The sequence below is a fragment of the Schistosoma mansoni genome, assembly GCF_000237925.1.
Source record: "Schistosoma mansoni, WGS project CABG00000000 data, supercontig 0049, strain Puerto Rico, whole genome shotgun sequence".
NCBI lineage: Eukaryota > Metazoa > Platyhelminthes > Trematoda > Strigeidida > Schistosomatidae > Schistosoma > Schistosoma mansoni.
In genome coordinates, this window is record NW_017386028.1 from 967,906 (window position 1) to 1,039,994 (window position 72,089).

General features: G+C 36.8%; 1 protein-coding gene across 1 annotated transcript; it reads left to right on the forward strand.

Annotated features, from left to right (window-relative positions):
* Positions 1-20,313: 20,313 nt before the first annotated feature.
* On the forward strand, positions 20,314-50,584 carry Smp_161530 (myocyte-specific enhancer factor 2a, putative; the record flags this gene model as incomplete). The annotated part of the gene is made up of 10 exons (XM_018790607.1): positions 20,314-20,367; positions 20,413-20,616; positions 22,442-23,026; positions 26,492-26,528; positions 29,760-30,149; positions 40,246-40,406; positions 44,256-44,501; positions 44,664-44,805; positions 46,855-47,196; positions 50,523-50,584. The coding sequence occupies 10 exons, from the start codon at positions 20,314-20,316 to the stop codon at positions 50,582-50,584; spliced, it is 2,223 nt and encodes a 740-aa protein (XP_018646122.1).
* Positions 50,585-72,089: the final 21,505 nt, after the last annotated feature.

Genomic DNA, 72,089 nt, shown 5'->3' on the forward strand with positions numbered 1-72,089 from the left:
CAACTCACTAAAGCTGAGTGTATTTTGGAGTTTGTGGCTGAAGAAGTTACGAAAAGAATGATGTCTTCCCACAATGCAGTAGTTTACAATCTCCCTGGTCGCATACACCCAAATAAGTTGAGGGACATCTGCCTTAAAGCATGCGATATGCTGAAGGTCAACTGCCAAGTCATCCGCCTTAGAAAAAAGTCGGGTAGATTGACTTGCCCTCTACTATTTAAGTTTGACTGTTGTAGCGATGCTAAGCAATTTATTGATTTGAGCAAAAATATCAGCTCATTAATTCCATACAAAAGCATAAAAGTCACTCCTGACCTAACACCGTGTCAACGTCGTATAAGAAGACGTGAAGCAATAGAATCGTATGATAGAGAAATAGCAAAAAATCAGCTAAAGACAGTATGCAGCAAAATGAATGATATAAAGCGCATGGATAACAAGCATGATGTTATACCACAAACGACTGGTTCATCCGTAGATCTAGATGAGTCTGCAGATCAGAAATCTTTGAATAAGATACGGTCCCCATCTGTCACTAAAAAGCGTGACGGCATCTCTGATCCCGGGTGTTCGCTCAGTATAATACCAAAATGTGGGCCGTGTAACGAAACACACCCAACTAAACATATTCATGTAAAAATTGGTTCCCCAAGAGATACTCCACAAGAGGATTCGAATGAACCTAAGTTCATCTCACAGAGACAAAGAAATCCTTTATCTCTGACAAAAAAGACTGGGGAGATAAAATCCAAAATACGAAATAGGGGGACACGTAAGATTGAGGCCAACTGTTCTGTGGGTATCCCAACAACAGTGAATAGGTTCTATCCGCTGATATCATGTAACTTGCCATCAACACCTCGCACAATGGGTAGTACGCTTGAGCGTAACAAACCTTTTTACACGCACACTCACAAAAACTATCAGAATACTGATCACTCCACTCACCTTCTTAAGCCTAAAACCGTTAATAAGCATGGTAATTACAGGTTCCTCACCCCACACCCTATGTACATTCCCCAGAATCACAATTGTAATTACTCTCAGAATGAGAACTTTCCAGTACCAACCCACCACATGAAGACATCCTCCATATATAACAACAGTCGTAACCACTTCCAGTTACGAGCATCAGACCCCTCTCATGCTCGCACTAGCGCAAATAGTTATAACAGAGGCTACGAGCTTAACCATCAAAACTGTCTTGCAAATAACAGTACACTTTACAGTCAACATGTACCAGATTTTTTCGGAATAAGGCCCCTTGTTGAAGCATATAGCCCTAGTCATTTCAAACCAAGTGCGGAACATAAACTCGCTACCCCCGTACAGTTCGCACCAGAAAGTACTTCCACCCTTTCCTCCTGGATAAACTCCCCAAGCAACTTCACTAGCTCATTTGATACATGCCCCAGTAACTCTAGCTATCAAAATACAGAGCTATTGAAAAACGCTCAATCCATTACTTCAAACATACATCACTCACGCGAGGATCATGACATCTGTAATCGAGATACTCTCACTCACTTTAACTTAGTAGGCCACTTGTTTAATATGTGTCTTATCAACGCTAGGTCGATCTGCAATAAAAAGACTGATTTAGCTCTGTTTGCTTCCATATATCAACCATCACTTATAATGATATCTGAAGCATGGACTAACAGTAATATTTCCGATCTAAGTATATCTCTTGATAACTACCTCCTATATAGAAGCGATAGATTGAATGGACGAGGCGGAGGATGCCTTATTTATGCTCACTCTAGCTTAAACTCACTACTATGCGATATGCCTGAACTAAACAAACTGAAGGACTCGGTGTGGATTGTTTTAAAGCCATCAAATTCCATTACCTTACTGTTCGGCTGTATCTACCAGCAACCTAACTTGGCAATAGGTGAAATAGCAGTATTATCAGAGGTATTCACACTAGCATCATCCCTTCCATTCACAGGCAAGCTCATTTGTGGTGATTTCAACATGCCTGAAATTTCTTGGTTTCCAACCAAAGCTCCGAAATGTTATGAGTCATTTATTGAATGTCTAGAACTAGGACAGTGGACTCAATATGTTAGTAGCCCTACCAGACATCAAAATATCTTGGACTTAGTCTTTACCAGTGGCCTCACCCCCAATACTGTGTATATTGGAAAAAAGTTTCCAGGTAGTGATCATAACACTGTCGTATGTAGCCTTAATATAAAAAACACAAGCGGTAGACGTAAAAATGTAACCCTTCGTAGAAACTATCGCAAGGTAGATTGGAATAATTTTCACAATTACCTAAGAAGCACTGACTGGGGAACTTTCTTTACTGCAAACAATACCGACACATTAACCAATATATTTTATCACAACATCGAAAGTATCATCAACAAAATCACCTTTAGAGTACTGGAGACCTAAGTTTTCTAAAGACCTGTATATACCGGTCGGTACACAAAGACGTCTGCAAAGACATTGTACTCGCTTCCACAACCTTAATGACTTTTCCTCTTCAGTAATGATGACAGAAATACTTGCCCGAACAGACGCAATAAGTACACAAAAAGCAATCGAACAGGAAAAACGTGCTGTCGAACTTAGTAATAATTCCTCTGCACTCATCATACTCCTTCGAAATAAACTTAAACATTCTAATTCGAGAGGAAACATATTTATTAAAGACAAACAAGTATACGAAGATCCTAAACTTGTTACGGAACTATTTAATGAACACTTTTGTTCCTCATTAACTGATGAAAAACCACTTAATGATTCAGAACTTATCACAGCATCTGCCTGTGAGATTACAAACGTAGACTTCAATGTACAGAATATCTCTAAGGCTATTAGTACACTGAAACACTCCTACACTGATGGACCAGATGGTATTCCGGCTAGCATGCTAAAACGTGGAGGCGATGATATGTGTGTTTTATTACTCAAACTATTTGCAATATCACTCTCTACAGCGCATTACCCTACTGCCTGGAAAACTACACACATCATTCCCAAAATTAAAACAGGACCTGAAGCAAATGTTGAAAATTACCGACCCATAAACGTAACTTCAGTGGTGTCTAGAGTGATGGAGAAAGTAGTTAAAGCGGCGTTAGCCCAACATGTAATTACTAATAATCTCATGTCGGTCTCCCAACATGGATTTCTTAGGTCCAGATCATGTGATACATGCCTAGTGGACTACATGAATGATATAACTCTGAAACGAGACAATGGACTCCTTGTATCAGTCATATTTTTAGACTTTAGGAAAGCTTTTGATAAAGTTCCACACAATCGGCTACTAGCCAAACTACGATCCTTCGGAATCAACAACCCACTCTATTCATGGTTTGTTTCATTCTTAAAGGGACGTAAACAAATGGTAAAGTACAACGACTGTCTCTCATTACCTAGACCAATAACTAGTGGCGTCATCCAGGGAAGTGTATTAGGCCCACTTTTGTTTCTCATGTATATAAACGATATATGTAACATCTTAAAATCTGGGAAACCATACTTATATGCTGATGATCTCAAAATAGTATACAGCTATAAGCCTGAGGTTCTAAGTGAAAGTGTACCCCTGATTCAAGATGATCTCAATAACCTAACTATCTGGAGCGAAAACTGGCAATTACCATTTAACCTCCACAAATGCGGGATCATGCACTTTCGACAGCACCCCTATGAACCCCAACTTTACTTAAATAAAAGTAAAGTCCAGACACTTAATTCAGTACACGATCTAGGAATAAATTACACAGGAAGCCTAAACTTTAAAGCACACGCCTCCTCTATTATTTCTAAAGCCAGACGTCTAATTGGCTTCATAACGAAAAATTTCTTCACGACAGATGCTAAGCTTACCCTTTACAAAATATGTGTACGACCTTCCCTAGAATACTGCTCTTTTATCTTCTCTAATATGAATACCACTGACAAAATAAGAGTAGAAGATGTTCAAAGACGCTTTACACGCCAACTGCTAGGAAGTGATGCCACTCTTGATTACACAAGTAGATGTAAGCACCTCTCTTTAGAACCTTTATGGCACCGTAGGTTAAGGAACAATCTGATATTTCTCTACAAAGCAATAAATGGACTGTCATTCCTAACCTCCTGCCCAACTACGATCAATAACCCAGCCTATAGACTAAGAAACAATGCATATAAACTATTTACCGGAAAACACCAAAAACAAATGCGTTGTAGGTTTTTTACAGTTCGGTATAGTTTATTGTGGAACAGGTTGCCAATACCTATCCGTAACTGTGACACCTTCACCAAATTTAAAAGGCTAATAACCCTGTTACTAAACCCTAAAGAACTTCAACTATTCCTTGAACTCCCGCCTACCAATGAGGCACTTTATTATGGACCGCCCAATATCTAGACGGAACAAGAATATAACGAACTCCATTGTCGTTAGTTTGAATATAGCAAAACTAAAGAAAACATGCTTCATTCTCCCCCACTATTTATTGATTATTAACCATGGCCTTCCGCTCCTAACCCTCATTTTCGGTTTCCGAATCTCTTTAATGGATAAATCCAAATTATTCTTCCTAAGTGTCATGTCCTTTTATTTTTCTTATTACAAGTAGACAGATAACTCACTAATCTTATGGATGCTGACCAACTAAGGCCGATCAAAAGAAGCTCAAATGTCCTAAATTCTTGTGAGTTGTCCAATGTTTTGTTTTCCTTACCCTGAAAATTTTACAATATTCTCTTTCATATCCTCTGGTTTGCTATTAGTCCTTACCATCTCATAACCACATATAATCTTACTTGTTTCTTATAACCTTTACCATTAGTTATCTTCATAGTAGTACGATATATTAAATGGATATCTAACCCATAATACAAATGCTATTACCATCTGATTCGCTTGTAACATGGAACTTGTAGAGACAGTGTATTCCAACTATGGTCCTTGATTAAAGCAATATTCATACTGACCACAAACGTAAGAGAGCCTAACATCATAAAAGGAGGGAGGGTGGCGTTACTGACCAGCAAACATGATGGTGGGGAGATAACTTCAATCCACCCGTGTCTGTAGGGCAGAACATATTAATTACGGCTCCTTATGTCTAGTGGAATGTCACGAACCAACGGTATTGATGAGAAATTATTCATGCAAAATACCACTTTAGGTCATGTTAAAAAAAGCTGAATTGGTTCCACTTCCTACCAAGTAATCCTAATACAAGTAAACTAGACAATTGGCTAAAAGCGAAGCCCACTCTATACCCTATAAAATCTGTAAACAAAAAAAAGAGAGTTCAAACAGCTTCGAAAAAAAGGGAGACAGCCATTTGTATCGGAATACTGTTTTCAGCACTTCATTTTATAATTACACAATTCCATACTTCCTTCTGAACTACCTTCATTTATACAGTTCCTTGTCCACTCATACCTTGCCCACACTTATTTTTCTTTAACACATTAGTATGTTCTTACCTAATAAATACTTCAGTAATAGGCAAATAGACTAAATGGTTATACCTTAACTATTCCTCCATGAATATTGTGTGCTCTGCTTTTCGTCCTTCTTTTTTCTTACACCTTTTTCAGCCTCCTGCAGATACTCCACCGAAAACAGAAATGGCACGGGTGACTTCGTCATACACCGTTATTAATGCTTCCGATATTCTGGAGGGATATAAGTTCGAAACTTCTAAAAGCCCCCAACTTCGCATGTATCTATTCTCGACCATCAGTTGTATGTTGCAACGCTACCTCCATAAAGTGCGCCAAGTGTGATATTAAGTTTCAGTTTCAGTTTCAGTTTCAGTTTCAGTTTGGAAAGGACAGGAGGCTTGGTGGCCTGTGTTAGTTCTGGCAATGATGGTCTCTCAGCTGATCCAACTTTCTTTTGAAGGAGTCGACGGATGGAGCCTCAACCACGTGCTGAGGTAATGAATTCCACTCGTTGATTATTCGATGGGAAAGTCGGTAGTCAGCTGACAAGTAATTCGTTCTGGGCTTGTGAACTTTTTTGGAGTGTCCTCGTAGATTTTCTGTTTTGGAAGACAAGAAAAATGAGGGCATATCAGGTGCAAATTTGTCATTTAGCAATTTGAAAACTATAATCAAGTCACCTCTGATTCTTCTATATGACAGCGGGAATAGGTTTAGCTTGGTCAGTCTAGTACCATACGGGAGCTTCGCTATTCCGGGAATCAGCCTAGTTGCTGTTCTCTGAACTCTTTCCAAGAGTTCACTGTCTTTTTTTAGGCAGGGGTTAGCTGCTTGTATACAGTACTCAAGTTTAGGGCGTACGAACACTGTATACAAAGTCAGAAACGTTTTAGCGTCAAGATGCCTAAAAGCCCTGCGTATGGACCATAAAGTTCTAAAACCTTTGGCGGCTATTGCACGGCAGTGTGCAGTAGTCTTTAAGTCTTGACTAACGATGACGCCTAAGTCATTGTGTGCCTGAACAATAGGTAACTCAGTGTTATTCATCGTGTATGTATCTGTACCCTGATGGCCAATATGCATCACAATACACTTGGAAGTGTTTATCGGCAATTGCCAGGTTTGGGACCATTCAGATAATCTCTCCAGGTCATTTTGAAGTTCTAAGCTATCGCTGTTGCTTTGTATCGCTCTCCATATCTTGACATCATCAGCATAGAGTAAGACCGATGACGATAGTAGACGAGGGAGATCATTTACGTACAGGAGGAATAACACTGGCCCCAAAACTGTACCCTGGGGGACTCCACTAAGCACAGTTTCCCAGCTAGACAACTTGGAGTTCACCCTTACTCTTTGTTGACGCCCAACTAGGAAGTCTTTTATCCACATCAATAGATTGCCTCCAATCCCGACATTCCTTAGCTTATATAACAGCCGGTTATGTGGAACTTTGTCGAAGGCTTTGCTGAAATCGATGTAAGCTACGTCTACAGGTAATTTTTGGTCCTTAAGAGCGCACCAGCTTTCACGAGCGACTAATAAGTTTGTGAGACAAGAGTAACCTGTTCTAAAACCATGCTGCTTTTCGGAGAGGATCCGGTTTTCATCGAGATACTTTAACAGTTCCTTCCGAATAATCTTTTCTAAGATTTTAACAACCACACTAGTTAGGCTAATTGGTCGGTAATTCTCAGGCTTATGTTTTGTACCTGTTTTGAAGACTGGACTTACTATGGCGTTCTTCCAGTCTTTTGGTAGACGACCCTGGGTTACGGATAGATTAAAACATACACTTAAAGGGTTCGCAACAAAGTTAGCTAATTCCTTTAGTAACCTAGGATGCAGTTCATCGGGTCCAGTGGATTTACCTATGTCAAGCTTAACTAGCAGACCAAAAACATCGAGTTCTTCAATGGTTACGCTGTCCAGTGCTTGTGTGGGTGGATTTTCATGGACTGGTGAGAAGGGTGTTTCTATGGTGTATACATCGCTAAAGTATTTAGAGAATACTTGAGCTTTGCCAAAGTCATCCTCCACTAGTGATGTGGCAGTACTGTCTCCCCATAATGAAGGAACATTTCTTCTTCTTTTTGTCCTTTGGTTTATATACGAATACAAGCGTTTAGGGCATTCTATGGATTCCCTTACGATTTTCTCTTCGTACAGCTTTCTGGCCTTACGGAGGGTCGAGGCACAGGTATTTCGAGCCTTTTGATACTGAGATTTCGCCTCGTCAGTCCCCAGTAACCTAAATCTGTCCCACATTTTCCTTCTTTTACGGAGAAGGATGCGAACCTCCCTACTGAACCACGGTGGGGAGTTTCTCGGTCTCTTAGGTGTAGTCCAAGGGATGTGGGGGGCGGTAACTTTTAAGTATAAATTCCGGAATACGTCCCAAGCCGTTTCGATTGATGACTCTGGATCTAATTTCCAATCTACTAATGATGCTGATTTCATGATGTCTGCTATGTTTGCTTTCCAGACGTTAGGTCTGGATTGAGCTGAAGCGTACTCGTGATCGACAGTTATATGGAAGTCAAAGCTTAAAACTGCATGATCACTTTTGCCTAGGGGTGGCATGTAATCCAGGTTTGCAACATCATCCTCATAATGAGTCAATATAAGATCTAGTAAGGATGATGCAGAACCCGGGTCGTACCTAGTTGCTTCCTTCACGTGTTGCACTAGAGCACAAGTGATTATCGCATCAACTAGTTCCTGTTCGAAGGAGTTTGCTGACGATTCAGTCCGAAGATTTCCCCAGTCCACCATGGGTGCATTGAAGTCCCCTAAGATTAGACATCGATCGCTTCGTGATAAAGTGTTGAGACTGCTTAGCAGGACCTCGTTTGCCTCACAGCTTGGACTGCGATAGATCAAACTAAGTAGTAACTCTTGTCCCCTGCATTTCAGGCGGCAGCAAACTAATTCATACGTCCCACTCTCATGGGATACACTGTCGATAATGGTGAATGGAATAGCATTCCTAATGAATAGAGCTACTCCCCCTCCTTTACGCGTTTGTATTCTATCGGCCCTTACCAATGTAAAACCCTCGAAATCAAGTTCCCTACTATCTATAGACGGCGTCAGCCATGTTTCTGTGACTGCGATTATGTCTGGCCTAGTTGAGTCAATCTGTACACCTAGTTCCGGTAGCTTATTTAGTAAGCTCCGGGCGTTGGTATAACAGATCCGAAGCCTATTTAGGTGGCCTCGTGCTTCACCCAGAGTGGCTTCGGCATCATCCTCTGTCGAAGCCTCACAACCCGAAAATTTACAATTTTCAGGTCTTTTTCGCCAGCGTCTAATCTGAGCTGTAGTTCCTTTTCGGCTTCCCGTCTTTTAACACGGTCCGCCAACGGTAAGTCCTTACGGAGAAAAACTCCTGAACCCTTTAATTTGTGTCCATTTTCTAAGATTAAGTCGCGTTCGTTTGAGGATTTGAAAACGACTTTGAGTAGTCTAGACTGATTTGGTTTCAGATGCGCTAGATTTCCTAATCTATACACCTTTAGCAAGGTGACTCCGGGGATGTTTTTGGGCATAACTTGGTTGAGTAGTTGTTTTATCAACACAATGTCATGCTCAAAACGAGCTTTCGGTTCTAAGTTGTCACTCTCCTTGACTCTATGGAGAATGACTGATCTGTCGCTGTGATCAGACCTCGGCTTGTCGACCCTTTTGGTGGGGGTATGACTTCCTTTTACGTCATTTTGGCGTTTTTTTCTTACGACCCGTACCCAATCGCCAACGTTCTTTGGAGTGGTAACCACATTCGCGTCAGGCGTACTGTGGGATTCAGGAAGAGTCAGGACGACTTGGGAGATCGGGTCATCTTTTGCGCTGGAAACCGATCGAGCCTTGCGGTTTCGGCTTCCTGAAGTTCCCTTCTGGGTACCATTTTTGATACGAGGGACAGAAGAGACTTTTTCGCGCGAGTTTCTGGTTGTAACAGTCCTCTTTGGAGGATGTTCTTCCTCCTTAGTAGGGTGTGGGTCGGCAGTTTTTGGACTCACTTGGGCCTGCCTTGTGTCAATCTGCGTGTCGACAGATTGAGTTCTGACTGATGTATCCCGACCGCGCTTGCCGAGACACCTTTTTGCGGCATTTACTATTGAAATGGCCTCGGTTAGCAGGCTATTTGCATCCAAACAGCACTGTTGACATAGCCATACACATCCATTTTTACTAAACCGCTTGAAAGCTGCAGGTGTTAGATTCGTGCAAACATCGTGGTACCAACCTTTGCACTCATCGCACTGCATGCCGCTATCAACAGGATATCGACATCCTGGGCGGTGGCAAATGCTTTTGTTGCATCTTCCAGTCATTTTAAGATGCGAAAGTGAGTATTGACTATAGGTAGAAAAAAAAAAACTATAAACAGTTAGGACCAAAGTACTAACAGACACAATGGAAAAAAAAAAAGGTACTCTGGAGTACCGACGATAAAACTATTTAGGATACCAAAGATGATACTCTAATAGAATACTTTAACTGAAAGAAATTCAATCAAAGTATAAAAACAGTAGTCTTGATACGTTAATAACGATCAAAACAATAGAATTTACTCAACGAGGAAAAATACCACTGTCCTTTTTAAATAGCGCGCAAATTAATGATATGTTTCTTACGAAATCCAATTACATTCATATCTTATGAAATATCAACCCAGCTGAGTAATTTTCAACAGTGAAAATTGTAACTTCTTTAACAATTTGATCTTGCCTGTAAACCGGCATGCCTCATGTAACAATCTGTTATTTGAGGATAAATTATTATTATTATTATTTGCATCCAGAGGGTTTAAATTTAACATCGATGATGTCAAGGTATGGGAGGAGGGTCCACGTTTTCTCAAGAAACCGAAGGAGTGTTGGCCTGCTGCTGATATACAAGGTTTTGAACCCCATCTCTTGGAACTAAAAAAAGCAATGTCCACGCATGTGATGGTTGAAGAATCCACTGTCGATCTACTTATTAATTATTATTCAGACTGGACTAAATTACTTAAGGCTGTTGCATGGTTGACCCGATTTAAGCTATATCTATTGATAATGCGTTCTGGTAGAACTGATCTGTCTCTACAGAGGGGTATGCTCAGAGTTGATGAGTTAAATTTAGCTTGTTTAAATCTAATTCGATACGTCCAACGCATACTATTTCGGAAAGAGATTGAAATGTTGTCTGATACCATTAGCAAGGTGAAAATAACAAATTCACCGTTACGAACTTTAAATCCAATGATGATAAACGGATTATTATGTGTCGGTGGCCGACTTCAATTTAGTTCCTGGCCCGAGTCGAGGAAGCATCCTATAATATTACCATCGAAGCATAAAATTACAAATTTGATTCTACAGTATTATCATATTTTGGAAGGACATGTTGGGGCCACACAGGTAATGGCAACAGTTCGAGAAAAAGTTTGGGTGCTGAGGGGTGGTGTGGCTATGAGGAGGGTAATAAAGGATTGTGTTTATTGTAAAAGAAGGAACGCCCGCCCCATCCAACAACTGATGGCACCACTACCTCCGGGCAGAATAGAAGATGGCGACTATCCATTCTTATCAGTTGGTGTTGATTATTTTGGACCCATTATGGTTAAACATGGTAGAAGTACCGAGAGGAGATATGGTTGTGTATTCACATGTTTAAGGTTGAGAGCTGTGCATCTGGAAGTTGCATATAGTTTTACCACAGACTCATTTATCATGGCATTGATGAGGTTTATCAGCAGGAGAGGCTATCCAAAAGAAATATACAGTGATAATGGATCAAATCTGGTGGGGGCTGAACGTGAGCTAAGAAAATGTCTTTAGGATTGGGTGTAGGAACGTATACACTCTGATTTGCTAAGAAAAGGGATTGACTGGCATTTCAGTCCTCCGGCTGCCAGTCATTGGAGAGGAGCATGGGAGCGCATGATTCGCTCTGTATGTAGAGTATTGGGTTCTCTTGTTAAGGAACAATCTTTAACAGATGAATGCCTTGAAACTTTCATGATAGAGGCCGAGTGTACAATTAACAATCGACCTTTGGTCCCGGTTACAGACGACTCGAGTGATCTCGATGCAATAACACCAGCAAAACTATTACTATTGAGAGAGAACGTCGCAGAACTTACTAACGTTCTATCTAATGGCAGGTATTCTAAGAGATGGAAGCAAGCGAATTACTTGGCACAAGTTTTTTGGAGACGTTGGTCTAAGGAATATGTTTCGCTTTTGCAGCGTAGATACAAGTAGACCCAACTCGAGAGGAACATAAGGGAGGGTGACTTAGTAATGATATGTTCTGAGTTCTCCGAGAAAAAAAATGGCCCTTAAGTCTGGTACAGAAAGTGTTACCAAGTAAAGATAGATTAGGGAGGCAGGTAGAGCTGAGGACAAGAAAGGGGATCCTAGTGAGAGATATTAGAAAACTGTGTCTTCTTGAAGCTGTAGATGGTAGGTAGCTACTCGGATCCCTAGGCGTACTGGTGTAAGTCCTAGGGATCACGAGGTTGTTAGTATGTTGAATGCTTGTTGTTGATTGTTTGTGATGTATATACTTGGGTTTCTGCTACCTATTGTCTGTGAAAAGAACCAAGGTTCTTTTGGTCGGGAGTGTTACGGGAGAACTGAAGACATTTGGCTGATTAAAACCTTTTTACTGTACATCAATTTTACTGTGTTTTTGGATGTGTTTGTTTTACTTAACCTTTGGACTTGTTTGTTTATATCATTCTTTTCGGACATTTTGGTTTCTTTTGTCATTGGTTTGGTATTTGGGAGTTTTTGCTCCGGGAACCTACAAAATTGAAGGTTTGTTTTGTAATTGTTATAATTATTGTTGTTAGAACGACTTTGATCGATTATTTGTGAATTGCGAATAAACTTGGTATCTAATTTGGAGTTTTGGTTCTCTTGCCTACTTGGGTTCGTGATTTGCGAATATCGACGGTCAGTAGTTCAATAGTTGGAACGGGCAAAATCTCATAATTGAACGTAACAGTCTGGGGTACAAATGGTTGAGTTAATCGGCCGTATAACTGCCGGAGATCAGTCCATGCACCTTATACTGGTTCACTGAAGTCAATTTTCCAGTTTTCAGTGGAAGCTAAAAAGCTGGTACTCCTCGTGTTTCCTTTCCATATGTTAGGACTGACCTGCTCAAATTCTTAACAGACTATCTCAGCCATGAACTTGAATATGATAACCACGTGGTCACTTCTTCCAATGAGGGTCGGGGACTTGATCTAGCTGACATCATCACTGTGTAGAATACTAACTTCAAATAGATGAGGGGTTTGTAGGTGATGTTTGATAGGAATAAAGCAAGTGTGATTGTGGTTTCCAACAATTTGTAGTCAAACGACTTTTCTGATGACTCTACTCATAGGTATCCTCAATTTATAGAGGTGCATTAACGTCACCAACTATAAGGTTTTTACACCTTTTTGATCAGGATTTAAGTTTGTTTATGAGGACACCATCCATTACACATTTCGGGCTGTAGTATGTCTTGCCATTTACATTTCAACCGACAGCGCTTCAGTCCACAAGTCCTAGAGTCGTGTGTCACTGTCTCAACAACGAGTATGTTAAAAGTGCCGTTCATGTACAGAACAATCCCACCATCTCTACAGTTTAGTCGATCAGCCCTGCAATTATGAAACTAAGCAACTGAGTTTCACTATCAAGCGCTTCTAACGTTAAATATGTTTCTGAAATAGCAAGGACATCACGGTCCTCTTTATACACCACGCTTTTAAGGTCCGCTATTTTATTCTGTGTAGAACTTTCCCGTGCCATTCAAGTGATAACCCTGAAGCATAGGGAGACATTTACCAACACCTGCCTTTGCTTATCGTCTCTTCGTACGGTCAAGCAGTCTCGATCCTCACGTATCCAGGTTCACTCAGCGTGCTTAAATTTCCCAGTTTCTCATCAGAAGCAAATCAACTTTTGGGAGTCAGATTGCCTTATTACTCTCGGGATCCACTTTTTGTCCTATTCTATGAAGCCTATGAATGCTAGCTGCTGCTACTGTAACTGGGAGAGGCCTGCATATTAAGGGCTTAGTGTGGCCTATGTAGAGTCCAAACTTACCTCTTAGTTCCTCTTCGGAAAACTTTCTTAACTTATAAAGGATGGCTGACCTCTATGCGACATCTGTTCTGACAAATTTTGTGGTTTTGTTTCCCAAACTCTTCTCATCCCCGCAGTGCGTTCGACATCAAGCGCGCAGGTCACACTTTGTTTTCTTAACTTTCTGGGTGCTACTATAACCCAATCATCGATCTTGCTTTGTTCACTAACCAAATCATTTGTTCCCGCATAGTCTGTCTTTCGTTGATATAGGGATCTACAATTGAAACCATCAACTCATGTATTATATAGTTCGGCGTAACTTATTTCCTTTCACTGTCCTTTTTTGTCTTCCTTGTAACCGTGTCTATTTCTGTGTATTTGCTATCCGTTAAATAATGGTGGTCCACCATGACGCTCTCATTCAGATCAACAGGTGCATTCATGACAACACACGCGGCCTCCTCCAAATCTAACAGCAGCTCGTCTGTTGCTGGCTATTTATCTGAAAGCATCTTTCCAGCTGTGTTTAGCAAATCAGTTGCCTGGAGAATCAGCAGAGACTTTGTATAGCAGCATGCCATACACAACCAACGTGGCATGAAGCACCTTTAATATGCAGCCGGTGTAAGTCTGGTGCACACATTGTGATACCACTTGTTGCAGTTGTTACTTTTTATTCCATACATGACCGGAAAACACTATATGGGTCTGCCACAATGATATTTTGCTTGCCCCATAAAACTGTTGAGTGAGCTTGTGATGTTATTGGCCCCTAAGAAGACGACCTTTGAAGCTGAGCATATAATTTTAACATTCATTTTAACATAAATGAAAAACAAACTTAGATAAGTATAACGGAAACTTATAAACCATGGGATACAATCGAAAATAATAGATTTATAATTTTCCTTTCTCAAAAAACACTCACGATTAAGCTACTTTTTCCTGTGTAGCATGTAATTTTGTATCACAGAAACTCTGAACTGTATAATGGTTGGAGTGTTTTGCATCTTTCGGTAAAACTTACTTTTGTGTCATATTATCACATAAATCAGGTCAAAGAATTGTATTTGGATTTGATAGTAATACTTTAAAAGCTTCGTGCAACATATAGAGGAACGCAGTAGTTTGTTGTATGGTCTTCTACATTCAGATGAAATACTTGAAGTTTGGTCGTTATACCAATGCTTCGCCCTGTTTGAAGTTAGCGGGGTGTCACAGTCATCCAGTTCTTCATAATAATAGTTGGGAATTAACTTCGTCCGCATAAAACCATACAGAGAATCGTTAGCTACACCTCCAGAAGAGGGAAGCTACTTTCGGAATCGAGCAATGAAAAGCACATCTAAAAAGGTCTAGGTTAAAAAAGCTGATAAAGTTGAGCTAAAAAAGCGACCCAACGAGTAACGTATAAATAACTCGAGGGTCATGATCCATAAGCTATAAAGAGGAGGATTTTGCCTAGGGATTGTTGCTCACCACTAATATTTCGATTCTCTTAACAAACTTAGCTTTTGCACTATAACTAACAGACGATAATGAGAGATTTCTGAAGTGATGTTCCTAATTCTTCATCATTTATTATGCACAAACACGGTTAGGAATAACGTTTAGAGCTTTTGTTCTCTAAAAGGTATCGTGTATAATTCAGTAGGAATTTGTAGCCATACTTATTATCTTTGATGTTAGTCCGTAGTGGAAACCCTATAAATAACTTGATTACAAATCCTAACTCTCGCACAGTGAACCATCTATAATCAGTGTCTTTTGTTATCGGAAGAACGGACGAAGAATTCGTGTGATCGTTATCGAGTCTTCCACACTCATTCTTATAATTCTGTCTTGTCGAAAACATGTGAAAATCAATTTCGACAGATGGAAATGCCCTCTCTGGACTGTCGTAGATCACCAACTTGGATGATTAAGGGTCTACTCGAGCCAGACGGCAATCGTGTGACCAACCACCTAACGCCGAAGTCACACCCCGTGGTTAGCACCTAGAGCGGATTACTGGTTTTTCGTCTTCACATACTATGGCTACCTTGATGACCGTACAACACAAACAACGTTATTACAGAGTAGATACAAGGAACAGAGTGTGACCACTGTTGCATGAGACAGCCTGCGGAGTGAAGTTAACTAATGCTGTTTGGTTGTCCTTGACGCTGAAGAGGATCGGTGAACTGTTTGACATTCAGTGACCCGACTGCCGGATGATTTGTCTAAGGCTCAGTGTCATTTCACTGGCCCCACACTACGGAAGAGGATGAGACAGCAGCACGATAGTTTGTAACTTATCCTATGGTTCAAGCTATTCGAGTAAAGTTTAATACCCGAAAACTACCCAGTATGTAAATTATGAAGGGCTCATTCGACAACATGAAGATGGTAACCCGAACAAATCAAATAATTTATAACTGAATGTTACCAGGTTCATCTCAGTTATGTTTATTGATCAATTACAAGGTAAAGAAACCCCATTTATAGCCTCTTAAATGATTGTTTCCTGGTTAACAAAAATCTATCGTGATCATGAGCCGTCTGAAATTTAGAGGACTTTGATCAATATGATGTACTTAAGGCTCTTAACACCCTAGATATGGAAAACTCAACAGGGCGGGTGAATTACATCCCGAAATCCTGAGACATATTGCACAATATATTGCAGCTCCACTGACTTTGGTATTCAATATGTCACTTGACCAAGGTGTGTTACTGACGAACTGGAAGGGTGCAATCGTCACTAATACATAAAACAGGATCGAGACAACCTCCATCTAACTACAGACCTGTCAGCCTCACCTGTGTCGTAATTAAAATACTGGAGAGAATTGTTTAAAAGACCATAATGACATTTATGGAAACCAACAACTTGATAAACAGGGAACACATGGTTTCAGGAAAAGTTTATCTTGCACAACAACCCTTTTTATACCAAGGGAGTATTGGACAAAGGCTGTAGACAACGAAAAAACAATGGAAGTTGTCTACATAGACTTCAGCAAAGCATTTGACAAGATGCCAACAAACAGACCACTATTGAAACTGGAAAATCTAGGCATTGCCGGACCTCTCTTAAAATGGCTTAAGGATTTCCTGGTAGGTCGTGGACAGAAAGTAGGAATAAATTCGAAGTGCTCCACTGAAGACCAGTACTGAGTGGAGTTCTTCAAGGTTCTGTCATGGGTACTGTACTTTTTATACTGTATGTAAATGATCTCCCGAATATAGCCCCAATGTTATTATACGCTGAAGATGTAAAACTCTGGAAAGAAATGACGGAAGACGTAAACGTATGCGCACTTCAGGCAGACTTAAATAATTTGATTAACTAGTTTAAAGAGTGGCTGATGTCTATCAACGCGGCAAAGTGTGTTTACATGCAATTTGAAGATACTAAAGTAAATAGGTACAAAATATGGGAAGTGCCTGTAACAGTGGTCGAGTCACACGAGGATCTTAGCTTGACAGTCAGTCACGGTCTTAAGACCACGGCCTATTGCCAGGAGGTTGCAGCTAAGTGGTTCAGAACCAAATGGGCTTTAAGACATTCACCAAGTTAGATACTAACATGTTCACTACGGTATACACAACCTTAGTGAGAATTAGGCTTGAGAACTGCATGCAGGTCGCTAATCCCTGTTTAAAAGAAGATTCGGGTATCCTGGAAAAAGTACAGAGGGCAGCTACCCATGCAATTCCAAATCTCCAGGGTTTACCATATAGAGAGTGGCTTGAAAAGCTAAACCTCTTTACTCCGTCACATCGCAGATCAAGAAGTGATCTGATTTTGATTTACGTAATACTACGAAATGATTCTTGACCTAACATAATCCCTTACTTTTCTTCCCACTAGGTCCGGACATCTCAGAAGACATAACAGGCGAGTAGAAATGACGAGAACAGATTTTCACACCGAGTCAACAATTGTTGGAACCTGTTACCCAAAGCAGTGGTATCCGCGCTTTCAATTGACTCATTCAAGAAAACACTGGACACTCATGGAAGCATACTCGCAAAGGAATAACATAGGTCATAGGCCTTCTATCCTTACTACACAAATCTGAAACTGAAATCAAAATCATTGCGGAAAATTTTTAGGGCAGCGAAAATACAGACAGTTTGCCAGTTGCATCAAGATAAGAACAGAGCTTACTAATATCGCCACTATTTTACATAAGAAGCGGGAAATGATAAACCACTGCTTTATTCGGATCAGTTTTCAAGGTGAATGAGTTCTTGTGCTCTGTTCGAAGCGGGTGTGTGTGACCTTAGGAATCTTTGCCTTGGTAAGTAGTTGTACTATTTGCTATTATTACGGATCAATCTAATGGCATATTACTTCTTGCACGTAGTAGTAGAGAAACTCAGGTCATCCGGCTCCATTATCACCACTTATTTGTTCATCGGTTTAATAAATCAGTAATTCAAATTGAAATACTAAGATAGAACATTTGGCATTCCAATCAGCAGTCAATACCTCTTTCTGAATACGACTGTTGCGTAATTTTGGGCTGTAAGATTCACTGAGAAAACTGCGAAAGCTGATTTATTCATCATGACATCAAGCTCGCCGCATAGATTCTACGATCGAATTCTAAACATTCCTAAAACCTTATTAGCCTCACATGTGCGAACATATCAAATTAGACCGCTAATCAACTCTGGAACGACGTTTATATATCGGGTTTTGACTTTTGATAGACGAAGTCCGGCTAGGCTGGGGAGAAATGTTGATCTGCTTGTTCCCTTGTAAATGCGTCTGAGTTGTAGGCGTGATTATCTGTGACTGTGGACGCCAATGAAAATAATAATTTGCCTTTCCTAAAACTGAGTGTCTTATATTCTACTGATTTGGTTAACTGTGTGAGTTTGAAACCTCGTCTATGAAGTATTCTGTATCTGAACGAATGATGTTAGAACTCATGACTTCGCTATTATCTGTTATTTGTTAACCTTACATTAACCGATAACGGCTCTCTAGCAAAAATATTGCCTGGTGAATGATGTATTTAGTTGATTGTCATAAACCTTTAGTAGTTATTACGCTTTATTATATGTAGGTTGTTGCTAACTTTCAAATTAGTATATTTATCATGTTAGTAACCCATCAATATTAGGTTGCTCCCAGCTTTTGTTTACTGATATAATAATACTTCGGTTAGCATAAATGTGTGCTATTTCAAATAACTGATCGTATTCATTAATTATGCTCTACCGTCATACAGTATATGCAATAGGGTATGTAACACTCATCCATATTATTAATGTCAAATAGTAGTTAACATTGAATTTCAAGGGGTGTGCTTCATGTTACCTTAAACTTGTTAGCTAAATGTGCCTGCACCCCAGTGTTGATGCTTACACCAAAACTCGAACCCAGACATTTAAACGTATTTCAGATATAGTCTAGAAAAGGGAAGGAAGACAGAAGGCTGGAAGGCCTCTGTTATTCCTGACTATGGAGGTTTCAGTTGTTCTTTCTTTTCATGTGTATCGAGAGGAGCTGTTATGAAGTGTTTTTCTGCATGAGGCGGAATTTGGGTTGTTAAAACTGAAGAATAGAATATCAATCATTACATGAACTCCAGTGATATAATGCGACCGAATGATAGCTTTTCACGAAACCGCATGATTGACTTGGGCCCTCGAATGACTAGAAATCGATGGCAGGACCATTAGTCAGATGAACAACCTTTCGCGTAGCATAACAGCATGGTTATTTGTATACGGAATATAAACACAAGATAAACATGACAAAATGTCATAGGCGACTAAAGGAAATTAAGTTGTAGGTCACTCATTCTCCAGTCAATTAAAACCTGATTGTTAAGCCTAATCTTTGGGCATCGTGTCAAGCCCCGACCCCATGTTGAGGTAAACAGTCCTACCTGTTGGTGATTCTATGTGAGAGTCGGTAGTTACTCGAAAAATAACTGGTTTTGGAATCGTGAACGTTTTTAGTGTCCTGGTAAATTTGACGTCTTGAAATTTAAAAAAATCGGCGGCATGTTCGATGGAAAATCATTATTCAATAGTTTAAATACTCATTAAGTCACCTCCGGCTTTTCCGTATGTTAAGGGGGATAATTTTAGTTTGGTTAATCTGTCATATTTCAGATTTGGGATTTCATGGATCAATTTATATGCGGTTTTATGAACCTGTGAACATTTTTTGACAGTTTACTGTCCTTATGCAGGGGTTGATTGTATCTTTAATATAAGTAAGACGGCTTCGAATCTGCCAAGTTTGATTTTTTTCACGTAGAAACATAGCCAACCTGAATTCAACATGAGTTAGAGAATAAGCGAATCCACCAACCATCCGGATCAACCTATCACCTTTAAGACACTGCGAAATAGCTATGAACAGTAAAATTATGTAACCTAAATACATCCATCCGTACTGTTTGAGAATAAAGCTTGTTTTTGGCTCATAGTTGCTGAATTTTAGCAATCTTTATATCTTAACACAGTTTAATTCGATAGTAAGTCCTTAATGATATGACTTTGAGTTCTCAAGAGAACTTAATTTTAAAAATTGTATATACGTAGTATTAATACATACTTTTAAACCACAAAACACTATTTTAGTTGACGCACTTGAAAAATATTACTGAATAGTTTTTGACTAGTAACACCTGGACGTTTAAGCTCATGTAAATTCTCCAAATCTAGTTCTTTTTGCAATACGCTGTTAAATTTTTAGAAAGTTCATAACCGCAGTCGTGATCTTCATTTTCTTATAAGTTTGTAGGATTTGGAAAATCCCTAATTCATTGAAAGCTAACTGATTTCAACTCTTTTTTCCTTCTAGGAAATGGGACGTAAAAAAATCGAGATAAAATTTATCAAAGATGAAAAGAATCGACTGGTAAATTAATTTACATAACTAAATCTATTATTTCTTATATGATAGGTCACATTTGCAAAGCGTAAAAGTGGTCTATTTAAAAAGGCATACGAGTTGAGCGTATTGTGTGAATGCGAAATCGCTTTACTAGTATTCACACGCAGCAATCGTCTTTATCAGTATGCTAGTGTTACGGTGGAGCATGCTTTACAAAGATTAAAAAAACATCATCGTGCAAATGAATTCCTTAGCAATTCTGATATGGAAAGGGTAAGTTAGTGAATAGACTTTATTGTTACTATCAGCTGTATACTTTACACCTTATATCTCTCCAACCACTTGTTTGTATAGTGTCTACATTAGCTCTTAGATCGAATGCATATATAAAGATGGAACAATCAGTGCAGTTTTCAACTTAAATGTTGTTAATTACGGAAAGCTATTTAAACTAAGTTCCAGCAGATGTTTAACACATGTTTCACAGTTCTTGGTGAATTTCCTTACGAATATACATAACATCGGACAAAATTAAGAAATAGGCCGTTTTTACTGATCCAAAACCTTGCATAATATTTCTTTTGCTCACTTTCTTATCGTTACGTACATTCACGCAAAGGACGAGTTACCGAAATGAATGGAAGGAAAAGACGAATGGATGAAAACAAATAACTGGAGAGTGGTTTGGCTCTGAATACCTGAAAAACAGTTGTGTGGATATCTGTAATTTCAATAGATTATGGTCTGCTACTTTAATTCAGTATTTAATGGACACTGATCAGGATGCTTCTCCTAACACAGATCGGACTAACAGACTTATGTCATAAATTAATCCCACTTCTTCTACAAACCACTATAAGGTTTCTATTTATCGATCTTACCCATTTTCACAGACTCAAGTTATAAAAATGCACATTACTGGACCACCTCAGTCCGTTTATGTTCATATCCTCACGGAGTGATTTACTTTCGTAATTGGACTTCATGATTGCTCATTTAAAGTTGTCACACTATATCAGTTCTTAAACTCATACTCAAATATCTACACTTCCTACCTTTGGAATTTATATTTAATATTATATGCTCATATTAATCATCACTATATGTATATCGCTCATGCTAATCAGTGTAGTTCATGTACTATGTACATGTTAATGTACTTGAACTTGAGCTACTGTTTACTCAAAGGTTAGTAGTGCTTCTCAGCTATCTGAACTAAAACATGTGGAATAAGATTTAGAAATATGACCTACTGATTGGAAGCTGAGTGCATCAACCACCAACTCACCTCTCTACTCGTAAACAAATAGTTTTTACAACATTAATGTGGTTAGTACTTCCCGTGTCACATTGTGTAACAAGCAGTTTCATTGCCAGTGAGCTATTCAGATTGCCGATTGTATGTCTAAATTTTGATTAAATTATCAACGCCCCCAAATGCCCTGGTACGGCTGAGAGTTGCGAGAGTCCTCTCTCCCTCTCGAAATGCTCTCACATGGCCTCGCATATATAGCCTCTGTCAGGGAAGTCCTACTCACTGCCTTCTCGTGGCGGGGGTGTTGTTTACAAAGTTGAGCAATAGGTAAAAAGAGCGATCATAGGCTTAAAAAGTATTTTGGTTTTCTGGTTCAGGAAAAGTGATTTTTGGTGAGCAATTTAAAAAAAACAAATCTTTTGAAGTATGTTTCAAAAAATAATTCAATCTATGCAATGTATCCGATTAGGTATTTTAGTATCCAACTAGTATTGTGGTGTGTGCTACATATACATGTTTTGGTATTTAGGGCAAGTTTGAGTTCTTTTACCAAAGCTTGTATTTATCTAGTGAAGATTGTAATATAGGAAATATTATGAATTCCTTCCTAGTCTACTCACATTAGTTATAGACACAAAGCATTGTATACATAAATATAAATATCTTAATACCAACATAGTTCCTATAAACACTGAAATATTACTAAAATCTGTGTGCGTAGTTTCCGTGACATAGAATAATGTCTTAAATAAATTGAAATGTAATTGAATATATTTGTCTTTCTGATAATAACTAATGATCTTCATACCTATTGTTCATGTGTTTCGTTAATTTTTATTTCAGTTAACAAATCGCCGCATGAGATCGAATTGTAATGACGGATCTGGCGTTATCCCGTCACAGCCTTGCTCAAATATGAGAAGCGAAGAAAACGAGAACGATGGTGGTGTCGACGAAGATGATGAAGACGATGATGATGAGAATGATGTGGATCAATCTCCCATTGCAAATATAAAAAATATAAACAATAACAATGGTTGTGATCAAATTTGTCAACCAACTGACGATGATAAACAGAAATTTGATCAAATTGATATTCAATCAAATGTGAGATTTGTCGTTGAACCGCAGTCTACATTTGGTATTCATCCTCGAAATTCAATAAATACCGTAACAGAAACTCATATGAGACCGGTAAGCTCAATGAGTTTACCACCTAATTCATTAATTTCATCGATAAACTCAGTGGAAAATGAATATTTGCCTCATATCCAACCTGTTCTTGTTTCTCACATATCATCAGCTACAAAACCTAATTCCCCCTCTAATTCCCAACTAATTCATTATCCCAGATCATCACATCAACCAAGTCTGTGCTCCTCCTCAGTTGCCCCATTCACCTGTAATAATAGTGTTATAAACTCAAAGGTAGGTGGTCTATTTTTTTTATCTTACCTGATCTTAACGTTTACGGAAAACCATTTCCTGAAAAAATTTTTATAAGTTTACTATTCAATACATCACTTACACTTGAAAATCAATATAAGGAACATTTTGTATGTGTAAAACTTACTCTTCTCCTTTAAATCTTATTGAGGAATGAAAAACATAACTACCTAATACTAAATCAACTTCATTCCCCTATGTTTTATTGAGTGTTTACGAGTTGGAAGTATTATTTGTACCTCCTTTTCTTTATCTTAACTTTGACAATTTTTAGTATATATTTCTATATTGATAAGAAGTAGGTCAGTTTTTATATGTTAAATTTTAAATGAAACTTTTGTTCAATTTTACAGATCATTCAACTTCATTGTACTACTAGAGTTATGGGTTCAAATTCACCCTACCTACTTTGGACTAAACAAAAGAATAGTATTCTTAAGCTGCCCCTAAATGCCCTAGTACGACCGAGGGTGGGGAGAGTCAGCTATCCTTCTGGAAATACTCTCACACGGCCACGCGTTTACAGCCACTGCCTGGGAATTCCTACTCACTGCCTTCTCTCTGCAGGGGTGTTGTTTACGAAATTGAGAGAACGAAAAGTGAATGTCCGGCGATCAAACCGGGTTGACAGGTTCGGAGGACCCAGCTAGGGGGGTTGGAAAACCCTGAATTCAAACCAATGGTGCACATGGGCCTCAGTATCCTGAGGGAACAAGTGGCGTATGAACCTATTGTCGGTCACAGGTTACCATGAGACTGCATCTTTTCACGTTGCTCCACTGTCTTATGGATCAGACCTTTGAGTCATAGGCTCCGGATGTGGCCCCTTATGAATTCGTCTTCGGTTTAGGCACCCGGGCAGTATTCCAGCCCTCACACAAATCGAATGATTAGCATGGTGCATATATATTTGATGCCTCCTTGTACCAATGTTTAAGTAAACAAATAAGTATTCTTAGACTACACAAAATAGCCCTTTCTGTTCGTGTATCTACAATTTGAGTTCTCTAGGATGTGATTAGTCACCATTTGAAAACTTCAATCAGTTAAGTGATAATTCAGCCTCGATATGATTTTGTCAAACTCTTCATAATCAGTTCAGAATAGTAATTATATAATTATTACGGAAAGAGTTCGTCTTTAACTGAAGGCTTTGGTATCATAATTTATAGGATTTCCTTTCTGAACTAATTGCCATTTAAATGAACTATAAAATATCGACAAACCTGCTCACCCAACATCAACGGGATTTTCTCTATTACATTATCACTAGGGTAAATTCATTGGTCATTTTACGTTGACTAATTCTAACTTACAATGTTTTGTCTAATCTTCATATTGAGTCATTCATGTGTAAACAAAATTCAATGTTGAATTATTTCATTCCATTTCATGTATCGACAAAATTTCATTGTGACTCATTTAATTGATTAGTTTAAACTACAACGGTAAATGCAACCTATTGTCGTTATTAAAACATTGAAAGTCGATTGATAAATTCTGGGCTAATTATCAACTCTGGCACTTAAATAGTGCCACACACGTTTTCTTACTGAAGTTTGTGATGAGTCTCTATAGTTAGTTCAACTTTCATGGAATTAATGGTTATTATTAATGAGGCTATTGGTAATGACATTGTTTATATTAAAGAATTGTTATATAAAAGTTGATTAACAATTAAATTCCTTGAGATAGTAGTATGTGTATAACGTTTTTATCTCATGTTAAATGCTTTATCCAGCCCAAGTGATATCGCGGTTACATCCTTGAATGTGAGAAAGATGCTTACTCTGGAAAATAGTGGTACTTCAATCTGTATTACAATTAAAGTTAACTTTTACCAAAATATAATAAATCTTAACTAGGATAATATATTCCTTGTCCTCTAGCCACCAATAATTCGTAATTAGATAAAAAATGAATGAATACTGAAAGGAGTTTTCTTAAGTTGTCACTGAATAGTTATGATTATGGTGGGAATTTCGCGTTTATTTATATTACTGTTTGTCTTAATTCCAGAGATAAGCTTCTAGAAATGCAAATTTTATGGGACCCAAATTGAATGTTTGTGTATAGTTTGAAATTTTTTATGTCATTCGAGAAAATTCTATTTATTGATAGCTCTGGTTAAATTTCTGGAAAGTAAGGCATCGATGCACATATGTGCCTGGTCCTACGTTGTAGCAGACTGACTGAATGAAGTCACGTTCGTATCTTACAGATAGTAATATCTGAGGATACTGTTATGACTTATAATACCTGAGATCGATTCTGATATACAAAATTCTTATGCACGATTCCCCTGATCGGCTACTCAGTGAGATGACTGGGAGTGAAGAAGGAAGTTTATCGCTGTAAACCGGATGAAATGCATAAGCACTTATATATATGCACTTACTCATCAGGAAATGGAACTACTTCTTGATCAGTAACATCTATCTGTCATTAGGAGATTCTTGCTTGTCACAACGTAGCCTTTCATTTGGTGACTTCTAGTATTGGGCCGCTGTATTAAATCTGGACCATTAAAATGTTTTATGCATGTTAGCTATTTCTGTGCGTGGTTTTATTCAATCATTGATCATCTAAGTTGCTCTGTTAGGAAACGGCTACTAGGTAAGGATGGCAAATCGATTGGTGAAGTAGCGAAACTTCATCAGTTGAGATGACTGGGACACGTATTACGTATGCACAACCACCGAATGCCCCGACGTGCAATGTTTTATGTTGTAGGAGTAGGTTGGAAGAAAGCTAGGGGCGGCCAGACCAAAACGTGGCACAAATTTATGAAGTCGCTGACAAGTGGACTGAGCCATGTTGGTAGGTGTAGACTGCCTGGTTGGGATCCGCGAGATAATAGCAACCGATGGTTAGAGACCTTGAACGACATGGCTCAAAATCGTTTGCAGTGGGGTAAGTGCATCCACTCCTTATGTTCTCCAAAATTCTAATCTTCTGAATTCTTCATGTTCTTTTCTTTTTCTTCGCTTTTCAAATTTATTTCATTGGATTATACTCCTTCAATAACATCTTCAAACCCTGATCTCTCCAATTACTACTTATACTCTTACTACCTCTACCACTATTGGATTTGAATCGACAACTGCATCTCTGTGCTAATGTGGTATGGCAACTCGGACTGATATACGTACGTACGAAGTTCTACATTGTGACTGACTGAGTTGCTTTGTTAAAATACACCTTGAAAATTACTTTTTCATCTGATCATATACACTGGGAATTTGTCACACCTTTAGACTAGAAACTATTCTTCTTAAGACATAAGCTGTAGTTCAATCTTTTATAAAGCGGAAAATAGGTTTTGGTTTTTCCGCGTAAACTTTAACACCCCACGTGTAATTTGTAAATATACTTCCAACTTTAATAACTGGTTTCATCAAACGTTTTTTTTACACAGATGTTTCTATTTACTTTTTCTTTTCACAGGCAATATTTACTAATTTACCAAAATCAACTAGCCATCGTAAGTAAAAATAATTCTGTACTTAAATAACATGTTCAGACTATTTCTTGTCTTTTATCATAAAACATGTCCATTGTATCTCAGAATCAATTAGACGATTTGGACTTCGCAAATGACTTAGCCCTCCTATCTCATACACACGAGCAAATACAGACGAAGACAACTAATGTAGAAGTAGCCTTTGCATCAATAGGCCTCAACATACACAGAGAAAAAAGCAAGATTCTCATATACAGCACGGAGAATACCAACCCAATCACGCTTGATGGCGAAATCTGGAAGATATGGAAACATCCACGTACCTTGGAAGCATCATTGATAAACAAGAAGAATCTGGTGCAGACGTAAAGGCGAGGATTGGCAAAGCAACAACCACATTTCTACAATTGAAGAACGTATGGAACTCAAAACAACTCTCAACTAATTTCGAAGTGAGAATCTTCAATACAAACGTCAAGACAGTCAGTCCCGCTGTGCGGAGCTGAAACGTGGAAATCTACTACAACCATCGTCAAAAAGGTATAAGTATTTATAAACATTTATCTACGCAAAATACTGAACGTCCATAGACCGAATACCATGAGCAACAGCCTTCTTTGGGAGAGGACAAACCAGCTTCCAGATGAAGAAGAAATCAGGAAAAGACGTTGGAAGTGGATAGGACATACATTGAGGAAATCATCAAACGGCATCACGATGCAAGCCCTAACATAGAATCTTGCAGGAAATCAGAAGGCCAAAGAACACATTACGTCGGGAAATATGAAAAGGATGAATAACAACTGGAAAGGATTGCCCAGGACAGGGTTGGATGGAGAATCCTGCTGGGAGGCCTATGCTCCTCCACGAGGGGTAACAGGCGTAAGCTAGTAATTATAAAACAGGGATGCCTTTCAACGGAATCCTAAATATTTTTGCATATTTGATGTTTGACTCGACAGTGAAACCTTTCTGCAACAGAATCCAAGTTTAAAAATCAACATCTATGTATAATTTTCATAATTTAAATCACTTTCTGTTCTTAGATCAACATTAAATACCAGGACGCAGCGGGCATCTGACTCGTCTTAGTGTGGGACTTCCTAGAAGTGCGCATCCACAACCAAACAGGGAATCAAACCCAGGACCTTCAGTCTTGCGCTTGGACACTCAACATCCAGCATCTAGTGGTATACATGTCTAACTTCAATCGATTCACAATATTGCGACACCATCTTGCATTTTATGTGGCGGTGGCTATCTCATGCACAATATGGCTAAACCGCACCGGTCATGGTTTCTTTGTGGTGAGGTCGCGGATGTGCGTTGCGGAGGAGTTCCATATTAAGACGAAGCAACTGTCCGCTGCTCCTAGATTTTATTGGTGGTCCTGATTTAAACCATGAAAATTTTACGATCTCCACGTAAATTTATACTGAATTAATGATAAATATGGTAACTTTAATTCATACAATAACAATTCTTTATAGTTTAGTTTTGTTAATATTTAGGGGCATATTCTCAAACTTGTACTAAGATTCTTTTTTAATGCATCCAGAGACTATATACCTAGTATGAAGATGGTGACAATCATTCCGGTTAGTAAATGTAACGACTGTATATTGTTTCTCAATATGATCGTCAGTTTTTCCAGCGAACTCCTTATAAAGCCTTTCGAAAAATGTTCTAACGAAGGCATACCTCATGAAATTTCTTGAAGAATCGTTCATATATATGAGAAATCGTTAATAAAATAGATGACATTAAGGACGATTATATGACAAAACACCAAGTCGATCTCTTACCAAGAATAACAGAATTGATTGTCAAGCAAAAAACATTTTCATTTCTTCTAGTCTGAAAATTTGGATACATTACATCAGATAATATGATTACTGACCAAAAGTAAATCTATGTAATAAGTTCTGATGAAGTTAGGAACTGAGCAACACCGTTATTACCCTTGGTAGAGTTTTAGCTCAAAGACTTAGTAATTTGAATTTCGAAACTGGAGTGCACCATGATTTCTATGTTTTCCTAATCATTATCAGCATAGCACATTTCTCATTGTTCGAAGGTGGGATAATTTCGTCAAACGTCAAGGTTTCACAAGAGAATAACCGTACTGTCTCTATAAGTGTCTCAGAATGTTCTACTAAGAGGCACATAATAAATATTAATTCCCCATACATAATAGATAGAGTTATCAATCACATACTGTCCAGCACAAATTTTTATCAATTTTAATTAACACACTACGTATCAGCACAATCAAAGGGAATTAATGATGAAACAAACAATTTAACAGTTTCTTGACGATGGAAATCTATATTCCAGTGTAGGTAGTTAACGCATAAACTATGAAACGTGTCTTGTCTTCATTGCTAAATGTGTCCGGAATTTAAGAATTAGGAATCTGTTTGACAGTAAATGGATATAAACCCAGTGGTAACAGCTAAAGGTATAAATTTTAATACAAAAATACCCAGTTGAAAAAGGTTCTTTTACTGTACTTGGATTTACACTTTACTATGTAAGTGCTAGAAATACTAATATCGAATTGGTCGAATTAATATGGATAATGGGGCGTGATGATTTAAAATTTTTGACCCACTATTCTACTGTGAGTCTGTACATCCCAAGTATTTTTTCCATTCCTAACCGACTGTGATATTGCCTGGAAGTCCTTTATAAATCGGTAAGCGATAGTAGTCGACAGGAAACTGTGGACTTGGGTTTCATGATAATTGACACTCGTCGGCAAACTGTGCCTGTGATCTTAAGGGGACTAGTGCCCACGAGCGGATTCGACTCCGTACCACCTAGCTTCACAGTCGGACGTTACTGCAAAGCTATTCGAGCCGTAGCTGACCTTTTAGAGTGAGATGTATCTAAAATTGATTGATCACTGAGTAGTGACCGATTTCTTTTATGTCAAGTCCTTCTTAGTGCTGATCAACTTCTATCGCTACACAATATACTGTCAATTATAGTCAACCATCACGTTACATCTCAATACAGTGCATGTGATATCAATAGACTTAGACGACTAGTAGTTACATTGCAACTTAGTCGATAGAAATCGGTTAAAACTATAAAGGACTTGATATACGTGACGCTGGTCACCACTTAATGACCTATCAGTTGTAAATAAAGTTCTTTCTTTTTACTCCATTTATTAAACTTATTATGTAAACTAGTCACAGTTGATATTCTCTACTAATTTATCTGTTGTTCACTTCTTTCTTTCAGCTCCTGATCACGTAAATAATATTTTAGTATCAAAACAATCTTCTATGCCCTACATTATTCAACATTCATCTAATAATCAAATAACATTACCGGTGGATTGTGCAAATTTGAATGATACACATTTAGTTGACAATAATACTTATATGAATACATCGTTAAATCATTCTTTCCCGCATACAACCGTTATAAATTCAAATACTTCGGAAAATTTTTCTCCTATTAATAACACAGGCCAAATGCAGTGTACATTATTAACACCAACACCATATACCCAAGATTTAAAAGTTGACCAACCTTTATTTATTTTATCATCTGTTGTATCCAATAATCATTCTAATCAAAATGTATTGAATACAAATCTAACCTCCTCAGTGAATATGGAACCTGAACGTAAGTTTTTGGAATTATTTCGGTTACTCATCTTACTACAAACATATGCACCAAAAACGTATTATATAGACATTTGACTATTTCAGGTTAGTCCTTAAACATCGAAATCCTCCTAATTATAGTGGATATTAGTATTTCATCTACTTGGTTGGTTTACACAAACCTCCCCAAAGCTGAAATGAGTCGTCACTGCTTCCTTGAGTTTGATATATATATCTGCTAAAACATTACTGGAAGCGGTAGCTCAATGGTTATGGTATTCAACTCCCAGCCAACAGGTCGCAGGTCAGAACCCCTCTCCACTTACTTCGGTCAAGGGAACGGAGTAAATCACTGATTTAAAAGTTATTTTTACTTACAATTTTCTCGAATTAAATCGTTCTCAAGTTATATCCTCTATGCTTGATATTTTTAACCATTATGAATACTACTACTGCTCCTATGGTATTCATCTTACTGTGCTGATGTAATATAGCAACTTAGACTAATCCACACAGGTACTAGGTTCTTCATCGCTTTTGACCTACTGATTGTGTCCAATAAATACAAATACATTTCTTTCCTCTGCTTCTGAATTCTTTTTCTAGTTTCGTGTTTGTAAAAGTACGTGCGTATGCAAACTACCTAAAACAAATAAATAATTTTTCCTGAATAAAATGGTGTCAGAATCCATACAAAGAACGCGACGACCTGGTTTGTGTCTGTGCGAGTATTATAACTTACGGTTAGAGACATTAAGTTAAATGGCTCAAAATCATTCCTAGTGACTCAGACACATTCACTTTGTCTCCCCTTAGAACCTGACTCTTGAAATCTTTTTGTACTTTTTTCTTCTTTCTGCACCTTATCTCTTCTATCACTAGTGATAGTGTTACTGCTTCTACCACTTTTCAACTTTTCTCAGAAATTCCATTTCACTTTGCTAATGTGGAGTGATAACTCGAACCGATATCCATGTGTGTCAGGTTCTACGTTGCGCATGACTGACTGACTATTTATTTAAACACATATATATTGGTACAAAAGGACACCAGATACATATGCGCCACACAAAATAATGAAAGTAGGAAGAGAAGGGATGAAAAGATAAGGCGGACTGAAATGTACAACTGGAAGACTCTTTCATTTAAGAAAGTTAGAACCACTCTTTATGTAGAAAGTAAAAGAAGGTTACAGCAGGATCACCACTGGCTTCTATTCTGAGCCATATCTGATAACGTCTCTAGCCACTGTGTTGCACCATCTCTCGGACCCCAGCCAGGGAGTCGTGAAGGACCAACAGAAGCTAGCCCTTTGCAGCTTTCTTTCATACCACGACACCATGTCATACACTGACCACCTCTCCGCTTCTTCCAACCAGTCCCAGAGTCGGCAAATAATGCACGACGTGGAAGTCTCTGGGACAACATTCGTAAAACATGTCCAAGCCACCGAAGTCGGTGTTTCAAGATGGTGACACCAATTGAATTATCGTCTTGAAACACCGACTTCGGTGGCTTGAACATGTTCTACGAATGTCGTCCCAGAGACTGAGAGGTGGTAGTACATTTCTATTATGCAACGTTAAATAACTGCTTGCTTGTGTATAGCGAATTCAACACAACTTACTACTAGTAATTTGGTCATGAGATTAGTTAGACTGGATAATGAGGTTATCAGGCTTTAATGAGTGAGGTCGCTGTAACACGCACCATACACTCTCAACAGCTGTTCATGTTAGAGTATCATGATAAATGAATTGGGAGGAATTAAGAATAATGCTAATAGTGCTTATGGACTAGGATATGATACTTCGATGGAGTCATTGACTGTTAGTTTGAGATGTGTGTAGAGAAACAGTCTTGTTTATTGATGTTTTTTATAAAATGACTATATACATTGGCTTCTGGTTTTCTTCCAGAAATAAACCATTGCTCTGTAAGACTTTCGATACTAATTGTTTGTTGTAGTGCAGATCCATCTACCTAATCTTTTCTCTAAGTTTTTGATAGCAAATATTTTATATTTTTTTATTCCACCAATTTACTCTTTCTTCTTGAACTCTATCTAATCTCCTTTTTGTTTAAACTGTCATTCATAATGTTATCATTTCAATTCTCTTCTCAATTCATGTTGCCTATGCTGGTGCGGTGGTTTGGTAACTTTTTTATTATTTATTTATTTGAACACATAAATATTGATACAAAGAGGCACCAGATATATATACGCCGCACAAATCTCATTTGATTTGTGTGAGGGCTGTGATATTGTCCAGGGGCCCAAACTGAAGCAGGTGGTTTTCTTAGGGGACCACACCCGGAGCCACAAGGCGTGGAGCATCGTGAGGAGATGCAGTCCCATGGTGGTAGCCGGTGACCAACGATTGATTCATACGCCATTCGTTCCTTCAGGATACTGGAGCCCATGTGCACCACTGGTTTGGAATCAGGGTTTTCCAACTAACCTAGGTGGACGCGCCGTGTCCACCAACCCGGTTATAGTGCCGGACATTCGCTTTTCGTCCTCTCAATTTCGTAAACAACATCCCCGTCACGAGAAGGCAGTTAGTAGTACTTCCCTAACAGAGACTATATACGCGTGGCCATGTGAGAGCATTTGGAGAGGGAGAGCGGACTCCTTTCACTCTCGACCGTACCAGGGCATTTGGGGGCATAAGTATAGTGTCAGGAGTGGATAACGTACACTGATTCATATTTGTGTCAGGCGCTACGTTGATTATGACTGACTGACTGACTCTACATATTGTACTTTATAAGTTATTCAACACAATGGTCATAGATCACTGGATAATTCTGTGTTGTTGTTTATTTTTTTTTTAAAAAAAATAAGAATGTTGTTTATTTCTATCATTAATGTTGTACATAAAATTCAAAATTCCAATTTTAAAGTCAAACAACAATAATGATAATCATCATTCCTGTGATCTTTTTAAAACACCACGACTTTTTGAATGTGCACATTTAAACAACTTTCGCTTTTTATATTATACACTAATTGTGTGTACAATTTTAAAAGAAAGTATAATTAGTGAATATGTTATTCATATTGACTCTGTTCATCTTTTTATATTAATGAAGTAATTAAAGATCCTATCTACTTATTCAAAGAAATTACTTTGATTTTTTTAATTATTTAGTTTCTTATTGTCTCGTGAATAACATTAAACCTTAAGTGTTGGTTAGTTCTTTAGAAACGCTCATTAGCAGTTGATAATTAGTTGACATGTCGTGGTTAAAATCTTTGCTCTGTGTGATGGAACCACTAAAAATCGGAAGATTTAACCTTAAGGTATGAAGTTTCTAAATATAATTCATAATTAGGTTAATTGCAACCTAAAAGTGTAGCGGCTAAAATACTTAAAATATGGGTTACACATTTCTAAACATTTTGAGGATCTAGTATTTAGTGAAGATGAAATGTGTTGAGCAGTCTTAAAATGTCGTTCTTTAAAGTCTATAAAGGTCCAGGGCCCCTGAATTCCCTGGTACGGCCAAGGATGTGGAGAGTTTTCCCTCCCTCTCCAAATGCTCTCACATGGTCACGTGTATATAGCCGTTGCCAGGGAATTCCTAATCTCTGCAAAATTGAGAGGGCGAATGTTCGGCAATTAAACCGGATAAGCAGGTTCAGAGGATCTACCCAGGGGAGTTGAAAAACCGTGATTCTAGACCAATGGTACACATATGCTCCAGGATCCTAAGAAGACAAATGGTCTATAAACCTATTCTTGGTCGCCGGCTGCCATGGGACTGCATCTCCTAACGTTGCTCCACTGTCTTGTGGATTAGACCTCTAGGTCAAAGACTCGATAGTTGGCCGCCTAAGAAAACCACCTGCTTCGGTTTGGGCACACGGAGAGTATCCCAGTCAACACATAGATTCAAGGGTTTGTATGGCACATATATATTTGGTGGCCCCTTGTACCAATGTTTATGTGTTTCGATGATAATTATGTCCCAGAGAACGTATGGGAATATTTCATTTAATCGGCATTCAGTCATAAATATCTGGAAAAGTTAAGGATAATGCGTTGTAATTAGGTAATTCATGTTGGTACTAAATTTGATATTTTTCCAAAAATTTCCGTGAGTCGAAGTTCACAAGAGACTAAATACACTTGATTTTCTGCGCATAACTTACCTTGGAATAAAGTTCTTATTCCTGTTTCTCTTCTTTCCTCCATTGTTCAAATAAAAGTGTAGAAGTAGTATGGGTTGTAAGAAGCTAATAGAAAGTTTGTAATCATCATTCCGGTAGCAAACTTACTTGAAATATTCCTGCATTCACAATAATAAACTTTGTGTTGCATTAATACTTTTGTAGTGAACGAGAACGCAGGCGGGTACAACTGAATGTGTTTAAACACAAAGTTACAGAATCTCTTAGTAAGATCTGAGAACCAAATAGTAAATACTTCATTTGCAAAATGTCAATCAACTATCTTAGACTTGGCTGTTCCCAGACCAATCATTCTCTGTTCTCGTTCTCTTTTCTTTCATCTTCTTAATCTTTTGCCTCCAGGCATTTCACTTTCGATTGATGATACATACTACTTATATCTGTGGACATCAGTAGCACACACCACACTATGATGTTAAACATTTTGAGATTCTGAAGTGTTCTAGCTTATAACCTAGTAACTGACAGACAAATAATATGACCAATTAGGTCCACACTACTTTACTGACCTCAAGATTTGTTTGATAATTCTCTTATTCATATTTCGTTGTTTTAAAAAACTTGCATTAGATATAAGTAGACAACCTCATTGGAAAGATGAACACAAGGGTTCGAAATATAGTCAGATTTCGGAAAAACGTTGACGGTAATATTAAATAAAAAGTCTAATACAATTGATTTCCAGGCATATCTGCCAACGCTTTTAACAATCGAGTACGACTGTCATTAAAATTCCAATGTCGAATTATTTCACTGGACGACAAGGTTCACCCCAATAATTATTAGTTTTGAGAACTGCTGCCACATCTTCGGTTATTTGGTAGATCTTAGTCTTGTCCCAACCTATTACTATGTCATCAAGCACTGTTTATCAGAGTATTCAGTGGTTAAGTATTCGTGTTGATATCTGTGGCAATCAGTCGTGTAAATGGTAGCACCTGACACACGTGTGTATAGATTAAAGTTATCACTCCACATTAGTATATCAAAATGAAATTGTCAAAACAAATCATAGTAGGAGTAGTAACACTCTCAATGGTGGTAGAAACGATTAAGTCTAAGATGAAGAAAAAGAAATATAAAGAGATTTCGAGTTACTGGTCAACAGCTTCCTGATTTTTTCACCAGGACTAGTAGTACTACGCGGCTGTTAGAATAGACGACCTAATAACCGGAAGGTAAGTGACCTAACCACTAAGTCACTGTTCCAACTACCTCAGCCAATAAAAGTTCACAGTTTCATCAAACCATTCATTTTCATTGCCTAATATCCTATGATCACGCGGCTGCACCATAATATCAAAGTAGAAAATAAAAGGAAGACGAATATAAATTTTCGACTGTATTATTTTTTCGAGCTAGATTCTTTATTACGAAGTTTCCATTTTCCCTCAGCAATATCATCAGCTCTTGTTTCATGTAAAAGTGATCTGTTTAATTAGTAATCCATAAGCCTTAAATAGGATTATTCTAATGACCATGTCCATGAATGGCTGTTTTCATAGGTCTAGTGCATTTCATTTTGCTTAGTATTCCTGTGGAACGTTTTGTTCTGTTGATCACGTGGTTCATCGACCTTTTCCACATAGACTGGTAGATTGGTTCCATGTTGATATGCTTATTGATTACAGATTGTCATGAAGACCATATTTTCAGGAGCTCTTTAGCATTCGAATTCTCTCGATCCATAATTTTGACGCTGTCCTAATTGAATTCGCATCCGTAGTTGTCTGAGTTCATTGATATAATTGGTAACACGTCATATCTTCTTACTTCTAGCTCCTGTTTGAAGATATCGGTAGTCATTTCATGGACATTTTGCAGTTGGTCTATCCTGATCATAAAAATAATGTCACCTTCCCTAGGTATGCAGTTTTACTTAGTTTGATTTTTAGTATAATTGTATCCTTCAGTTTTCCCGAAACAGCGGAGATTGATCTCGATCCCACTGCAGCATACATTATTAAGAAACAGGGAAATAAATATAATTCAATCCCATAATCGAATGATTAAGGTTAAATTTTTTACGTCTCTTATTCTCTAATCTGCTATGTCCCGATAAGAATAATGAATGGTAACTTTTGGATCTATTTATGAAGCAATATCATGCATAGATTTTTTATCATGTAATTGCTAAATAACTAAACTATTCGTATTCATGTTCCCCTTATCATGAGCTTTATTTTGAACTATAAACTATTATTATACGATTTACCATTCTTGAGTTATCCTCAGTCCATTAATTACTGCCTCCCACATTCACAGCCACATTTGCCTAAATCTTGTACAAATCTTATTTTCTATTTCATTGGTACGACGTGGTCAGTCTCTTTGGTATATAAACTCAGTATTTTTGTGACATAATGATTCATACCTCAGAGGCTGTTCTGGACTTAACTGGTTGGGCTAGGCAGATGGCAGGATCGATACGTAATCTAGACTGCTCGTAAGGTTTTCGTGTCACTGTTCCAATCGATAATTCGCTGCTGTCTGATTGGCGGTCTTATAACGTTATACATTTAACAGGGCATCTACTCGGCCACAAGTTATAACATAATCCATTAAGACCTTGCCCACCATATCAAACTTTGCGTTAGTCCCTTCTCATACTTCAATTTGACTTCATTGTGTATTTGACGTTTTGTGTTCAGTTTGCTATTAAAGTTATCTATTTACTCCACTCCCATGTTATGGATCTTATTGATTTTTTATCTCTCTGCACTCTGTTATGATATATAAAATTCTGGTTAGTTATACATTAGTTTTATTTGCTACGTAGCCTCTTACAGTTGAAGCTTTACGGTCCAGACAATTGACTGTTGAGTCATATCTTCGATTCCGTACCAGATTAATATAATAATTTCCTTGTTTACAGTTGACCACCCAACAGAACTAATTCAATTTCCTGCAAATTATTCATTAAATAGTTTCCTAGCCAATGTTATATATTTTGCAGTCATACAATCAGTTGGTTAGCCAAGTAATCAAGATCACTGGTTATGAATAACCATGGTTGTTTTTTGAGTTATATTCTGTAAAATTCACAAACTAAGTCATTTCATATATATATATATATATATATATATATTCTGTTGTCTGTTCATTCTGTCAACTCCGCCTGTACCTCTTCTAGGGTTATTACCGGTCCCAAGCCCGGGTAAAGGAGGAGGGTTGGCCATGGGTTCAGCAACCCCAACCCGTAGAAAACAACCTTTCATTGTTTAAAGGTTGTATTAGTGATAGAATTCTTCATTATAGAAGTACATTATCTATCAGTTATAATTTAATAATAATTCTTCAAACATACATACAAAGATGAATAGATGTTGGAGATGATGGAGAATCAAAAAGAGTTTTTTTTTACTTATCTTTCAATAAAATGTGCTATTTTTGAAAATCACATGTTAATTTCAGTTTGTGTTTTTTTTTGTTTTCATAGGCAATAAGATTGACTTTCCAATTAGTATAGTTGTATTCAATTTGTGTAAATAGACATACCCTTATGTGTGTTACTGTTACCAATGCATAAGCATATATATATATATATATATATATATATATATATATATATATGAATACGTGTATTGTATTTCCATGATTACATGGTGTCTATTCATGCTTGTTACCATACATCAGCCAAACTTTTTTATTATCTAACAAACAAAAAAAAATTATTGATATATGTCTATCTATCTATCTGTCTGTTTATCTCTCTTATGGTATTGCACAACTGATCCATATGCTATATATATATGTATATTTACATTATATTATACGTATGTATTAAAATCTAATCCCGTGAATTGCTTACATTATTTGTTGATGACGTAGTTATCATTATCTTTACTGATTATTGGTTACGTTAGCTAATATTCATGCAGATATAACAAAGTTAATATTCAAAGTTTTATTTTACAGAATGAAAAATTCAGTTGGAAACATAAAAAAATATTATACATACCTGGATTATGTGTTAATCTGTATTTTCCATAAGAATATTGATTAGAGTATATATATATATATAACCAAAATAGTCTGTTCAAACAAAATAATTTACTTAAGAGTAATGAATTGTTCCAATTTTTAATGTATAATCTACTTACGTAATAGTATTAAGATATGAATATAAAAAAATAACAAAACTTTAAATCATATATTACAAAGCCCTATTATCAGTGATTTCTTTTTCCCCCGAATACCCTGGTACGGCCGAGAGTGGGGAGAGTCCCCTCTCCCTCTCCAAATGCTCTCACACAGCCACGCGTATATACCCTCTGCCAGGGAAGTCCTACTCATCACCTTCTCGTGGCGGGAGTGTTGTTTACGAAATTGAGAAGACGAAAAGCGAATGTCCGGCGCTTTAACCGGGTTGGTGGACACGGCGCGTCCACCTAGGTTAGTTGGAAAACCCTGATTCCAAACCAATGGTGCACATATGGGTTCCAGTATCCTGAAGGAACGAATGGCGTATGAATCAATCGTTGGTCACCGGCTACCACCATGGGACTGCATCTTTTCACGATTTTCCCCTGCCTTGTGGATCAGACCTTAAAGTCGAAGGCTCCGGGTGTAGCCCCCTAAGAAAACCACCTGCCTCAGTTTGGGCACCTGAGCAGTATCACAGCCCTCACACAAATCAAATGAGATTTGTGTGGCGCATATATATCTGGTTCCCCTTTGTACTAATATTTATGTGTTTAAATAAAAATTAAATAAAGATAACTCATTAAACAATTGAGAGTTACAGTCTTCTTGATTTCAAAATAGAGACTTTATAAATTAACCTAAGCCAAGTCTTCCATCGCATAATTTTACAAGTTCGTTGTGTAAACAATGAAATCAATCAACTGGTTGCAGCATTAAATCCCACTTCTCTTACTTTAGTTTGGACGGTTAAACAGTGTTGTCAGTCTTCACCAGTATGATTGGAATTTGATTAAAAAAATTAATTTACTTATTTAGTAGGTACTTAGATTTACGCTACAATCTTAGTGTACGATATAATGATACTGCTCAGTTACCCAAACTGAAGTTAGTTGAGTGGGTTTCAAACCCAGGAATTCGTAGCTGAAAGTGGAACGCCTTAACTGCTTAACAGTTAAAATTCTTTTACACAAACCTGAACTTATTTAACGAGTTCTATTTTCATAACACCATGTCAAAGTTTCCTGATTCTATGAGCTTCATTTCTATATTGCTTATTTCTCGTTTCGTCTTTTTTCTCTGGCGAAAGGATAAACCAATTCTGCTATTATTGTATCCCTCTTTGTTTTTGTGATTATGTATTTTCTCTCATTATACCGATGTGTCATTTTTACTAGACGATAAACGGTTTATATACATCCGTAAGCACATTCCTTGATTCTCAGGGAGAAACCTTCGACTCTGTCCACCTAGAACTCTTGACAAGCGTGTCAGAAATTATATTAAACTACTAAAGCTTTTTTCATCAAGAACTGTTGGTCGTGTTTGATCTGTTCAGATCTAGTGGTGTTTTTTAGACCTGCGTACGTTTTGTTTTTATTTAACTTCATAAATATGCTCCTAGAAGTTACATCTTATTTTTCAAGGATTGATCACCTATCTGCAGAATCAGTTGATATAGTTCTCTTTAATGAAGATCTTTACAAAATCCAGAGTCTCCCGAACGCCATTAATAATGGTATAAAATGTTTAATATCAGTCCCTTTCCCTATAAATTCAAAATGTTTCCGCATCAGTTCTTAGTTTTATCATAGAGAGCGAGGTAGTTAAGCCAGTTGGCCTCTTCACTTAGCTTAAAAGTCTTATCATCCCTCTTAAATTGGTAGTCGACAAAATCTTGACACCGATTAAAATCTTTTTCTATATTTGTAATGTTTACTGTGAAAAAAAGAAGTAATAATATTTTTTTGTCTGTTGAATTTCTTGTATACAGTAGCTTTCAAACTTGGACCTCCAGATTTGCCACATTTAAGTAATAGACATGACTATTCTGATTCATGTGAACAGCACGAACAAATAGATGATTATAGAAATGGTGTATATGAAAATCTTGTCAATCACTTCACAACAAATTCAATTACTAATCTTGATAAAGTAAGTAATTTTAAGTTTATACAAACCGTTATTATGAACTAGTTGTCGATTTTGTAATAACTGTCTTAGGTTTGATTTTTAATCAGTCCACCTACATACTATTTTTCCCGACCGTTGCTGCTACCTTGACGTGGTGGTCGGGCTTGCCTATCGTGATGAACCAACCGAGCTATGCTGGCTGGAACAATCTTTCCTCAAGGTCCTACTATGCCAGACAGGTCGGTTGAAGAGCGGTAAGACGATTTTGAATGACATGGCTCAAAATCGTTTTCAATGGCGAAGGTGCATCCACTCTTTGTGTTCTACCAAATTCTAACCTTTTGAATTCTTCATGTCCCTATCCTTTTTCTCTTTCCAAATTTATTTCACTGGATTATACTCCTTCAATAACATCTTCAAACCCTAATCTTTCACATAATGCTTATACTCTTACTACTTCTATCACTATAGGATTTGAATGGAAAACTTCATCTCTGTGCTAAAGTAGTATTGCAACTCGAACTAATGTACGTACGTACGAAGTTCTACGTTGTGACTGACTGACTGACATACTATTTATCACTTTTGTCAGAGTTTTCTATGATTGACATGATCCTCAGAAATTTCTGGAAGCATGGTATTCATATCAATCACTAATACACCGAATTATGCTTGATCTATTGACCCATTTGTAAAAGGTTTATCAACAACATGCTCAGTGATCAACGGAACAAGATAGTCAACTTGGATACAAAGACAAATAACCATAATAAAACCCATGGAGACAACTGACTACAAACAAAATCACCAGATTAAACAGATTTGAGATTCGTGGAATAACTAATAAACTCACTTTCATGTTACATAATCGCTGTAGGCGTTATCCGGAACTACAATTATTGCTCTACTATTGAACCATCGAACTTAAAGAATCCAAAAAATATCACAAATATTCCAAGATCTAATGTATCTCTGATTACATTCTATTTTTCTCTTGTTTTCGACATAAAATGGAAATAAACACTGAATAATGTAGGTCCAGATGGTATGGGAAACACCAATTTGAGCATACGTCTAGGGTTTCATTTCGATTGAACCCAACCGGCTGTCAATCAAAGATAAGGCACACTATGTTGAGTCACACAGAGTAGTGGCCACATTGCAAATTGATCGATAGAATTTGATCATTGTCATGAACTATATCAGAAGTGAATAAACCTTTAACAAGTGACCACATAGAAATAATATGTCAGGCGAATCACATAAACTGCTAAAACGTATTTAATGAATATACTGATATTTATAGTTTATTAATGTGATCAACGTTTACCAGTGAGGTTATCAGCGCTAAACCAAGTCACTTTATCACTGAGCTAAGTGCAATTGTGGACAACTTTTCACACAATGTTATAATCAGAAACCACTTTGTTTATCTCAATGTGTGGCTGACATTAAAATGTTTGTGGCTTTTCTTTTCTTTACCTTGAACAATAAATGTCAGGGGTAAGACCATAAATATTGAATAAGTAGTGATTGATTTAAGTGTTATCGAAATGTGTGCTCAATACATCATTTAAATATATAGAGAGAGCCGGTTGAGCAACAAATCATTCATGACTGTAACCACATTCGAAGAAGAGCGCGAAATCGAGTTTGATCTCAAACATCTCTTTCTAATAATTTAATATCAATAAATTTTCCAAACTATCTGACTTTTCACCACTTTCTTACACATTTCTAATTGAAAACATAAACTTTATGTATTTCAGTTGTTGAATTATAATTAATCCATATCTTATGGACTACTAGATAAAATCAGCTTTGATTTCTACAGAACAATCAATTAATCAATGCGAAAAACTAGTTGCCTAGTCTTTTCTCTCAGTTGTTTTTCTATTCTGCAGTTTATTTCCTGTTTTATCGGTGCCATTTTATCATACTATGATCAGCACGACCCTTCTGTTGTTATCTCAGTTGTGTAGTGAGCTTTGTGTGTTGTTCTCTTTTCTAAGTAAATCAATAATTTTACCACTACCATTGTCAAATGTCCTAATAGGATTGGTTGTACTCTATATAGAAGAAGGGAGTAGTCTATTCTCCTAAACTAACGTATTATTATCATTAGTTACTTTACTAATATTTACATGAAAAATTTGTTTAATCATTTTTATTACCAGTCTACTATTATTCGTGTTTAGCTCAAATTATAACAACATAATTATATACCTCGTTGATTTATTAAATTTCATAATCAATCATTTGTTTTGCATATTCCGGCTGAATATGAATAGGTGTAGACTATCTATTATTCACTTTCCACTGTAATAATGGCTAATTTCATTTAACTACTAAGTAGCAAATGGTGAATCACTGAGTTTGGAATTGAAGCTCAAAAGTATTCTAGAGGTTTGTTCTCTCATCTATATGTTATATGTAAGACATCAATCAATATCATCTGTTAGATTTGCTAATCAGAATTCCGATTATAATTTTTCAACCCCTCATATGCTATTCCGTGTTTAGTCTAGTGTCCTAGGAATTGACCAACGATACGTTCCGAACATCACAGTTAACCTTGATCTGAGGCTAACGTATACTTCGCTCTTACTAGTCCGTTGATCCCCAGCCTTGAGTCCGAAAATAGAAAACACCAGCCCTGCTTTTATTATTGTTTCCAACTACCCAGCAGCTATCCCCAAAACTCACTGGCTTATATGTGTGAATCATCAGACCACAAACATTCCAAATATGAAATATTTTACAAACAATTGTGTCATATATCACAAAGAGCGAAGCAGGCGGTACACAATTAATTTAAAATAGTTATGGGATAGTGAATCACACAGCAATAGTTAATAGGTTCATCGGAAGCTTACCATTATGGGAATATGAAACTGTAACGGTGTAGTTACCTACTAGCTATAAAATTAGAATCTGTGAATCAATCGTAATAGTTACACTTTTTTTACATTTGCTTCACTACAGAAGTGATATTATTTGTTTAATTTAAACCATAAACGTTTTGTTTAGATAATTACCTATAAACTGTTGTATTGAAATCATAAACTGATCGATGCTAGACTACCAAAGGCCTCCAAATGCCCTGGTACGGCCGAGAGTGGGGAGAGTCCCCTCTCCCTCTCCAAATGCTCTCACACAGCCACGCGTATGCACCCTCTGCCAGGGAAGTCCCACTCACTGCCTTCTCTCTGCAGGGGTGTTGTTTACGAAATTGAGAGGACGAAAAACGAATGTCCGGCTCTTTAACCGTGTTGGTGGACACGGCGCGTCCACCTAGGTTAGTTGGAAAACCCTGATTCCAAACCAATGGTGCACATATGGGTTCCAGTATCCTGAAGGAACGAATGGCGTATGAATCAATCGTTGGTCACCGACTACCATGAGACTGCATCTCCTTACGATTCTCCACTGCCTTTTGGATCAGATCTTGAGGTCAAATGCTCGAGGTGTGGCCCCCTAAGAAAACCACCTGCTTCGGTCTGAGCACCCGGGCAGTATCACAGCCCTCACACAAATCAAATGAGATTTGTGTGACGCATATGTATCTGGTTCCCCTTTGTACCAATATTTATGTGTTCAAATAAAAGAAAATTAACCATTGTAAACCTGAAAGCACTGGATGACCTTTTCATCCTAGTATGAGACTTCTCAGCAGTGCGCATTCACGATCCTGCACACGGAACTCGGATTCAGGATTTTCGGTTGATCAATCTCTTCAGCAACTACCTCTCCCATAAATAATATTACAACTTCAGTTATTTAATAATAATTATTGTTATTGTATACTCCACCCTAAATATGTCTATATTACTATTTGTTTTCTATCACACATATGTATGGATTTTATAGCCTATCATCACTGCTACAACTGATAGTCCGCTTACTACACCTGTACCCCCTAATAAACATTATGTTATTTCACAACAATGTATCAATTCCAATTATAATTTATCATCGGAATCAATGGTAATTATTCAAAAAATTGATACGCCTACTCAAAAAACATTACCTGATATTGTTGATTTAGATTGTTTACCATCAGCTTCAATACCATCAACTTTATTATGTAAGACTATAACAGTGACAAAGTCAGAAGTAAGTTGTATGAATCATGCCAATCATCTAAACAGTACTACTAATACTACTACTAGTAGTAACAGTGATGACAATAATGACAGCAACAAAAATGTTACACAAAATTCCTGTGACGAATTAAATATGAAAGAAGAACATTCACAGCAAGAAGAACAAAAACAGTCACAAAGTCAATCACGTCAAAAAAGAATGCCAGCATTGAAACATTTGAAATTACCATCAACTTGTAGTTCGACAGTTTTACGACAAACTAGCATACCAAATGGATATTTTTTGTCAACACCGGAAGTGATCAATGAACTTGGTAAATTAATTTGTTTCTTTGTTTGATTTATTTCTCTATGAAATTGTTGTTTAGATTTAAATGAAAAAGAAAAAAAATGGTTTCAGTATATTTCATGTGTTGGGCTAGTAGAGTGTAATTCAGGACCTGTTTCACCATACTTGATATTCACTAATTAACTATGCTTGTATGTCAGTTTTGTTGTTCACATTTGGACTTGAATTTAGTATCTTTCAATTCAAATGGCCATTGCGTTATCCATTGAGCTACTGAGTTCGAGTAACCACTAACTTCTTCAATGTGTATGAAGTTATTAGAACGGGTTTCGTAACTTCTCGTTTTCAACGTTCAATAGACTGTGACCTTTAAAGCAGCAACAGTGTTTCTCTAAAGCTAACTTTGACACTAATTTCCCCGCTTAATTTGTAGATGGGAATTGGTTCAAATCCCAAACAATTTACATCACAATTATAGAAGAAATCGACTTGTTTAAAAACCAACAATTTAAACTAGTAATATAAATGTTATCTTTGAGTATTTAGTCCTGTACTTTGTGTTTAGAAATACCTAAAAACTTTTAGAAGCCACAAAATTTGTGAGAATAATGTAACCTGGTTGTAAGACGAAGCAAGCTTTATCAAATATATTACAGTGCTACAAATTATCAGTTTGTACTTAATACATCCCCTAGTGAATTAAAGATTAGAGAGCACAATATAAAACTTTACAAATCAAAAGGTTTCCTTCACAAGATTGTAATAACAGTCTCTCATTTACCTTATTCCATTATCATTTACATTACCAATATTCATAAAGACTGTTTCTTTTGGCGTTGTAGAGAATCATATTTGTCATGTCATTTCGTCTTAACGTTTTTTCTCAATAATTGTGATTGAATTACCTGTTGAAATCTTCCATTCATTATAACTTGTATTATCATCCATTCGACTCTAAAACGTCTTACTGTTCATTTTATTTTGATTAAACCTCCATCTTATCAATAATTGATTTAAATATTCAGTACCGATTTACTGATTAATTTACCATTTTTAATAAGTTGTTTGTGAATGTTGTTCAAATTTCGTTACGCGGTGACTTCAATTTATGAGTCATTGAAAACTTATAAGGTATTAGATATCTGAAATCTATTGGTTATTAGGAAGTACGTACTAATTGAATAATCTTCAAATACGGTTTACTTAGTTTATAACCATATGCTCATTCGCAACTAACTTCGAGTTGGATTCTCAAAGTTTTAGTACAAATTCATGGCTTGCGTAGTTTAGTTGTATTAGGAATGAAATAGTTATCCTCTGATAATGAGACTTAGTTAGAAATACGCTATTTCTTAAATCCTCTGAATCCCATGGAGTAATCTGAAAGTATTTTGCATGTTGCAAGATATAAATGTGGTAGTTTCGGTTTTATGTGAGTTCGCAGTTTCTCACCACTCCTAAAGAACTTTAAACTTGGACGAAACGGTTGTTGTCAATCATAGTCAACTTAGATTCTGACACAAATGTGCATTGGTCCAAGTTTCCATCCCCACATTAATATAATGCTATGAAATTAATAAGATAAATGGCAAAAGAGTCGAAATAATCACGGTAAAAACGATATTGGGAAAGACTAATCACTGAGAATATGGTTCGAGATTTAGGAATGAAGTAATACTGGGACTGAAGATCTAGAGAAAAGTAAAAAATCAATGCATCGCTTTGATCGATTGTGAACTACCTCATCCAACGACTCTAACCATTAATTGCAGTTTACATCTATCAACACAGTTCATTCCAACATGCAGTGGCTTTCTGGACTGATGCTTCCACTTATAGGCGATAGTCAGGCATACATAACACATAGTATAACCACCTCACCCGATGAGAATGTTCAACCTTGCCAACTGAGTTATTACCTTTACTTACTATAATCTCAACATTTTTCACTCAATGATTCTGTAAACTTACTATTCATTGACTGTTTAACCTTAAAATTCTATATTCTCGTTCTTTTGGAAGTTTTCATTCAGTCTAGTTCTTTGCATTGTTTTTTTATCTTGTTAAATTATAGGTCGTTTGGATGGTCATCGAAGTAATAATAACAATAACAATGGTAATTCATCGGCAGATTCTCCAGATACTCATCACCCACTTTGGCATACTTTTTCTCCTGCCAATATATTTTACCGGTTAGGATTACATCAAGTTTTATCATTATCACCAGCTCCTCCAACATCTCGAGAGCCTCCTTTATTTCCTCTCAGCCACAGTCCTCCTACACCTACGTCCATACCACCATCATCGTCATTATCGAATATAAATGCTGAAAATCAAAATTCATTAATCACTCAACCTGTACTTGTTAGTCGATCATCATGTATAAATATGGATACAGTTTCAGCTTATTGTGAATGTATGTTCTCTATTTTTTGTGTATTGTGTTTAAAATCTTACCCGTTATTAACAGTATTAATTACTGATTTTTACATTCTGGACGTTCCCTTTCTTATTTAAGTTTAATTATAAGTTATCTAAATTAGAGATAAAGCTGTCCCATAATAATATTATTATCATTCAAAAATTATAATTAATGCGCCGTAAGTTTCGAGCTATAGTCAACTTGATACCAAATAAGTATGTACACTATTCGAAGTGATGTGATTTAGGAATTATTTCAACTGAACATTTGTTATAGGATACTACAAACCATGTCAAAATAGATCATTAATGACAAGGAATATGTTATGTTATTGTCACAATTCTTTTGACAATATAGATTTGTCACTAATACTATGTTATGTTTGATGAACATGGTTAGTTACACTAAGAAAGATGACGGAATAACTTCACCTTGAATAGTGTAGATATCACAATCTTTGCCAATAAGAAACAAATGTTTCACACTTGTTTTAATCAAAAAAAGAAGGTGAGAATTTATGATCCCTTAAATTGAGGAAAATTTGAGTAATTCGATCATTCACTTCCAACTCCGTAACTTTTCACCTCTGGCTACTGATAGACATATATATATATATATATATATATATCACTACAATAAATTCCTAAAATCAACTAAAAAGAGTTATACACACGTATATATATTCGTGTCACTTTTTCTTGAAAAAAAAAACACTAGTACTACAATTATACGAATACAGGTTGTAAGCAGCTGGAACGAACTGGTATCTTTGTTATTTCAGAAATATGGAAGAGTTTGTATGAAATTGCTTAAAGAGAAAAACAAACAAGTAGTTGGATACAAAAAAAAAAGAAATCTATCGGTTATTATTCTTTGTTTCCCAGCTGTTGTAAATGACACTTTACTATTTGTTTTTTTTATTTTGTTCAAAATGTAAATCTCTGTGTTCATAATAAAGTGGAAAGTACTTTAACTTTTTATGCATGCATAGGTGGTTAGTTAGTTCACTGGTTATCTATGTATGCACTGTTTTTCATTAACGATCAATACTTATTCATAACATATTTATGTTTCATTCTATATGGTACTTTAATTACTACTTGTCGAATATTATTATTTTCAGTATGAGATCGTGGAGATTGTTGAATTTTACTAAAATCATTAGTCGATATAAGTTCGACCATGATTGCAAACCTAGATTTTTAGTGAGAAGCCGTGACCAATGGAGTTCAACCGTGTCGGTTGTAAAGCAGTTACGCACCGAAAACAGTGGATTATGATCGTGTGACATCGTGGATTGGTTGAAGCTAAACATTAACACCGTTGACTGTCGACTCAGTGGTCTAGAGGTTAAGCGTTCTTGGGCGAGGCAAAAGATTCGGGGTAGGATTCCATCGTGAGGGATCATAGATGAGCACTACGAAGGAGTCCTATATAAGGAAAAAAAAGCCGTTTAGTGCTTTCAAATTTTTGATCGTGGTCGAGCTTAGATCGGCTCATGATATTATTATTATTATTATTATTATTATTATCTTCTTAATTACCCGTCTTCGGTTATCACAATTTAATGTTTGATGTTAAGTGTTGGGGAGACCCAGAAAATTCCTCGAAAAAAAGTTAAGAGGAGCCCTGAAAACTCTGAGAAACATCTCATCCAATGAACATTTGATTGAAGTTTATCAGGAACCTCTAGAAAGTGAGAAATCACATGTCACATTTCTGATCGAATGATTACCTATCCTGTTACTATGTTCCGTAGCGCTCCAAAAATTTCCAGGAGCCCAAGTCCATCTAAAATGCTATAAATAACCTAGATTTTCTGTACATAAAAGAACCTTGGGAGTAAAGCGTTCTTTCCATATTTCGCGCCTTTTGTGTTCAAGTTGCCGTTTGGATTTAGTCTGTGGTTTACTAGCAGAGCTTAGGAAACCAAATCAAGCGTTCATTTAGAAAATTTATTATAAAGGCAATATCAAAGTATCATAGTAGAATGTGATAATTACACAAGTTATTAATTACTATCTTCTAAAAATGACCCGACACCGAAATAAAATAAACAAAAGTAGAAAGCATTTATTGGAGATAGAAGACAAAGAGAGTAGAGTTCAACAAGAGGATCTTATTCTAATAGTTCTGCAACTTATTTTTCTTTTCTACAACGATATAAATATAATATATTTGTTGTTAGCAATGCTTGAGCAATACGGACATACATACATTTATTCAGACTGTTGTATTTCTTAATGGGAATGTTTATATAACAAGGATAAATAAAGCCGTCATTAGTCTCTGTCATATCTACATTCATCCTTGATTAATCTCTGGAACATAATCATCTTAAAATCGTCATGGAATATCCAACAAAGCGGTGTTTTAGCTCATGTATTCTTTAATATAGATGAATTATAGCTAGTATTGGAAGATAGGACATGCGTTTTTCATCCCACTTGAAGATTTTCAGCTAGTAATCCCATTTTCAATATGACAATGTTCAAGTGAAACTAGGTAAATCGTGATCGTTGAATTCCACTGTAATTTTCTTTTGAAATCTGTAATTGTGCAATTGTACACAATCAGTCAATCATCTTAAACAAAGCATTAAATCATTTTAACTAACATTGTTTATAAGATTAGAATAAAATTACCAAGATTAATTGTACAAATCATCCAGTGATCTTCCCGGGTGAATATAATTTAATTCATTTGCAAAGTACATAAGTTTATATATTATATTTTTCATAAGCGTTAACATAATACTCATTAAGCAGTTGTCTAAATTCTGAAGTTGAGTGAAGCGAGATTTAAACCGTGACGTTATGGTAATTGAAGTAAACATAATGGGTCACAGAGTATGAACAAACAAGCACACAGCTTACTGACTATTAAACATGTGATTTCCTTCCCTCTCATTGAATTGTACTCCGGATTTACCAAGAGTGATCGCTTATAGTTAGGTGAAATAAAGTATTGTATAGCATTTAGTTTGGTTCTCTATTCCTAGTAATGAATCATGTATTTGATATAATATGATCTAGTCTCTGTATTGTGTGCCGTTTTTGGAGTGTCCAATCTAACAGTATTATGAACTCGATCACCCAAACTATTATTATCATATTACTATGTTATCATAGTGTATATTGCAGGGAGAGAAGAATATTTTTAATCATTCGTTATATCAAGTCCATAATTCATTATAGTTGCAAAATTAAACTTGGATCTAATGACGTTTTATTTGTTTTAAAATAGTTTCTATTCTATCATTTTCATTAAGGTTTTTTTTCTTTCTTAATTTTTCACTTTTTCATAAAAAAAACGAACAGCTGAATCTCAAAACTCGCCTAATGTGCTTCCGAAATATGCTAAACGATCAAAATACTCATGAGAAATAGAGAGAGAGAGAAAAAAAAATAAGAAATCTCATATATCTATACATAATACCCCATATTTTCAAGATAACACTCCTCTTTTTTTAATCTACTTTTCCCCCTTTTTTAAAAAAAAATGCATCAAATTTATTTTACATAAAGAAATTTTCTTATTGTGTATGCGCCAGACTATGATTACATAATAACAAACTGGTGAACTATTCTTTTGCATTCATTCATTTTATAGTTTGTTTGTTTGTTTTTTGTTTTGTATTTTTCAATATTTTTTTTTTCGAATTGGATCCCTTTTTTTCAATAAAGCGTCATCATAATCATCATCATCATCGTGCAAATGAAATGATATCATTTCATATTAGAATACATATATGTGGAAAGATTGAAAATGAAAATACACTAAACTGTTCACAATTTGAGCATTTCCCTCCCTCCCCCCGCCTCCTCTTCTTTTCTCCCTCTGTTATTGTTCTTGTCGATATAAATTACCCTTGTATTTTCATTCTTTATTATTTTTCAATATTATCATGCTGTTTGTGTATGTGTACTAGTAGTAGGTCGAAATAGTGTAGTTCATGCTGTGGTGCGTGTGTGTGTGTGCATGTATGTATGGAGTATTACACACTGTAGTTATGGATGAAATTTTTGTTAATGATAACTTTTGTACAAAATTTTCTTATTTCTCTAGAAATTAAGAACACTTATCATGATGATGATGATGATGATAACGATAATAAAGGACTTCCATAAATCGAACAACTGAATTTATTTACTTTTTACTATTTCCTTTCGGTTATTCTTTCTGTATTTGTTTTCATTTTTTATTGATTTATTGATTGATTTTTTTTAAAAAAAAGAAGAACTTTATTCCGGTTACCACTCATTTCGCTCATCATATTTTTTTATGCATAGAAACATTTTGGTCATTTGATTAAGTTTAGAGTCAGCTAAATGAGAGGGTATTTTGGTAATGAAGGTGTGTTCTTTTTTTGTTGTTGTTGAATTATTTGAAGTTTTATTTAACGGTGATATTTCTTTTTCGCTTGTCACTTTTATATTATTTGTTCCTGTAATTCCATCTATACGCTTCTTTTTTCTTTTATACACTTGCACAACCTTTTGTGAATAAGTGTCTATCGAAGACCGTCTAATGACTTTTTTTTGGATTCTTCATTCTTCTGTTATTGCTTTCTTTTTTCATTAATTCACTCTTCTATTGTGAATTTTTTTAGGCACTGATAACACTTTTTACGCATGTATTATTGCTTATCAAAAAGATTATATTTTTGGTGTTGTTGTATTCTCCGACTTAGATGGTTTAATAATTGCAAAGCTAGTTTTGTCGTTCTCGACAGTATCACCGGCTCTTAATTCTCTGTAGGAGTGAGCTATTCAATCACTCAACAGGCGCTTAATCAATTTATCCTAATGACCATGCTTGTGATTGGTTATCTTCGTAGATTTATTTGTCTTCACTTATCCCTACATCCCTGTTGACTGGTGTGTTAAAGGCACTTCGGCAGTCAAATTATGAAATTACAGGGCGATGGAAATAATATAACTACAAATCAGATCGAATGGTTGGTTAAAGATAATGCAATGCATAGAATGACATGCATTAGGCAAGGAATGGTAGAGAGGAATGAGTACTAATTAAATTCTTCGTATGTCTTCACAACTAATAATAACAATAGTTAACGACACAAATATTGATAACAGTAGTGTTTGAAGAAAGCAAACTCAAGCTGCGACATTACAAATGGGAAGGCTTTCTGTACATGGGTTAAATTAGGTCATCTTGTGACTAAGATGGCTATTAATTTATCGTGTTTGAAGTTAACGAAGTGAAAGAAGCGTTTGCGCATATATTTTTGAACACAAAACTCTGGTTTTTAATGCGAATATTTATTGCTTCTGGGGTTTGTGGCACTTCAAGTCTATCGGATTTCATCAGTTAATTACTAATATGATAGAATACTGTGACTAGTGATTTTTCATTGGCTATGTAACAGGTTTGGACGAAGTTGGCCAAGACTGAACTCTTGACTATTTTAGTTAGCACTCTGTGGTTTGCTTGCAAACACGGGAACGTAATTTCTTAGGATACCTTTGGTGTAAAAGCAGTTACACTAAGACAAATTTTTAAACAATATGTATTTTTAGGAAAAAAGGATTTACTATAGGTAATACTTGGTTATTTTTATAAAAGTACTATGTATCAAAAAATTAGCCTTAAACCATGTTTAAATTATTACAGTAAACTATTTCGATTGACTTATAATAGTTGGCTGTTTTCAGAATGAGATTGCTTAGCCCTCTATGTGATTCATCGTTTTTTAAGTGTTCGTTGAGGCAAAGCGTTTATCGATATTGTAAAGGAGACCTTAACCTGAAAAGGATGATCTTTGATTACTTGAATTCCCTGAGTAGGCTAACTTAATTATATAACAATTGAAACGAGGGTTGAGCACTGCCTTTGAACTTTCAGATGAAACCAATTCGAAATCCTCAATCATTAATTGTGCAGACCTCAACCAAAGTAGTCTACAACTACCAATACGGATCGGTTCAGTCGTTAACGATTTCATGGAGTTAAGCCATGTTTTATTTTCCTAACACCTAGTTCTCATCTTACCTACATCAAATATAACTCTTACAGCTGAGCGGTAGTTGGATCTAACCTTTACCTACATGCCCTCAAATGCATTGGTATGGTCAAGGATGGGGAGAGTCAACTATCCCTCTCGAAATGCTCTCACGACCACGCGTATACAGCCATTACCAGGGAAGTCCTACTCACTGCCTTCTCGCGGCAAGGATGTTGTTTACAGAACTGAAAGCGAATGTCGAGCGATCGAAGCGGGTTGGTGGATATGGAAGATCCATCTAAGGGAGTTGGAAAATCCTGATTCCGAGCCAATGGTGCACATAGGCTCCAGTATCCTGAGGGAACAAATGGCATATGAACCTATTGTTGATCACCAGCTACCATGTGACTGTATCTCCTAACGTTGTTTCACTGTCTTGTGGACTAGACCTCTGGGTCAAAAGCTCAGGTATTGATCCTCTAATATAACCACATGTTTCATTGTAGGCATTTCGACAGTATTCCACCTGCATTTTATCGAAGTTGTCATTAGTTCTCTTCTGGCATACAGTATATCATGTGCTAATGTTCTGTTTATCCGGTTAAACAGAATCAATTCTTAAGACAATTGGAATGCTTTTATAGTGTATTATCAGTAAACATTATATATTGAATTAGGCATACTGAATTATTTTCATCAATTATGCTATGACTATTGACTGAACTTCAATATCCCAGTATAAGTTTACTGCCATCATTTCGATTAATTTAACACTCAACTTTACTAATTTCCTCACATTGTGTTGATGTAATGTGGCATCTTGGTTTGAGTCATGTTTATTTTGAATCTTACCTTGATGAACATGGATGAATATCCTTCTTCAACTATTTTTTTTCTCTGAGATCGCGAACTGATCTTAACTAGACCTCCATTGAGACTTGGAGGGTATTTCATTCTAGTATGGGGCCTCTCCTCCAGTGCGTACTTCCAATCTCTCAAGCGAGACTCGAACTCAGGACCAAATATGACGAAAATAGTAATTATACATGGACCGCTTGCTTATTTTCATGTAATATTAAATTAGGAATAAAGTTAGATTTTTCCTGTTGTAACATGCAATAAAAAAATACAAAATATCTCTTCAGGTCAACTACTTTTACCTGTTATAGCCTGTTTTACTCATTGAATAAAACAAAGATCTATTTATCAATGTGTCATGTCGGGTTATGATCATAAAAGTACATTTACTCATGCTAAATTTCAAGATAGAGAAGAATGTATTTATCACATTGTAGCTGAACTTGGTTTCATACCTTAACAGTAAGTCTTGTTTTTATGTCATTAATTCTTATAATAGGAACTTCTAATCCAATGTCATTTTAGATAATACTTTTTTTGTAAATATATGAATAATGTGGAGGAGAAGACTAACGCTAGATTTAACATGCCTAGTATGAATTTAATTTTTAATTCTCATCTTTTTAACAAAATTATTCATCCATTTTTCAGTTTACAGTAAGTGTAATATCTAGAATTTTTCAGCATTTTTTCTGTTTTTTCAGTCTGTGAGCGTTGTATGTAAGAGGATGAATTTCATCTCAGGGACTCAGCAGATAAATGTACCTGAATCCCGGAATCAGTGTTCACTCCGGGACTCGAACATCAATGAGAAGATTCAAACAACCAATACAAAAATGAAATAACTGATTACGGTTTAAAATTACAAAACAATAATAAGGCCAAAATATACTTCAGAAAGAAATAAGGGGCAAGGAATAATGAGAGGTTTCACGTCTCGTTTTCTCCTTCAGAGTTCGGGCATGAATTAGTGGATAGTCAACGCCTCAATGGTGAGTACGTTTTCGATTCACACCCTCTTTCATCTTGTTCCTTTAATCGTGTAGATTACTTTGAAGTTCTTTGAAGTGTCCTACCCACCTGTTTCGTTGTTCTTGAATGTTGGTGATTACCGACAAATGTGAATATGTGGAAGATTTAGCAATGACAGCGGAAAAGGCTGTGAGAGAAGCAAACATGTGACAACTGTATGATACAACAAAGAAACTCGCTGGAAATTACTGTAAACCAGAACGACCAGTGAAATGCAAGGAAGGCAAGGTAATCACCAACATTAAAGAACAACGGAACAGGTCACCTAATGCCGGTGGGACTCAAAATTACGTTTACTTATTTTCTCATGTAATCTTTTGTCATAATTCTTTTTTATTACTTAACTATTTTCCTTCAGAACAGTAGAAATTTCTCTTTATTCATAATGTAACTTAGCATTATTTTAAATTAAGATGTGTAATTCTCTTGTAATACTATTTTTCCATGTTCCTCCTTGAAATGTTGTGTCGATTTCGGCATTTGAAGTATCAATTGACCTCCTATCTTTACTGCTGAAGACTGAAGTATATTCTGAAAGAGATATATATGTACTTTTTCTACAATAACTCACTGTAGATTTTCAAACTCAGGTATCATGCTTAATTTGAAGTCAGAAAACAGTCTTGCCTAGGCCTACTATAGACAGGATTGTTATTATTTTTAATCTAATATAAATTTTCACATTCAGTGATGAACTAGATAAATCATAGATGCAATGAACTTATAAATATGAACTACTGAATTTCAACTCAGTGACTCAGTTGTATCACTGGTGTTGCGAGATTTTAATATCTTGAGTTCGAAGTTCTGCATTACTGAAAAGTTCCTAACTAACTCGAAATAGTTATTCAATAATCCTTGGTTTTCGATAGTTATCCAGTTAATGAGAGTTTATGATGTAGAAATCATCTTTGAAGTATACTTTAGACTAAAATCTAATAAGTCTCCTTGAAAACTAATTTTAATAATCTGACAATTCAACACCCTTTTCGAAGTTACACCATAAATCGAAGTAGGGTAAAATAAGTTGCCCTGATTTTAATTAAATTAATTTGATTTTATTGAACTTCAATTACTTGACTTGAAAGTAGACCAGACTTATTAATATCAATGATGATAACTTTGAGAACTATTTATGTGATATATATACTTCCTATAGTATAATTGTTAAGTAACTAAACTATTCGTATTCGTGTTCCTCTTATCATAAGCTTTATTTTAACCTATGAACTACTATTATACGAATTATCATTCTTGAGTTGTCCCTAGTCCATTAATTACTGTTCCCTCTATTCACAGCCACATTTGGCCAAATCTTGTACAAATATTATTTTATGGTACTATGTTGTCAGTTTGTTTGGTATATAAACCCAGTATGTTTGAGAATAATGATTCGTATTGCAGGGGCTGTTATTGGTGTTCTGGACTTAACTGTCTGGGCTAGGCAGAAAGCAGGACTGATAAGTACTCAAGACTGCTCATACAGTTTTTCGTGTATCATTGAATCCGACCGATAAAATCGCTATTCTCTGATTGGCGGGGATCATCACGTTATATATCAAACGGGGCACGCATGCACCACTCGATCGATATAATAGTCTACAATTAGAGCTGTAGGTTAATTATTCAAGTACTCAAGCTTCATCAGGTAGGTAGGAGATTCAAACCTCTGTTCCACCTACTTCTGTTTTGTCAGTAAGGTAATGTTAGTACCCCTTACACAATCCAACTAAAACGAGTGTAAACTAATCTTTAAATAGGTTAAATTAAAATGGAATATTTAGAATTATGATTTCTTTTTCGACTCAAAAATGATTTTTATTAAATTCTATGGCTTAACATTACGCTTTTACAAATCGTAGACAATCTAAATCAAAAATAGTTTTATAGTTAAAATCATTGACTTATTTTAATTAAACAATCATTGATAACCTGAAAGCATTGAATAGTCCCATATTAAGACGGACTAACTGTCCCGGGCTTTCTAGTTTTCAGTGGTTGTTTAACCAAGATCAGTCCATGATACTAAGTATAAAACCCAGTCGTCTTCAGAAGTCCCGTTTAATAATAATAATCATGTCATCACTAGGAACGAATTTTGAAAGGTAACTGTTATAACATATGGGTGTCTGTTTGATATATCGATTGCTTGCGTGTGCCCTCTTAATATATAAACGTCCAATGATACATAAAATCGTTCGAGCAGTCTTGAGTGCGTATCAGGCCCTGCTTTCTGCCTAGCCCAGCCAGTTACGTCCAGAACACAAATAACAGCCTCGGCAATATGAATCATTATTTACAAACACACTGGGTTTTTATACAAACCAAAGTAATCAATAAACTGATTATAACTCAAGAATCGTATGATAATAAGTCAAGGTCAAAATAAAGCTAATTATAAGAGAAATACGAATATGAATAGTTCAGTTACGTAATACTTGTACAATAGGAAATAGGCATATTACATTGATCCATAAATAGACCTAAAAGTTACCATTCGTTTACGAAAGTGAGAGGACGAAAAGCGAATGTCCGGCGCTTTAACCGGGTTGGTGGACACGGAGGGTCCACCTAGGGGAGTTGGAAAACCCTCATTCCAAACCAATGGTGCACATGGGCTCCAGGATCCTGATGGAACGAATGGCGGACGAACCTGTCATTGGTCAACGGCTACCATGGGACTGCATCTCCTCACGATGCTCCACTGCCTTGTGGATCAGACCTTTAGGTCAAAGGCTCGGGGTGTGGCCCCCTAAGAAAACCACCTGCTTCGGTTTGGGCACCCTGGCAGTATCACAGCCCACACACAAATAAATGAAATGATGAATTCTATTGACGATACTATTCTCTCTCATATTAGAAGCAAGACAATTTACACTATTATTATTATTACCATTATTATTATTATTATTACTGTTATTTACTACGTCGCTTTTTCACTCCCTTTATTCCCAAATTGTGTATCCTTCCTTTCCAACTTATGCAGTAGCTCGCCCATGGTAGAAACTCTGTCCTATCTAAACGATCTCCAGTCACTGTCTGGGTTGAAAGTGAATGCTTCCACCGATTACGAATACTGAAGCAGTCTTTCTGAAACCACGTACGCCGTTCAGAGCTGGCTTCCTTCACGTTCGCACACTAATGCAGATCGGACACAGAATGGGGCTGGCTATGTCCATTAGAAGTCTAAAAATGTTGATGTTTGCTGTCTATCCGAGACCCGTATCAAGACTTCTAGTGGAGTACTACAAGTTCGCTCTCCATCTGTCGCTTCGAAAAGCTTTGTTGCACGTGCGCTTATCCGGGGACCCTGTGACATCTTTCTCTGTCTTGCAGGCGTTTGGTGTTGCACTAAGCGCTAGGGCTGAGGCAGCACTAATCGATTGGATCCCCATTACCAGTCGGTTATGTGCTGTTAGATTAGAAAGTTCCATCAATGTGAGAAGAAACCGGCGTGAGAAGCGGTGTCTTTTCGTCATCTCCGCCTATGCCCCGACAGATTGCAGCCCGGATGCAATCAAGGATGAGTTTTACCATCAGTTAACAGTTCTTCTCCAGAAAGCGCGTTCGACAGATATTGTAGTATTAGCCGGAGACTTGAATGCTCAGGTCGGGCGTCTAGGCACAGAAGAGAGTCGTTTAGGTGGCCGATGGGGACTTGTTGGTCGCAGGACAGATAACGGGGACCGTTTGCTGCAACTGTGCACAGACCACAACCTGTTTCTGGCTAGCACTAACTTCCGGCACAGTCATCGCCGGTGTGCCACCTGGCGTCCTCCCTCTGCATCTCAAGCCTGGACTCAGATTGATCACATCGCGATCAGCTACCAGCTGGCGTGGTTGTGTACAAGACTGCCGCTCCTTTTGGAGTATCTATCTGGAGTCTGATCATGCCCTGGTCTGCGCCAATCTCACCTTACTTTTCAGTGGCCGAAGGATTGACCACCACCAACGGATCGATGCTAGTAAACTGGCTGCAACTTCTGTTGCAAGTAAGTATCGAGCGGAGCTAGCCTCTAGGCTAGCTACCATCCCACCGAAAAGTATAGATGAGCATTGGTTGCATCTTCACGACGCCATGGAAATGGCGAGTAAAGCCGCTTGCGGCTTCGCGAAACGTCCCGCTTACAAGCACTGGGTTTCTTCTGGCTCCTTACAACTGATGGAAGCCCGTCGGTCTACTCCGGGTGACCGTGAGTTTGACCACAAACGAAGGCTGTTACGTAATGTAATTGGGCAAAGCTTGCGTAAGGACCGAGAAGCCTGGTGGTCGGAGCGTGCTAATGAGATGGAAGCAGCAGCTGCATCTGGTAACTGCCGGAAGCTCTTCCAACTCATCCGAGCCACTGGCAGCAAGAAGTCTGGTGTGAGTGAAACAATCTACGAGGATGATGGGATGCCAATCACTAACATCTCTCGACGTCTTGGACGATGGGCGGAATTCTTCGAAGGGCAGTTCAACTGGCCTGCTGCTCCGGCAACATCAACCAGTTTGTCCTGCCCCCCATAGCCGGTGACGACTGGTCCACCAAACGAGGCGGAAGTCCGCAAGGAACTCCAACTCTTGAAGCGCTACAAATCACCAGGCCCAGATGACTTACCTCCGGCTCTTTTTAAAGATGGTGGTGACTTTCTGGCTAAGGAACTGACGGTGTTGTTTGCAAAGGTTTGGGAGCAAGAAAGTGTTCCAACATCATGGAATGAGTCGATAGTCATCCCTATCTTTAAAAAGGGTTCACGTTGTTCCTGTAACAACTATCGGGGGATAAGTCTACTTCCGATTGCGTTCAAACTATTGGCTTCTATCATTCTTCGTAGGTTGTTTAAAACCCGAGAACGATTGACTCGCGAGGAGCAGGCTGGTTTTCGTTCTGGTCGAGGATGCATTGATCACATCTTCACCCTCCGACAAATGTTAGAACACCGTCATACTTATCGCAGGCCAACAATCGTAGTGTTTCTCGATATCAGGGCTGCCTTCGATTCGTTGGACAGGAACGTTCTCTGGGATTGTCTATTGAAGAAGGGTGTGCCTGAGAAGTTCATTAACATCTTAAAGGCCCTGTATACGAACACCTCAGGCAGAGTGAGGGCATACAACCACCTTTCTCCCTTGTTCCATTCGAGCAGTGGGGTTAGACAGGGTTGCCCAATCTCACCATTCCTCTTCAACTTTGCTATCGACGACATCCTGGAAACAGCTCTGATGGATGTAAGTAATGGCGGTGTGGATCTGCTGCCTGGAGAACGACTTCTCGACCTTGAGTATGCGGATGATATTGTCTTACTGTGCGATAATGCCCAAGGCATGCAATCCGCACTTAATCAGTTGGCAATCAGTGTCCGCAGGTACGGCATGTGCTTTGCAACCTCCAAGTGCAAAGTACTCCTACAAGACTGGCAGGATTCTCATCCTGTACTCACCCTAGATGGTGAGCAGATTGAAGTAGTTGAGAAGTTCGTGTATCTAGGTAGCTATATAAGTGCTGGTGGTGGCGTGAGTGATGAGATTGATGCACGTATAAGGAAAGCCAGAGCGGCTTATGCCAATCTGGGCCATCTTTGGCGCCTTCGTGATGTTAGTCTGGCTGTAAAAGGTCGGATCTACAACGCGTCGGTGAGAGCAGTTTTGCTCTATGCTTGTGAAACCTGGCCTCTCCGAGTTGAGGATGTTAGACGTCTCTCTGTGTTCGATCATCGTTGTCTCCGAAGGATTGCTGACATTCAGTGGAAACACCATGTTAGTAATGCAGAGGTTCGGCATCGTGTATTCGGGCGCTGAGACGATAATTCAATTGGTGTCACCATCTTGAAACACCGACTTCGGTGGCTTGGACATGTTTTACGAATGTCGTCCCAGAGACTTCCACGTCGTGCATTATTTGCCGACTCTGGGACTGGTTAGAAGAAGCGGAGAGGTGGTCAGTGTATGACATGGTGTCGTGGCATGAAAGAAAGCTGCAAAGGGCTAGCTTCTGTTGGTCCTTCACGACTCCCTGGCTGGGGTCCGAGAGATGGTGCAACACAGTGGCTAGAGACGTTATCAGATATGGCTCAGAATAGAAGCCAGTGGTGATCCTGCTGTAACCTTCTTTTACTTTCTTCATAAAGAGTGGTTCTAACTTTCTTAAATGAAAGAGTCTTCCAGTTGTACATTTCAGTCCGCCTTATCTTTTCATCCCTTCTCTTCCTACTTTCATTATTTTGTGTGGCGCATATGTATCTGGTGCCCTTTTGTACCAATATATATGTGTTTAAATAAATAAATAAGTGAAGTTCAACCATATCGAGTATGTTACAGTTACTCATTAATGAAATTAAAAGGTGGTTGTTAAATAATGCGAATTGATTGAAACTAAACCATTAGATGCCGTGTCAGTGGCCTAAAGGTTAAGAATTCACAGCAAATCCAAAAAGTCCTGGATTCAATCCCTTGTTGGGCCTTCGATTTTCACTTCTTAAGACTTCTATGCTAAGAAGAAACAGCTACTCAATATTCCCTGGTCATCAGTATGTTTAGACCAAGATCATTTCTTGTTATTGACTATATAATTTAACATTCGCCAAAAACCCTTATAAGTTTAATTTTTTCATGTTTTTTTTGTAGGATATAGAAGATGTTAGACAATAGGAACCATCTTTAGACATTTTACAAACAACCTCGACATTGTTTTGTTAAAAAGAAAACAATTACATAATTCAGTGGTGAATTATCTCCCCCCCCCAAAGCTTTGACAGTTAATTTATTGATTTTGTAGATTATATAGACATTAAATTATTGATTAATTAGTGTTAACCACTCCTGGCTTAATATATATTCAAATTCATCTATTGATCAAACATTTAAATTGCTGTGTATTTCATTATTATTTATGGCAATATGTTGATAAGTTTCGAATCAGTGGTTAGTACCTAAATAAATCTTCATCGACTGTCTTCATTTCTTCATTACATTGATTTGTAGCATTCTTATCCCATTAAACGAGTAGCAAATGGCATACCATTGGAAATATTAATATTTTCATACTACACTACACTACACGTTTTTATCCCTTACTAATTAGTAACTAATCAGTTCATCAAAATCAGCAATGTCATATCTCAAAGCAGTGAAACATAGACTCATTGAATGGTTTTAAGCTCTTTATTAGTTTTTGAAATGACTATAATCAGTTTTCTTGGTCTTTAAGCATATTATTGCTACATAAATTTCGTTTCATTTGTCAATTCGTACCTATAAATTCTTTTAAAAATTCTCAGCACTTTTCACAATACTAATATCATGACTCGCTGAGATTTCGACGATATGAAGTTGTGAAATTATAGTCAAAAAGCCATGTAAATGAAAATCTTAATCTCATCAGACGTTTGTATGAAACTTAAACATCTTTTATTCAGTATATCCGTAATCCAGTTACTTAGTTGAGAACTTACTGTGAATGTCGAAAATATAAATGACCTGTTATTGTATTACGTTTTGTATAGAATTTGTTTCGGATAGAGTTTACCTGATGTGCGATTTTCGTATCGAAATAAGCTATTTTTTCTGTAACATTGCACAACAGACATTTTCTTACTAATCTTACACAATTTATGTACTGTATTCGAGTCGCCTTTTCTTATCAAAGTCGTAAGGGCAATTTATCTAGAATTACTTTCGATTCTCTTAGAAAACTGGAAATAGCTACATTTACCGTGGTTGCCTTGCTTGTAAAATTCACGAGAATAAGAAAAAAACTACTAATATGGTTTTACTTGAACTCCGCCTGTAACTCTTCTGGAGTTACTGCTGGTCCGAAGCCCGGGTAAAGGAGGAGGGTTGGGCATGGGGTTAGAGACCCCATCCCGTAGAAAAGCTAACTCGCTAAAAAAACGTTAACCAGAAAAAATAATTCAAACCATTTGAACTCTGCCCTGGGAGTTGAAGGAATAATTATGACGTCTCATGATGAAAGCCGAAATTCTTCGGAAGTCACGAGACCGATGCACCTTCTAACAACCAGAGCAACACTCTTTACAGGTACATGGAACGTCCGGACAATGTGGGAGACAGGGAAGACCAGTCAAATAGCAGTGGAAATGAGGAGATACAAATTGGCAGTACTCGGAATCAGCGAAACCCATTGGACACAAACTGGACAACAAAGGCTAGGTACAGGAGAGATGCTGCTGTACTCCGGTCACGAAGGGGAAAATGCTCCACACACTCACGGAGTTGCTCTAATGCTGTCCAAAGAAGCACGAAATGCACTTGTAGGATGGGAATCTCATGGACCCAAGATAATCAAAGCATCATTAAGAACAAAGAAGGAAGGGATCACAATGAACGTTATCCAATGTTATGCACCCACGACGATAAAGATCAGTTCTATGAGAGGCTGCAATCAAACATAGCAAAGTGTCCGGGAAATGAACTCACCATCCTGATGGGTGACCTTTACGCCAAAGTCGGAATGGACAACACAGGATATGAAGATATAATTGGACGACATGGACTAGGAGAGAGAAATGAAAATGGGGAGAAATTTGCAAATCTAAATGCATTCAACAAATTGGTTATAGGCAGCACAATATTCCCACACAAGCGCATACACAAAGCTACATGGATCTCACCGGACCACACCACAGAGAACCAGATAGATTATATTTGTATCAACAAAAAATTCCGAAGATCAATGGAAGATGTGAGAACCCGGAGAGGAGCTGACATAGATTCGGATCAACACCAACTGGTGGTTGACAAGATGAAACTGAAGCTAAAGAAATACTGGACAACTGAACAAACAGTATTACGAAAGTTCAATGCAGCCTTCCTTCGAGATACTTACAAACTCAACGAATTCAACATAACTCACAACAACAGGTTCCAAGCTCTACAGGATCTACTGAAAGAACAAGAAACTACTTTGGAGGACAACTGGAAAGGGGTCAAGGAAGCACTAACTTCAACGTGTCAAGAAGTTCTGGGTCGCAAGAAACATCTTCATAAGGGATGGATCTCTATGGGAACCCTCAACAAGATTCAAGAAAGGAAGAGCAAGAAAACAGCAATTAGCAACAGTCGGACACGATCAGAGGAAGTCAAAGCACAAGCAGACTACCCAGAAGCTAACAAGGAAGCGAAGGAAAGCAATAAAGCCAACAAGCAGAAATACATGGAAGAACTAGCAACGATGGCGGAAAATTCTGCAAGGGAAAGGAATATGAAACAACAATATGATACAACGAAGAAACTAGCAGGTAGATATGGTAAACTGGAGAGACCTGCCAAGGACAAAGAAGGAAAAACAATCGTGGAGGTTCAAGAATACAGGAAGAGATGGGTAGAATATTTTGAGGAACTGCTGAATAGATCAGCTCCATTGAATCCACTGGACATCGAAGTAGCACACACAGACCTACCTATAGATGTCACTCCACCAACGATCGAAGAAGTCAAGATAACCATCAGACAAATCAAAAGTGGGAAGGCAGCAGGACCTGACCTGAAGCACTAAAGTCAAACATTGAAGTATCTGCAAGCATTCTTCACCTTCTATTCATGAAGATTTGGGAGGAAGAACAAGTGCCACTAACAGATTGGGAAGAAGGACACTTCATCAAGATACAACAGAAAGGAGATCTGAGCAAATGTGAGAATTGCAGAGGCATCAGTTTGCTATCAGTACCAGGAAAAGTCTTCAACAGAGTGCTGCTGAATCGGATGAAAGACGCAGTGGACGCCCAACTTAGGGATCAACAGGCTGGATTCCGTAAGGATAGGTCGTGCACAGACCAGATTGCAACACTATGGATCATCGTAGAACAATCAGTTGAGTGGAACTCATCACTATACGTCAACTTCATTGACTATGAGAAGGCGTTTGACAGCGTGGAAAGGAGAACATTATGGAAACTTCTTCGACACTATGTAGTGAGTTCCTGAGAAGATTGTCAACATAATCCAAATCTCATACGATGGACTGCAGTGCAAAGTCATGCATGAAGAACAGCTGACAGATGCATTAGCAGTAAGGACCGGAGTCAGACAAGGCTGTCTACTCTCCCCATTCCTCTTCCTTCTGGCGATTGACTGGATTATGAAGACTTCGACATCCGAGGGGAAGCATGGAATACAATGAACATCTGAGAATCAATTAGATGATTTGGACTTCACAGATGACCTAGCCCTCCTCTCTCATACACACGAACAAATACAGACGAAGACAACTAATGTAGAAGTAGCCTCTGTATCAATAGGCCTCAACATACACAAAGGAAAAAGCAAGATACTCAAATACAACAAGGAGAACACCAACACAATCATACTTGATGGAGAAATTCTGGAAAATGTGGAAATCTTTGCGTACCTGGGAAGCATCATTGATAAACAAGGAGAATCATATGCAGATGTAAAGACGAAGATTGGCAAAGCAAGGGCAGCATTTCTACAATTGAAGAACATATGGAACTCAAAACAACTCTCAACTAATTTCAAAGTCAGAATCTTCAATACGAACGTCAAGACAGTCAGTTCTACTGTACGGAGCTGAAACATGGGGAACTACTACACCCATCGTCAAGAAGGTACAAGTATTTATAAAAAGTTGTCTATGCAAAATACTCAACATTCACTGGCCGGATACCATCAGCAACAGCATCTTATGGGAGAGGACAAACCAGCTTCCAACTGAAGAGGAAATTAGGTAAAGACGTTGGAAGTGGATCGGGCATACATTAAGGAAATCATCAAACTGCACCACGAGGCAAGCCCCAACTTGGAATATTGATGGGAAACGGAAATGAGGAAGTCCAAAGAACACATTACTCCGGGAGATTGAAGCAGATGTGAAAAGGATGAATAACAACTGGAAAGGATTGGGTAGGACAGTGTTGGATGGAGAGTTTTGGTTTGCGGCTTATGCTCCTCCACGAGGGGTAACAGGTGTAGGTAAGTAAGTGTTCCTTGAAACATTCCTTTTTGCAATTAAATCTGGTTTTTCTACCTCGATTGTTCTTGCGCACCACTAAATCACTTTGAAAGTAAATAAATTTATCATTTTGTCACGACCTCTTTGTATAAGGTCGTTGATTCAGTATTATTCAGATGTTTGGTCTTTGTCATACGGTTACCATAATGTTTTTCACCACTTATCCTCTGGCATTAACCTTTTAGTTCCTTATTATCATCAAAAGAACTATTTTAATTACTTTCTAATTTTCCAGAATTGATTTTATCACCAGCTAGGTGTGCGTTTTAGTGACTTGAACCACTAGACAACCGTAAGCGATTCAAATTACTTTAAGAAATTAAATCATTTCATTCAAGCTAATCTATCATCATGCACAGATTACTGAGTCTTCAAGTGAAATTATGTAGTATGTATTGAATATTTGAACAACACTAATATACAGGATATTTGTCTTTCACAACTATCAAGAAGAGTTTGTTTAGTTTTTCGAATAAAAATAACAGTTACCTAACATTCAATCTTGAATGTTTTCTCGTCGCAAGTGAAGTTAGATATTAACACCTTTGGATGCTGACTTAGTGGTCTAGAGGTCAAGCATTCGTGCACGAGACCAAAGGTCTTGAGCTTGAATCCCGCCTGGGGTGTCGTGGATGCGCACTGCTGAGAAGTCCCATCCTAGGACGAAACAGCTATCCAGTGCTTCCAGGTTCTAAATGGTAGTCTAACATTGACCGATTCATGATCTCAATCAAAAACTTAACATTCTCCACAAACTCATACTGATGAAATTATTTCACTAGGAGTTTCGAAAACAGTTGTTATGATTATACTCTTTTATTAATAACGATAGCATCTATAAAATACTCTAATAATAATCATTATTGTTTTAGCATAGTTATTATAATAAAATATTTGTCAAATGAGTCATTTTTTAAATGTTCAGTATATGATTATCCCCATCACTAAACAAAATGAGAATCAAAGTTTGCGTATTTTGTCAATTGAATACCAGTTTGTAATTCAAAAGTTAATAATCTCTCTTTTTTTAAACGTGGGTTTTTTTTGTCTTCTCTCTTAACTTTTTACCAGATTTCATAATATTGCTACTTGAAAAACCAAGTCTTATGGCAAGTTGATGAACAGAATGCAAAGTGTCATTTTAATGCATACTTATATAATAACAGCTTTAGTCATATCATTGCCGAAAACTAGACTTTCTGTCAATATAATTATTTAATGGTTAGCAAACTCAATTGAATCTTCATGACATCAACGCATTACTAGTTGTGTATACATGCTTAACAAAGTTATATTTTTGCATGTGTGATCCATTTAGATTTCAATCTTAATTTGTGAGTGTTTTATTATAATTGGTGTTACTAAACTATCTAATATCAAAGTAAAGTGGTAAGTTGAAGGTTACGTAGTCAATATATCACAGTCTTGAATTCCACCCCATCAATTCCTGATCCAGATAGATGAAAAGTATCACTAGTCCTGAAAGCAAAAGTGTTGCTGCGCTCGTCTCTCTAATCAGATTTAAAAATGGATAATTCTACCTACCACACTATCATACAGGTTTGTGAAATAAATCTCATTATCCGTTTATTAGCCATTTTCTTAGTATAACAAAATTTAGAACCATAATATAACGCTTTTAACTCATATATATTATGATTAACATCGTTAAACTTATAAACAAACTAACCGGAGTTTGATTGAAACGGAATTTCAGGAGTCCGATTTTATCGGGGTTTTAAACAGCTAAACGAGCTTCTCTTCATTTATTTCAACACCCATCATACTTAGTCCAAAAATTGTTTTAAGGATTTCAGTAGCTCACTGAGTGCTCAAAATACTTATTCAACATTTTAAGATTTCATTTATTTATGTTAAAAGGAGGTGTGCCTACAAAATCAACATCTTCCAAACATCACACTCATTTTTATGGTTTGATACCTATCAGGTACAAAAACAAACTAGCGGACAGTCCAACTTATCATGTCAAACTGATTTGCTCCAATAACATCATCGAAGAAGAGCTAAGTATCATGACACTTCCGAAGGATTTTTTATTCCTGAAATTATAGCTCTTAAATAGAAATAACAGCAAACTGTTAATGTAGTAGATAGGAAGAGCTCTACAAAAGTATTTGCCTCATCTAAACTATGTGCCCTATTCTACAAACATTCCACTATTGGGATAGATTTCCTGAATTTGTCCCATCCATGAGGGTTTATCATCCCAACTTCTCCTGTGGCGCAAATTACAATGTGAGTACAATTGGGAGAATCCGCCACTTAATTCCTGGACAAAATTGTACCTGTTTAGGCAAAGGATAGTTAAGGTTAATGAAGAGCTCATCTACTTGATGAAAGACGTCAGGTGAGCTTGATCAAAGCCTTATATTTCATCCATTGGATTCCATTAAATTTACCACATGGTTTATGTCCAAGTCTACTTCAGATACAGCTTAAGTCATGAACATCCCTGTTAACAAATCTGGGCTATTTTAATAAGAGATTTTTAGAACCACCCAATTTGAAAATAGCTAGCACTAGAGTAGGTTACAAATAACTCATTACATTCTCATTTTGTCAATATCTCCCCATAGTTATTCTTCTATTCTTATTGCATAACTATAATAGTCTGTTTGTGCTTACATAAATGTTATTGGTATTCGACTGATCCAAAACTACTAATTCTCTTATCCTATTATTATCCTATTATTAGTCTATTATTTCAATAAATAACTGTTTCATTTCATCTATCTATCAATTAATACCATTGAATCTTAATAATTTTATTCATTTCAAATTTTAATTACTTTACTAATTATCAGAAGGGGTTTTTGTGGAGATTTTAGTAATTTTATATAGTTGAAATCATGAGTCAATTGAAGCTAGACTACCATGGAAAATCTGGAAGCACTGGATGGCCGTTTCGTCCTATTGTGGAACTCCTCAGCAGTGCGCCGTTGGATGCAGGCTGAGTGGTCTAGTAGTTAAGCGCTAGCACGCTAGACTGGTAGGTTCTGGAATCGAATCTCGTGAGGCGGGATCATGGATGAGCGCTGCTGAGGAGTCCCACAATAAGACGAAATGGCCTTCCAGTGCTTCCAGGTTTTCCTTAGTGGTCCAACTTCAATTGACTCATGATTTCAACTATATAAAATTACTTTACTAATTATTTGTGATTATTTTCATAAGCACTTATAAATTTATCACAGTAATATTATCTAACACATAACCATTTGATCCTTATAGAGTTTATTATCATCATTATATAAATGTATATTCATATAGATCTATAATAAAAGGTTACTTAGAAAAACAGAAAACTACTCAATAAAACTTATTTATGAAGACATATAAAGAAATAATTGTTCTGTAATAATTATTATTCTCTTAGTTAAACTCTCCAATTCTTTACTTAGTATTTTTTGTTTGAATCTTCCCATTGATGTTTTAGGACTTCAACTGGTCAGTCTCTAATTGGCATATATGTGCATACTGTGCATATTTCCTCGATATAGCCTTAATTCACAAGCATTATAAGCAAAGATGGATAGTGGCTAGCAGTAGAATCCAGGGTGAACATCAACTCTGAGATGCAAGTACATCCAACTGACGACTCCCAAATAAGACGAAAAGCGCGTCCTGGATTCCACTGCTAACCAATATCCATCTTCTCCAGTTTTTACTTTTTTTTAAACAAACAAACAAACAGAAACATATTACTTTTGTAGGATATTGAAATCATAAAAAAAACATTATTACTATTTTTTTCTTTTTCATTTCTTTATTTCATCTCATTTTCTAAATCAGGAATGTTGTTTTATTGAAATTCTATTTTAGAAAAAATAAATAAACAAACATTCTAATTATGGTTTATTAAAAACAGAACAAAAAGTAGTTCACGGTTAGATTAAAAAATATAACACTTTTTTTGTATTTTTTTTAAATATTTCTTAATTAAATCTAACTTGAATGGAATCAATATAGTTAGGTCATAAATAGTATAAATAGATGATAATAATAATGATAATAAACTAATATGATAATGAATAATAAGATAAGTGGATTCTTTTAGACATAATAATGATAATAATAATAATAATAATAATAATAATAATAATTAGACCAATATCATTATTAATTATATTTTATTATAATTAGATGTTTTAATTAAATGTGATCGGGGGGGTTTGTTTTATATATATATATATATACAGATAGATAGATAGATGGTTATCATTGTTTACTGTTAATTTGCAGTAAAATTCTATAAAAAAAAGTCTCTAAGTTTTTTTTTAATTTTCTTTTTATCTAGTTTTTTTTTCAAAAAAAAAAGAATTTACTACTAACATTTTTCTTCCTATATTCTATTAATATAAGAAAAAGAAAAAAGAAAGGAAAATGAATTTATTTCTTGCTTACTTTATTTACTTACGCCTGTTACTCCCAATGAGGCCGCCGAATAGCATTTTTCAACCCACTCTGTCCTGGACTTTCCTTTCTAGTTCTATCCAACTTTTGTTCATTCTTCTCATGTCTGTCTCTATTTCTCGACGCAATGTGTTCTTTGATATTTCTCTTCTCCTTTGGTCTTCAGGATTCCATGTGAGGGCTTGTCTTGTGACGCAGTTGGGTGATTTCCTTAATGTGTGTTCTATCCACTTCCAACGCTTCTTCTTGATTTCTTCCTCCACTGGATGGAATCTGGTTTGTTCTGTCTCATACAGTAGAATGTCGCTGATAGTGTCTGGCCAACGGATTTGAAGTATCTTGCGTAGACAACTATTAATAAACACTTATGTCTTCTGGATGATGGTCTTCGTGGTTCTTCAACTTTCCGTCCCATACAGTAGAACTGTCTTTACATTTGTATTGAAAATTCTGATTGTGATGTTGATTGACAATTGTTTTGGGTTCCAGGTGAATTAATTTCTATGGGGTGATAAATGAATTCATGGAAAGAGAAATTATATTAGTAATTATTATAATATCACATATTCTTAGATATGAGTTAAGACTATTGAGTTTATTAGAGTTCAGTAGGTAAGTTGTAAAATCAATAAAGTTTACTTTATTTCAATGAATGTACTTTATTTCTTAATAAGTTGAATAGGAGTTTCAGGTTAGAGAGGATATAGACCTAGTGTGGTGTGGGTTACTGATATCCACATAAGTAGTATATGGTGTTGGTCGGGCATTAAATGTATTTCAGTAGAAGATCGATAAGGAGAGAACGGGAATGGCACGCAATTAATACGAAAATGCATGAACAATTGTAGTCGGAGACTATGGATGGATATTTGCAGAAGAAACAGTCGAATTGAGATAATTGATTGTTATTTTGCAAAATAATTGTTCACTATATGGTTCTCATATTTTAATGAGATATTCTGTAATGTTGTGCTAAATACATTCGTTTGTTCCCAGTCGTGTTCTGTTCGCTACACTAGTATCTGATTATCTGATATTTATGAAATCAACACATGCTAACAAACCGATTGTTACTTATCGGGTACTAAACAATAATGTTCAAATGGCATTGTCAGAAGAACTTAAGTTGCTATATTACATTGTAGTATTTGTATGAACTAATGATTCCTTTTATACTTGATTATCCACTTATTACGAATCCCAAATACAATACGTTTGTCTGTGCTCATCTAGTTCTGTCCGGCTTAAATTGCATCGTTTCGGGAATTCTTAGATAGTACGCTAATTCGAATAATTCTAATCATTATATACATATTTCTGGTATTAGTTTACAACTTATTCTAACTTGAAAATGTCTGATTTAGGAGTGCCAAACGTGTATGAAGTGATTTGGATGTTGCTCTGAGCATAGCTAAAGTGAAATGTGAATTGTTCCTCCATCGTTTGTGGATGATACGTAAAATGCAAAGTAATCAACCATATTTGTTAGCACTTAATTTAACATAAGTTGACCTTCCTTGTAAGTTTTATTACTTACTTACTTACGCCTGTTACCCCTCGTAGAGGAGCATAGGCCGCTCACCAGCATTCTCCATCCAACTCTGTCCTGAGCCTTCCTTTCCAGTTCT